General features: G+C 39.0%; 3 protein-coding genes across 6 annotated transcripts; 2 read left to right on the top strand and 1 right to left on the bottom strand.

The window, feature by feature from the left end:
* The first annotated feature begins 2465 nt into the window (after nt 1-2465).
* On the top strand, nt 2466-10197 carry calr3b (calreticulin 3b). Its single transcript, XM_036556360.1, has 9 exons — nt 2466-2653; nt 3831-3932; nt 4542-4745; nt 4878-4972; nt 5988-6197; nt 7415-7528; nt 7762-7905; nt 8570-8662; nt 8904-10197. The coding sequence occupies exons 1-9, from the start codon at nt 2557-2559 to the stop codon at nt 9105-9107; spliced, it is 1263 nt and encodes a 420-aa protein (XP_036412253.1). The 5' UTR covers nt 2466-2556; the 3' UTR covers nt 9108-10197.
* Nucleotides 10198-13682: 3485 nt separating this feature from the next.
* eps15l1b (epidermal growth factor receptor pathway substrate 15-like 1b) lies at nt 13683-58355 on the top strand. Of its 4 annotated transcripts, none has more exons than XM_036555803.1 (24): nt 13683-13727; nt 14893-14934; nt 15143-15232; nt 15498-15545; nt 15772-15873; nt 17318-17380; nt 18815-18940; nt 19249-19308; nt 20666-20938; nt 22329-22489; nt 23707-23872; nt 24232-24303; nt 24554-24639; nt 25846-25918; nt 26650-26811; nt 28169-28366; nt 29290-29442; nt 30852-30963; nt 35110-35210; nt 37140-37200; nt 41596-41678; nt 42578-42671; nt 52308-52324; nt 53988-58355. In XM_036555803.1, the coding sequence occupies exons 1-24, from the start codon at nt 13701-13703 to the stop codon at nt 54132-54134; spliced, it is 2517 nt and encodes an 838-aa protein (XP_036411696.1). In that variant the 5' UTR covers nt 13683-13700; the 3' UTR covers nt 54135-58355. The 4 variants fall into 4 exon arrangements, with proteins under 4 accessions (XP_036411696.1, XP_036411693.1, XP_036411697.1 ...); XM_036555800.1 differs by lacking the exon at nt 52308-52324 and adding an exon at nt 49734-49885; XM_036555804.1 differs by lacking the exon at nt 52308-52324 and having other exon boundaries at nt 53988-54406.
* A 7385-nt stretch (nt 58356-65740) lies between these two features.
* On the bottom strand, nt 65741-69061 carry klf2b (Kruppel-like factor 2b). The gene is made up of 3 exons (XM_036556525.1): nt 68615-69061; nt 67034-67928; nt 65741-66591 (listed from the first exon to the last, which is right to left on the bottom strand). Exons 1-3 carry the CDS (start codon nt 68684-68686, stop codon nt 66416-66418), a joined length of 1143 nt encoding a protein of 380 aa, XP_036412418.1. The 5' UTR covers nt 68687-69061; the 3' UTR covers nt 65741-66415.
* Nucleotides 69062-71663: the final 2602 nt, after the last annotated feature.

Below are 71663 nucleotides of genomic sequence, written 5' to 3'. Positions count from 1 at the left end.
TTTGAATTAGAAAAATGAGCGCAATGATGTAATCTGACACAACAAGCTCCACAGTGTTCACTTTTATTTTATTTTTTTTACACTTTTCATACATGAATCGTGAAGATAGACAGCAGTGGCAAGAACTCCACCAAAAAAAACGTAATGTCCCTAGCTGACGTTAACTTGTGGCATATTGACGGTCATGATTATGTTGCCAGTTTTCATTTCATCACTGGCTGCCTTGGTAGAAGATAAAAATGCAGAGACTTTAGGAAAAAGTAATTTTGGACAAAGGTAATTGTGTGTGTGTGTGTGTGTGAGTGTGTGTGTGTGCATGTGTGGAGTTTGTGATGGGTTGGTCTGCATCATGTAACTCGATCTAAAAAACAAGTCCCACACCAGCTCTGGCTGTGAAGCAGTGGAACTGCATTCTCTGAAGTTATGTAGCTTCATCCAGATCTGGGATGAGTTAGAGTGGTGTTTGTCATCCAGACCTAATGCTCTTGTGGCTGAATGCAGTCAAATCCTCACAGCAATGTTTCAACATCTAGTGTAAAGCCTTCACAGAAGAGTAGAGGCCGTTACCACAGCAAAGGTAGTACATACTCTTTGTTAAAACCTTGTTTTTTCTGGTTTTGGATGAGTAGGTGTCTACAAACTTTTGGACATCTAGTGTATTTGAAGAAGTGATTTGAAAATACTCAGTCCAAACTCATCAACTTTGACTTGAGTACGTATAACTGAGTGATTGGAGCTACTTACTACTCAGATGAGCTAGCATGTCATTACTTATTAATACCACATTTAGTATTTCAGCATACATAAAAACCACACAGTGTCATGTTAAGAGGCCGTATACTGTGCATTAACCCTAAACTCTTATCATTTGATTTCAGCCACATACTAGCAATTCAAATTTCAACCGAAGGAACTTTTATTGTACTTGATGCGTATGCTGTCCTTGTCCTCTTCCTCTATCTGTGTAAGCTCTTTCTTGCTCCGTTCTCTCCCTGAGCTGTTCTGTGGTAAAAACATGTGACAGTAAGGAGAGACGAATGCACCATTGTGGTTAAGTGTGCTTTGCACTTGCGCTTTAGTGCATTAAGTTTCACAGACCAACCCTGACAGAAACAAAGAGGAAACGATTGGTACAATTAGTAGCATTTTATTAGTAAAATAGAAGCACTCAAAGTTACAGAAGTCCAGACAGGCCATGAGGTAGTTATAATTTACTAAACTGTTATCTACAGATCACTATTCAATGGTCTTGTGATCTCAAGATAACAAAAGTTGTTTTCTCAATATCACAACTTATTGTTCTCATGATCTCAAGATTATCAAGATTATCAAATTTTCTCGAGAAACAGTTGTTATCTTGAGATCACAAGGCAAATAGGTTGTGATCTCGAGAAAACAACATTTGTTATCTTGAGATCACCAGACAAAGAAGTCATTATCTCAAAATAAAAGTCCAGAAAATTATACCTCATGGCTTCTCAGTTCGAACCAGAATAAAGATCTGTGAGATAATTAAAGTCTAGAAAAATGTAAGTCTAATTTAAGTCTAGAAAACAAATAGCACAAAACATCAGACAAAATTCAGGAAAGGCAGCCTATAGCAATGCACACACATTATAAATACATTTGTGAGGGGGATACAGATCACATAAAAATGCTGAAGTACATAAATGCTTTAATGGCATTGTTTTTTTTTCGTCTTAAAAAAAAGTTTGAATTAATTGATAAGTCCATTTTCTTTTCAAAGTTTATGACCTTTGCCCAGAAAATTTACAGACCACAAAACTTAGCCATTAAGAGTAAAAGATTTATCATATAGAGGTGAGTACATTATCTCTGTGAACAAAGCAATCTACAAAGACCAAATAATACAACGTCATAAGTCATGAATCAGCCTCTAACTTAATTTAAGGCTCACTTCCTTTACATTTCACAGTTTTGATGCCACAAAAACTTTGGATTTGTATTATTTTTCTCATACTATTTAGTATGGTAGCATGCGGTTTTGGACACAGCCAAAGACTTTCTACTGTGACCAACGTTTAAAGTTCTTTGTTGGTTCTCCCTTCAAAGTCTTCGCTTGAACGTTTTCCTATCATTTCAGTCAGCTTTTCATTTGGGTTCTTCACCGTACATTTTAGAGCTACATGCACTTTTCCTCTAAGCTAATGGCTGCGTCTCAAATTGCTGCCTACTCCCTATGAAGTTCCCTACGCGAGTCATGAAATAATGGCTTATAGACCCAAAAAGTACACTACGCGTCAAGTCAGGAGGCGTTTAGGATTCAGCCTGTGCTCAGCAACGCTGTGTTGACTCATCATAAGACAAGTAAGTTGTAATGGAGTAAAACTGACCGAGGCGGGATGAGAGAGGCGGATCCATATGCACTTCGTGGGCTCTCGTGATTGGTAGGGTTTGTCGGCCTGTGAGCCAATCAGAGACAGCCATCTGTTCACCCATGCTTCTCTGAAAGTAGCGATAAACCTCACTCGACCTGGCTTAGGTGGACAGACCACGGGGGACAGCAAGCGAGGGAGGCAGCAGCAGCGTTTAAAAATGCAAAACTTTGCATTGCTCACGATATTTTCCGTAGCGTTGTCGACATTTTATGTCGACGCGACTGTTTACTTTAAAGAGCAGTTCCTCGACGGTGGTAAGTTGGCTTACATTTCTTACTATAAGCGTGTTCAGCCTACAAGCAATCTACTAACTTAGCTAGCTAACCTAGCTTGCTAGGTAGTTTGAATGGACAGCAGCCCAAAAAGTAAACATCAAAAATCTAAAAGTCTTATCCTGATGATTGTGGTTTTGGGGTGTTGTTTTGGTAGCTTTTCGGTTATTTAGGGGTTGGAAACTGGCAAATAAGAGTCCTCAGACAGTCCCAGGCCAGGTCATGTGTAGCTCTCTTGAGATTTGCATTGCTGGTTTGCAAACTGAGCTGAACAGAACCTGCACAGAATAGCTTATAAGATTATTAAAGTACTTTGTTCCCATCACTTAAAAAGATGGTTCTTTTTAGAATCACGTGTTCTATATAGAACCATTTCATGCTTAACTGGTTCTTTGCGTGGTGAAATCGTTCTTTAGATTGATGGAGAGTGAAAATGGTTCTACATAGCACCAAAAATGGTTCTTCTATTGTTACAAGATTGATATAACAATAAAATAACCCATTATGGTGTTATATAGAACCTTATACAACACATTCTTCATCATTTTGAAGAACCATTTCACCATGCAAAGAACCGGTTAAGCATGAAATGCTATATAAATTCCATATCGAACACATGGTTCTAAATAGGACTATTCTATTTACTAAAGAACCCATGAAGAGCCATCTTTTTTTTGAGAGTGTACAGTTTTGCTTTCGTTTGGCATTGTACCATGCGTGGCCCTGCCTCTCTGGTTTCTCCTTCCCCCAAAATGTCCAGAAAACTGATAAGCTGGGTTGTGCATTGTGCCTTTGCTTTAAACAAAGTCAAAGAAAGGACAGCTCACTAAACTCCACCTGGAGTAATTCCTCAATCAAAAGTAAAATGCGTAACAACCCGCAGTATGCATGCAGTTAGCCTTTGCCAAAGGGGACTTTCTCAAGCAGGAAGTTTTTTTCAGTGGCACCGCAGACAGGACAGGACAGCAGAAATGTCCTTCTATTTCCTCTAAAGCAAGAATGGAATGTCATCTAACCTGTTGAAGTTTCCCATAAATCTAACATGCTGTCTTTATCATTAATAATCTTAAAAGACGCTGCTTCTGTCTTCTGGCAATCCTATTTACTTAATTACCTTCTATAAGGTTTTGACTGACCACTTTCTGTTCAAAATTTCCAGATGAATGGAAGAGCCGGTGGGTGAACTCAGAGCACAAATCTGACTATGGACAGTTTAAACTTACCTCTGGGGACTTCTACGGTGATGTGGAGAAAGACAAAGGTAAGGCCACTTCTGTCTTTTTGTTAATATGCCAATCTGGCTTAGAATGAATAGCAGCCACCAAGTAGCATGATTCCTTTTGTGTATATTGGGGCTGTTCGCTGTTACTGTCTTCTAATAAAGGAAAAGGAAAAGGCTAAGAATGAGTGGAAGCTAGTAGCCAACAGCATCTGAAGGATATTGCATTCATTTTTATAGCAGTTTTGACTGAACGTGCTGTCTAAGCTGGTGTTACTGATTAGAGAAGCGCAGCACAGCTTGGTTTAGCCCCCGTCCCCCACCATATGCACGGTTAAAAGCTATCTGGTGATTGTCAACCCCTTTTGTGCAGTGGTCACCAACCCTGCTCACTTTCAACCCCGATTGAACACAATTGATCTATATCATCAGTCAATTTGATTAGTTGGGGCTGGTGAGTTTGATCTGGGCAGGAGCTGAATTCTCCTGAAAGGTAGATCTCCAGGAGCAGGGTTGGTTGACCACTGGCTTTTATATGTAGAGACAGACACAATGCTAGACTGTAGATTATTATAGCTCTCCACGGCATTAAAGGTATTTATATGTGATTTTTTTTTTTTGGTTAATCATTATTTTTATTGGTTCATTTAGGCCTGCAAACCAGCCAAGACGCTCGCTTTTATGCTGCATCCGCCCGCTTTGAGCCCTTCAGCAACGAGGGCAAAACCCTGGTCATCCAGTTCTCTGTCAAACACGAGCAGAAGATCGACTGTGGAGGTGGCTACGTCAAAGTCTTCCCCGCTGACCTCAACCAAGCCGACATGCATGGAGAATCGCAATACTACGTCATGTTTGGTAGATCTTAATATGGCACAACACTTTCATGGCTGAGATTATATTTGTTGTGTTGGGGAGGATTTTGGCCAGCAATTTGAAGAGCTTTGTGATTTCAGTATTTCTGACACAGTTGTTAAAATCGTTTAACAGGGCCAGATATCTGTGGCTACAGCACCAAGAAGGTTCATGTCATCTTCAACTACAAAGGCAAGAACCACCTCATCAAGAAGGACATCAAGTGTAAAGTAAGCATTTGTTTAGTGCTGTGTGTATGTTTAACCCTTTATGCTGAGGGCATATATGTGGCTGACACTTCAATTCCTCAATTGTATAACTACAGAACTGGCATATGAATTTTATAGTAGTTACTGGATAGTTCATAATAATTACCAAATGTGGAGGTTTAAGATGTATAATAAGCCTAGGGTTATTATGTATGTGTGTGTGTGTGTGTGTATATATGTGTATGTATGTATGTATGTATGTATGTATGTATGTATGTGTGTGGGTATAATATTTATTTATGATTCTCCTCCTCTGCTAACTCCTACCTGGTCAATGCAAAAGGTAATATAACATCTGTATTTATTAGCTTCTACATCAGTGGATATTCTAGGAGTCAGGATTTCTTTAGCACTGTGGGAGGGATTCCCAGTGGTTGTGGGATGGGTTTGCATAATGCATGATCAATATTGTAGAGAGAGAACACTGATGGACGACAACAAACAAAGATACAAAATCATGAATCATTTTGTCAAACTGAGGAGGCTGAAGGCTGCAATGCCCTCAAAATTACAACTAACATTTACAATTAAGGTTAGTTTTAGGCCATAATGCCTCTTTAAATTAATAAATGACAAATGCACACCCCTTATTAAAGCGATTGTTTGGTTAGAAGTTGAACTGTGTAGTATATAGCCACCAGTTTGGCATTATGTAAACCTACATAATCTGGTAAGTATTCTCAGATAGACTTCTTTATGTGGTTTCTAGTACTGTATGACATACTGTCTATAAAAATGGACACAAGTACATACAAAATTGAGGGTTCATAATGGCTGCTACCACTGTTTTTAGCTTAACTGCCTACTTTTGTTCATTGTTTCATATAGTGTCAAAAACATTGTCTTAAAAACAGGCTGTTCAAGCAAGTAGATTAGAAATATCATATTAAAGATGCTTTCACTGAAGACCTTTACTCATGATCAGCAGCTTTCTAGTCTCACCAGCATCTAACCATGGCATCTTTTCCCCTGTCAGGATGATGAGCTGACTCACCTGTACACACTGATCCTGAAGCCAGATCAGACCTATGAGGTGAAGATTGATAATGAGAAGGTGGAGTCAGGCTCTCTGGAGGAGGACTGGGACTTCCTGCCTCCAAAGAAAATCAAAGACCCTGAGGCCAAGAAGCCTGAGGACTGGGACGACCGTGCCAAGATTGAGGACGAGACTGACACCAAGCCCGAGGTACAAACCAGCATTGTGACACTTTCATTTGAATGAAGCATTGACAGTTGTTTAGGTAATGCTTTTGCTGATAATGGCTTACTTTTTCTAACAGCAGTTAGTTAATGTAAGCCATAATGTTTTTGTGCTGTTTATATCCTACATAGTATGTAAAAATGTCTAACAGGTGTAGGACTGAGTTAACCAATCACCAAGCATTTGTTGTCTCTTTGTTATTGGATATTAAAATGTGGGGAGGCGCTCATAAAGTCAGCACATACTGTTCTGTGCCCAGCTGGTCACTCTGGTGTGCTTGTATTGTTTACTGATTTTGACTATCAACAATGCGGTTCGTTTTTTATTAGCCAAACTGCATGTAAATAGACCCATTACACAGAGAAGGTTTCTTGGTGAAAAAAAGATATTTTATCCATGTCAAAAATGTGTCCTGTGATGTACTGTATATGCATTTTAAAGGTCGTTCCTTCTTATTCCAAAGAACTTTTCTTCATAGTCTTATTGAAAATGAGTCCACACAATGGATTGCAAAAATTACACCAAAAACGATGTGTTCAAAAATTTGGAATTAATGTTTTCCATAATTTAAAACCAGTATGGTGGCAGATAAATGTATAAATGATTCTAATATGCTAGTCCTGTGCGGCTTGAAGTTTATATATGTACAGGATGACAACATGAAGTTATAAGAAAATTTACATCCTTAATGCCTTTTACTTCAAAAGTGAACTTCAAATCTCAAGGCAGATAACTTGAAAACAGAAAAGGTCATATGAATTGTTAATTACAGTATATTGTTTAATGCTCAGTAGCTTCTTGTTATTGCCTAAATACTTACAAAAGAACATCATTGTTATTTTATATGAAATAAAAAGTGTATGTAAGTGTTTGTCTTGTGTAGAGGATGTCTTAACTTATGTTCACCTCGAAAATCAACAAAAACGTTATTTCACCAGGAGTGCCCAAACTTTTGCATATACTGTATAACAAATTATTTATAGAAAAAATGACTCAAATATTTTGAATGCTAACATATAGGGAGGATTAGTAGAAGTAATAATAATAATAAAGAAGCATCTATCTGTCTGACTGTCTGTCTGTTTGTCTCTTCTTCCTCTGCTACATGTGATGCTACGGAAAAGTTCACCTGCTTTCAGAATGGATGCATTCTCTGTCCTAACAATGCTACATATAATTTTATTTTTTATTTTTTTCCTCAGGACTGGGACAAACCTGAGAACATTCCAGATCCAGATGCTAAGAAGCCTGATGACTGGGATGAGGACATGGATGGAGAATGGGAGCCAGCCATGATCCCCAACCCAGAGTACAAGGTATGTGCTCCATCTGCCTTCGTTATAAAGCTTCCTATCCACAGTTTTCTTTAATTGTTAAACTTGGTTTGGTTACATCCTATAAGTTGATTGACCTCAGTCACTGGTAGATAGATGACTACGGATATTTCAGGTTGATGGGAGATTTGGATATGTTTATCATCAAACTGATTCACCTTAGTGTCAGATGCATGTGCTCTCTATGTGGATTCACAATCCTTTCATTCTTGCAGGGAGAGTGGAAACCTAAGCAGATCGATAACCCCAACTACAAAGGAGTCTGGGTGCACCCTGAGATTGATAACCCTGAGTACAGTCCCGACACTGAGATTTACAAGTTCGACAACATTGGAGTCCTTGGGTTAGATCTCTGGCAGGTATGTGTCCCTGCTTGTGTCATTGGCAGGGAACTATTTTATGTCATTATCAGATACAATATGGACAAAACACAAAAAAGTATACTGCTACATATTGTGATTGCGATATGCTTCAAAAACTCATTCTTGACTCTTGATGGGTTTAAAGTTTGCGTTTTTTTTTGTTTTGTTTTGTTTTTTTTTATTTTATTTATTTATTTATTTTTTACTTGTTTAGCGACAACCCTGGGCAAATTACATGTTTTGTTGACTATTTTGTTAACAATTAATACCGAAATACCTAAACATTTATTTTGATTTAATTTAAACATTTAATTTGAGTGATTGATTTGGCAAAATGCATGTAAGTATAAGTCGATGTAAAATGTTTCTCTTTTTTTGATCATCTGGAATTCCTTCATCATGGGAAATTGCTACAAACAGAAAATTTAGGGATTTTTATTTGGTGTTTATGTTGTATGATTAGTCAAGTGAAATTTGATTAAATTCAATTAAAATTGGTATAGCACTTTTTACAGTAAGTGATAAATCTTCTTATGGGCTGTAATGGCTTTTGTGGTTGGTTAATTTAACCACGGGTATCCAAACTTTTGCATACTAAACCGCTTCTAGGAGCTGTAATCTACATTTGTATGTCCAGTTAAGCCTTTTTTCATTTTTTCAGGTCAAGTCTGGTACCATTTTTGACAACTTTTTGATCACAGACGATGTGAAAGCAGCAGAGGAATTTGCAGAAGAAACCTGGGGGGTTACTAAGGTAACGCTTATTGTTTTGCAGTTTATCATGTATTATAATTATTTAAGTCATTTGTAAAACTATGGCAGCACTGCTTACTTTTGAGTCTATTCAGATTATCTCGCTTGTGCCTCATGTCTCAAAAGCACTAATGCATATTTCCTTCAAGGCATTATAGCTTTTTACCCTGAAAGGCAGAGGTTTGCTCATAAACTTAACAGAGCGAACACTTTTCTCTAAATATTTCTCTGTCTTGCTGCAGGGCCCAGAGAAGAAAATGAAGGAGGAGCAGGATGAAAAGAAGCGCAAAGAGGAAGAGGAAAAGAATAAGGAGCAGGACACGGCAGCAGAGAGCGATGGAGAGGAGGAAGAGGATGAGGAAGATGATGAGGAGGAGGAAGAGGAGACGGACGAGTCCCTGTCCGAGGGGGATGAGAATGAGGCACTTCCTAAAGATGAACTGTAAACTCTGAAGTGGTACAATATTCTGCAGTCTCCATGGCAACTGCAGGGCATTCGATGTCATTTGAAATGCGACTCTCTTTCAGTCACCTTTTTTTAAATAGAGACGGAAGGGAGAGCAGCAGTGGGGTATTTTCATAAAGCAGGATTTTTCTGTTAGCTGGATAACTTAAGCCGAAAGTGAGAATCGTCCAACAGGAATAATACTTATTCCTTTTCCTTTTGACTTTGGCTTGAGTTATTCAGCTACTAAAATCCTGCTTTGTGAAGAGAGGAGTATTTCACAAAGCAGAATATCAGAGTTAACCAGATAACTTAAGCCCAAAGTTTAGGATTGTCCAGTGGGAATTTCCCTCAGCTTTTTTCCTATTGGACAGGCCTAAGTTGTGTCCTGCTTTGTGAAGTACTCCCAGGTCAGATCTGAAGAAATATAAAGGGGTGGTTCGTTTGTTTTTGGAAGGGAGTGGGGTTGGGAAACAGGTATAGGGTTAAATGGCAAGGGGTGTTTATGTTTTGTCCCATTACCTCACCAAAAAAACTGTCAGTTACAACATATACTACTTTGGCCAGTTACTTTGCCCAAAAGATCAGTTTCGCTCCATGATGGCAAATACACATAGTTCCATAGTGTGATAAATACACCATGGAGTCTTCAAACAAGGATGAATTTTTGAAGTTTGTTCTATTGTAAATAAGTTGGTTACTGGTTAAATGCCTATACATGATGCTTCTGGTCACGACATTCCTCACGAAAGCAGTCCTCTGCACTGTGAGAATGTGGTTATCCATGAGAGAGACTGAATGTTTGCAGAAGATTGTATCATCCTCGAAGACATCAGAATTACAGACTTGAGATTAGTTACTTTTGTGCTGTAGTTCAGTATGTAATTTAGAATTGAAATGTTTTCCATTTGGCACTGAATTTTTTTTATTTTATTTTTTTTTTTTTAAAAAAACAAAGATGAGATTCATTTGTTCCAGCTCTATTTATTCAGCAGAAATATTGTCTGTCATTTTTCACCTCATACCGATTGATTGTTCTCTATTTGGTTGATGTACACTTCAACTTTTAATTATTGTCCACAAAAATGCCTTTTTTCTAGGGAGGTTGTGTTGTGGCTGTTGTGTTTTTTTTTTTTGTTTTTTTTTTTTTTTTTTCTCTTCCCCTCTCCTTCATACAGTCATAACAAACCTGCAAGCCCAGTCCGTACACACTGTGAAAAATGATGACCAATACAGCCACTATGGACTTAAGTCCTAACTTGTACTCGGCCAAGTGCTGATGTTTTCTGTTTAGTAACTAAAACGGATCCGGTTCTAGTTCCTAAAAAGTGTCTTAGCGCAACGATTATCTACATGCTACGGTACTTTTTAGAAACTTGTCTCAGTCCTTATTAGTATGTCATTATAATTGATGCCAAAGTTTTAATAAATACATTTATTAGTGACTTCTGTTTGGAGCCACATATAAAACAGTGTGAATCATTCATTTGTGATGCCATCAGTGAGATGTCAGAAAAATCTGCCAAATGCATTTAGTACACTGGATGACAGAAATGAGGTTTACTTATTAGTAATCGACTCACTAATTGGATTTTAATGTGTCAGCATATTGTTTACTATTGCAGGGATGCAGATTTATTGAGGCAATTGCATTGTCACCAGCTTAGGCTAAGAATAATAAGTTTTAGCTGAAGTCTTGCAGCTGCTGTCTTGTAAAAATCACACATCTGCCACTAGATGTCACTGTAACTGCGGTTTTGCTGACGTTCATCTTAAATCTGCTCCAAACATGGTTTACTAAGCTTTAGCCCAAGAATATTGAATCACATTTTCAGCTATGTTACTGTTCCATACTTAAGCCTATATATATTTTTTCCATGATAATGTTGGGCTTGCTAAATTCTGCCCCTTCCATCTGTGTGCTTGAGCAGCAATTGAGATTCATCAGACTTGACTGTGTGTTTCCAGTCTTCAGCTGTCTAGTTTTGGCGAGTCTGTGCCCTCTACAGCCTCAGCTTTCTGTTCTTTGCTGACAAAACTGGAACCCGACGTGGTCTTCTGCTGTTGTAGTCCATCCACCTCAAGGTTTAACGTGCATTCTGAGATGGTTCTGCTCACCACAATTGTACAGGGTGGTAATCTGAGTTACTGTAGTCTTTCTGTCAGCTCAAACAAGTCTGGCCATTCTCTGTTGACCTCTGTCGTTAACAAGGCATGGTTGATGTGACCAGTACTTTTTATATATATGTTCTTCCTCCATTCCCTATATAACCACACAAGTGTCAGAAGTGGACCCCAAAGAAAAAAATAAGGTACAAGAAAAATGGGGGACAAGATTTGGGACAGTTTCTGAGTACTGAGAAACAAGAACCTGAAGAAATCATGAAATACAGCACACTTCATCTAATGTATAAGCATTGACTGGAATGCATGCTAAAGAGAAATACAGGCTAAGGAAAGCTGTATACAGAACAGCCATGGTCATTATAAAAGATCACCATTCAATGACAAGGTTAGCTGTTCTCTTTGATTGTTGCTCACAAAACGAGGCTTCGCTGCTTACACTAGGAATGCCCAAAGTCCGGCCCCAGGGCCAAATGCAGCCTGCGGACAGATTTTGTTTAATAGGCCTGCGGCTCTTGTTTAAGAGTGTGTTACATGTGTTAAGTGCAAGTGTTCTGCCAGCCAGTACGTTGCAGTTCTTCCTTTCACCTGATGGTGGAAGCATTACTACATGTGATAACTAAGTTAGCTGATGTTTAAGAGCCTTTCTTCTCTGACTAGACCTGCAGCTTCATTTACTGAATGTCGTTTAGTCAAGACTGCAGCCAACTAACTGCAAGCTGTCTTCTTATCAGAGAAAATTCAGTAGTTCAGTAAATATTAACCCTTTAAGGCCGAACAAAAACTTGGCTGTTTGTGCTTTATGTTTAATCTCCTCTTCTCATTTCATAAAGTGATTTCTCAATGTGGTCTCAGTGTTTGTTTGATATGTAAAGAACTAAAAATATATATAGATTTTTGTTTAGTTTGTCTCACAAATTATCTTTTGTATAAGAAACACTTGAACAGGAAAATACTTATACTTTAGACATGTTTTATTGCTGTTCTTAAAGAATTGAATTATTTGTTTCAAATGCTTGCAATCTAACAATAAAAGAAGTCTTGTTATTCATCTTATACACAATGATAGGAAACACAGTATTACACACAGAAAGCTCTGATTCTATGTGCTGATATTTTAAAAACTTAATTTTTTGAATCTGAATAATATTTCGACTCATATTTATGGCCCTCTTCGAAAAAAAAGTTTGGACACCCCTGGCTTACACAGTTAGACATATTCATTTAGCTTAGCTACACTCTCTGCCATTAAACCCCGTTTCTCTACCTGTAGCGCCCCTAGTGGCTGATCACCACTGCAGCTTCAGCAAGTTGTTCTTTTTAAAGGATTTGGCAAGAATGACACAGACAGAATGAATAAATTTACTTATCGCATTTTCTGACCTTTTGGAGTATTTTGTAGATGATTACAGTCACTTACTAACTGTCATACCTATTTCCCAAAAGTATGATAAAAGAACGAGTGAATGACAGAAAAATTAGGGAAATAGAGAGAGAGCTTGCACTTCCAAACGTGTCCACAAGATGGAGACGTTTCATCTGAAATAGCAACAACTGAACACGTTTGAAGGGAACTTGTTATATACAAGCTGTGTGGTCTAAACTAAAGCTGATGCAGCCACTTAGCATTAAAGTACCATCCATCCATCCATCATCTAAACCGCTTATCCTTCTGGGTCGCGGTGGGGTGCTGGAGCCTATCACAGCTGTCATTGGGCGGAAGGCAGGATACACCCTGGACAGGTCGCCAGTCCATGGCAGGGCAGGCATTAAAGTACCAATGTGAAGAATTTATTTGGAGACATAAGCATCAAATTCATTCAGTAAGCTCGTCAAACTTATACAAATGTGTAGAACATGATGATGATGAAAGTAAGTTGTTCAAATGTCCAGGTAGATCAAAAGTAAAAAAAAAAAAAAAAAAACTCTTTTTAATATTTTCTGAGCCATAATAAGATCCAGGGAAGCACTCTACTGGGATTCAGTCCCAGCTGTGCCATGTGCCCTCTGTGCCCTGGTGTCTGTACGGCTGCATTCTTGGTGGAAGCGAAAGATCCAGTACAGTCCAATCCTGCTGATGGAACTTCACATCAGAGAAAAGTCATATTTAGCTTTAGCTACATTAGGAGAAAATGGGACAAAATAAATAAACATCCGTTGCATCACATGTGAAAATCCTCCTTCTTTAGTCGTTTCCACTACTGGCAGTAATGGAATCAGGCATTAGCATTCCAACTGAGACACCAACATAACATTATTTCAACTATTCTCTTTAACTGTGAGAAACTAGTTTTCTCTCTGTAAAAATCATAATTTTTGACAGCTGACAGCTAAACCTGACTTTATTCATTTATTTGTTTGTTTGTTTGATAGTTGTTCATAAACAGATTTTTTTCACTGATTTTGAAACTGACACTTTCGATGCGCGTTCTAGAGTCGCGCGCCGTGCACGCGGACAGAAGCAGGAAATATGGCGGCGCTCATGTCACTGACTCAGGTAATGTTTTTAAAGTTTGGTTTCTTCTTTATCTCTGCTGTGAGCTTTTAGACGACTTCAAATAATGATGTTCTTACTACACAATGGCTGCTGTACGGGCGAAGCTGAGTTCGCCCGACGGTGTGAGCTGTTTTCATGGCCAAAATGAAGAAATTAGTGTCTTGCTAAGCTACAGTGTTGTCAGACTGCGCTGAGGTCGCACTGGGCAGCTAAGAAGGAAAGTTCGTTTAAAATGCAAGGTGAAGTCATTTGTTTTAGGGTGGGATATTTTCCACAAAAGCTCAACGTTGTCTACCGTTATTCAGCTTAAAATGGCATTTGTGTAGTTTTTAAACTTGAAATACGGTCGCTGTTCGCTCCATCATCTCCAGTTAGTGTCAGCCGGGTCGTCCTGACAGACAGACAGAAACCTTCTTCTGACAGATGCCTGCAACGCAGTTTCAGAGCTGTCTTTATTTTGTACGCAGAGTTGTACAGACTAGACTAACATCATATTCAAGTAAAAATATTAAAAGTTACATCGGTGAAACAATAAATCGAGTAAGACGTAAAAGCACTTTTCCAATGAACAGCTCGAGTAGAAGTAACCTACGTAAACATCAAATCCAGAAACTCCCGAAGTAACTGCTGGCACTAAAGCACTACAGAGCTTAATGTATCCAGCAGTATAAAGTCTGAAGTTTGCTAGGTTCTGTTCTTCTCTTTTTGCTGCACTTTTCATCTCAAATAAAATGCATCAAAGCACCAACAACGTCAGATGTGACAAATTGCAAAGGACCACAAAAGGTGAACCAACAGAACAGAATGAAATCAAGTACAAAAAATAATTAGTAGCTGAATGTTAATGACTAAAATGTGAAAAACAGATTTATTTTTTTATCAGTATACTTGAGAAGAATTAAGTCAAATCCATCTAACTGAGTAAATATAGATGATTACTAGTCATCTTAGTTTTGATGCTTTTTCAGGCATTAAAAGGCAAATTTTCAGTTATAATATTTGTCATCCTTTACATTTACACTTCATAATGCAGTTGGTTAAATGTGCAGGTTGCCCCGTTTTGTGTAACTTTACAGCCACAGTCTTATTTTTTTCCAAGAGAAATAGGAGAGGAGTTCCCCTCCTTTATTTGGCTGACTTTCTGCATTTTTTTCTGCATTTGTAGATATCAAGTGGAAACCCTGCCTATGAGAACTTTTACAGACAGGTAAATCTCTTATCTTCATTTTTTTCCAGTTGCTCTAATATGCAGAAAAGGCCAGATAATGCTTTTTAGTGTTTATAGAACAGTTGTACATGTTTGTAAATCTGCCCAAATTTAATGTAGGCTGATAGGTTGTCATCTTATCCCCTCCTCTCCCCCACTATATAATATCCCACCCTGTGTCTATTTCCTTTTTGATTGGTTGTTACAGTTGGATCCAGCAAACACAGGGAAAATCGGGGCAGTTGAAGCGGCTCAGTTCTTGAAGAAGTCAGGCCTGTCAGATAGCACTCTAAGCAAGGTAAATCAAACAGGAACTTTGCATCATTAAATGTAGTCATGGTTCCGTGATTCAGATAATAGAGTTACATGTACAATACATAACAGGGTTTTCCATTGTTTATGATCCAATGCTTACCTTATTTAGCAATTTCTGCTGTCACTCAATAATATTGTGATATCTTAATGTCTTTGTATTGATTTAAAATCCTGTTATTAACTTTTAGTCTATACAGGATGATGTTCTATATCATATTATCTCCTTTTCTTGTATTCGTCTCCATCAGATATGGGATTTGTCAGACCCAGAAAGAAAGGGCTACTTGGACAAGAAGGTAAACTATACTTTGCATTGTGTTTGTTTTCCCTTAATATATTTGTATTTGTCTGTTTCTCTGTGTCTTTCTTTTTCAGCCTTTCCTTTTTTCCTTCTAAGGCTTAAAAGTAATGTTACATTTTTGTATTAACTACTTTACTCAGTATTGTACTGAGTACTGTGCGGTTGCCATGATGTTGACTCTTTCTTGGGTTACTCTAAACGTACCCTCTCTTGCTTCGTAGGGTTTCTTCACTGCCCTCAGGCTAGTGGCATCAGCACAGAGTGGCAATGATGTCAGCCAGAGCAGTCTAAACCAGACCACGTCAATACCTACCCCTAAATTTGTAAGTATCTCTTAAGTTTCCTTGCGATTATACAAACAGGTGGCATATTTAAAGGAAAGGCCTGAATAAGTGAGTGGAGTAGCATAATGAGTGCAGATGCTTCCAGACAGGTGTACTGCGAAATACTATTAAGCTATCAGCCTTCTGTCATGCTCTGTGGCGTGTATAGAAATGCTGAGCAGGTCCAGTTAACCTTGATTTTTGTTTAAATGACAAGAAGAAAAGTAGCTTTGAAAGAGGGTTTGTTATTGGGGCATGGATGGCAGAAACTTCAGTCACAAAGGTTGTTCAGCTGGCTCTTTTGATGGGAAAAGTAACTGAAGCGACATCTGTAGATCTATGGGAAAGGCATCAATTAATAAGGTTGGAAATGACTGTGATGCTTTTGCATTAGTGCAATATGTAAGGACAAACAGAAGAACATCTGTTCCTCAAGTAACTGAGACATGATCAGTGAGGACAGTTCATGCACAAATGTGGTGATGTTATAACTGAAGTTTGGGGGAGAAACATGCCTGAAACCCCTCCTCCTTCCAATCTAACGCCCTGTAAATTCACATCCTCACCTTCCCGTGACAAAGTTTTCGCAGTCCCTCCCGCCACCCCATCTATTCCTTGTTTCTCAGTTCTACATCAGTCCTTCTACAGCTATGAGGGGGGCATCTGGCCTTCTAGCTACAGGCAGAAACTGCCCAGAACTCCAGCCCAAGTTCTCAGAGTTCTCCCCCTCCTTCAGTTAATCGTCCATCATACTACCACCACATGTTAAAGGCATGGTCTGAACTTGCAAACTGCATATAGAAGAATATTATAGTAAAGATGCGATGCATAAACCCCTCTTTACAAGGACAGATACACATTTGAGAGTTCAGTGGTATGTAAAGTAGGTCTACAGAGATGAGGAAAAAGTGATATGGTCAGATGAGTCATCTTTCACTACTTTCTCCACAAGTAGGTGAGTGCGTATGTAGTGTACACCAAGAGAACAGTACAGGTCTGAATGCTTGACCCCTACAGGGTCTGGTGGCTCTGTTATGGTGTGGGGACCCATTTTGCTGGCCAGTGTCTTTTGGAAGAGTGGTGTTCCATCTCTCCAGTACATTTCCAGAGACTTGTAGAATCTGTTCCGTGGCACACTGAAGCTACTCTGGTGGCTTAGCACCCTACTAGGACATCATATATTGTTTCTTCCTTTAACATATCACTTGTCTGTAGACGATTATGTTACTTTATAATTGGATTTTAGAAAAGCATTTCGAAAATAGGTGGAATGCAGTGTCCAGTACTCTTCTGGCATAGTAGAAAAAGCATATCTTTACCAAAAGAATGTTTGCATATCAGTAAATTATTTCAATACATAGGAAAGGTTTTGTACATGCCTTTATATTTGTGTCACTATGGAATCTGCCTTTGTCCTTGTCCTTAAGTGCACTGTGTTTTACAGAGAGACACAGCCAGTCCATCTCTGATATCAACAGCTTCTAGTGACTCTGCTTGGGCAGTGAAGGTAAGAATATATGCATTATGCATTGTGTAGGGGCTGGTGTGCATAAACATTTTCACAATGCATGGCATAATAATACACACTATATTTAGCATAATTATGGTGCTAAATGCTGTGATCGTGATGTGACTAGCAGGCTATTACAACACATTAGTGTTCATTCTGCATCATTCTGCATCATTTTTTACCAAATTGGTTTACGTTTTTTGGAATATGTGAATCCCTTGATTCATTAAAACGCCAACAGAAACTCAGCTGGAATGTCTAAGATTTGTTCAGAAAGTTTCAGGCGCTCGATAAAATATGTGATATTGTGCAGCGTCAGTATCATCTCTGCTAGGTTTTATGGGTACTGTGTGAGATTTCTTTCTTTAATGGTGAATTTGATTGGCACAGAGAATTGTATGAATGCTGACTCTTAGGCACTGTGCATACCTGATAGTAAGAAATTGGCAATGAGATGTGAAGCTATTAACTAGGGATGCACTGAAACATGTCTGATGAAAATGGTTAAAAGTGGCACTTTAGGTTTTTGGCCGAAAGAGAGAAAAGACCAAAAATTATGGCTGACAAAACAAAAGATTAAATAGAACTCCAAAAAATGTAACATCTAAAAACATTTGAATGATTATGAAAATTAGACCCGGTGATTATAAATGCTGTTTTTCTTCCTGTCGCTCTCATGTGCTGTTCAGTGTTGAAACAGAACGAGAAGCAGTAATAGATTAACGGGGGAAAAAACAGCAACATGAACTGTTTCATGGTTTCTACAAGGGACATTAGACAAACAACTGATAATCACATTTATCCTGGCACACTGCTCAAGAACTTCCCCATTACAGGTTTGATTTCACTTGAAAACATTACATCCTTCCCAATACAATAAATACAGCAAAACAACAGAAGTAAAAAGGGAAGTCCCCGCTTACAAAACAACGCTGTCTGTAGCCACAGTTTTTGAAATTAGGAAAAAATTCACAACCGACAACGCGGAATGGCAAAGAATAACTAAAAAGTAATGGAATTCATTGTCTTGAATGACAAGCTGTTCTCTGTTTTTAGGAAAGTTAGATTTCCTACATACTGTTATCATTTTATTAGTTTTATATCATTTTTATTTATTTTCAGCTCATGCTCAGTCATGCTCAGTTTGTCCTATTGAAATCTGATTTTATCACTAATTAGGGTTTTCTTTATTACTTTGTAGTTTTTATGTTTAGTATGTTTATTCAAAAGCACAAATAAAACAGCAAATTAAAAAATTTTCTTTTTGTTTCTTTTGGTTTTGGTTTTTGTCCAGGTGTGAATTTCGGTTTCAGCCAGGAATTTTCATTTCAGTGCATTGCTACCGTTCACCTTTAGCATTTCCATGGGTCTCAAACACATAGTTGCTAAAGACGTCAACCTTATATTTGTCCGTCTTATCTTTACAACTAGTTTGATGACAAAGTGAAGTATGATGGGATATTTGAGAGTCTCTTGCCAGTCGGTGGCCTTCTCTCAGGAGATAAGGTGAAACCAGTCCTCATTAATTCTAACCTGCCCTTGGATGTCCTTGGTAAGGTATGTTACACGTTACTCAATGCTATTTGCTGTTACATTATAAATGATGGTTAGTGGTATTGCTCCTCAGGTTTGCTTTAGCAGATATGTTGTTATTTAATGAAGTAGTTCTCAGTGTAGTCCTCAGAAACCCACATTTTTATTCCAAAACTTAGCTGAAGGGCTATGGAATGCTATTTATGCCTAAATACCCTGAGTTCAAATGCAACAAAAATGTATACTGGTTGGGAGCCCAAAGGACTAAATTGAGAACTGTTGATTTAGTAGAAATAAATGGTGCCTCATGAGTTCTATTTCCTTAAATTCAGATTTGGGATCTCAGCGACATTGATAAAGATGGGCATCTGGATAAAGAAGAGTTTTCAGTGGTGAGTTGAACATTTGAATAAACTACAGTGCCTCCAATTATTTGTTTCCTTTGCTACAGTAAAGTAGCCTGGTGTTAATTATCGGTGGTGTGAGAAAGTACTCTAAATACAGGCTAATCCCTGGGTAATCTGTAACCCTAAATTTATAAATACAATGCGTTCATGTTGTTTGGGACAATACCTGACAGTAATTGGACACTTAAGTGCAGAATATAAGCAGTTTCAATGTTGGTGCTTAGAACATGATTAAATTATTTAAGGCTCATTGTATTGTTCAGCCAGCCTGTCCATGTCAATAATGTAAAGGTGTAATGATTTATCATATATTCTGTGACTAACTTTGGTGTCTTGCTTCAGTGCATTTTTGATACAGCAAAAATAAGGAACACATGAAAGTATGCCTCATAAGTTAATGTTTTTAATTCGAATTAAGATCTCATAGGTGACATGTAATTGGCTGTCCTTAATGAGTGCTATGTTTACATCGATGAATAACTTTCAGAACTGTCGTGAAATAATTTAAAGGTGGTTTAGACCCACCAGGTTATGCCTCTGCTGTGCTCTAAATGGATACATCACCAAGCTTTGTTTTTACAGTGTGTCAATGCAAATGACTTGCCTCTAAAATCAGTGGTGCGGTTAAAAGCTGTTTTGTATATCAGTAAGTGGTAGAGCTTATTGTGGAAATGCTTGGTGTGTAAAGTATTTGAGAGTTTTCTCTTCTGTTTGATTTTTGTGGCAAAATAAAGATCATAACTAGGTTTGTGACAATCATGAAATTTTAGCGGATGATTAATTGTCACGTATATGGTTGTGATTAAAGATTTAATTGTCTTTTTTGTTCATTGTATGCAACTAATGAAAGTACGGGCCTAAAGTGGCTAGATTAGCTGATTATCTTGCTGAGTGATATGCTATACTGTTGTGAGATTCCACACACTCAAACATGTGTGTTTTTACACAGAATCAGGTGTAGTCAAGCAAAACTACGATTTTTCTTGAGCGTTAAAACATAAGCCAAAAAAAAGCCACTCACTATGCTAGCATGTATGCCAGAAATGTTAGATTTAGCTAGAGATAAACAAAAATGACTCGTGCTGCTTTCTAAATAAGTTACAGCACCAAGTTATAAATTAGAGTTTACTTTGTTTTCATGAGCCCCATGAAATCTCGATTAAATCATTTACTGCTTTCTTTTATTTATTTTGCTTGTTGTTGCATAATACGATTGTGAAATGTAATGACTTTGGAAAATGATTGTGATTGCGATTAGGTGGTCATGTATTAAGTGTGACAGGCCTAGTCATAGCCTGGTTGCTAGATAGAACACTTGTATTTTTTTTTTTGCTCTCCTCAGGCCATGCATCTGGTTTACCGAGCCAGAGAGAAAGAACCCGTTCCTTCCACACTTCCCACCACCCTCATTCCTCCATCCAAGCGGAAGAAGACAGGGGGTGCATTGCCTGGCTCTGTTCCTGTGCTGCCTTCCAGCCCCTTCCTCATGAAGGATGCCCTGCGATCCACAGTGCCACTCTCCAAGAGCCCTCTGACTGTTGCCTCCAATCTCTCACCATCAAACTCGTTCAGAAGCTCCAGCCCCAGTCCAGTCCCCAGCCCAGCACCACTGCAGGTACATATATATTGACATAATTACAGGTATTGAAAACCTTAAATGAGGTAATTGCAACAGTAAAAAGGCAGTAATGATGTTAGAGGTGAATGAACACAGAGCACAGTGACTATGTAAGAATTGCAGTTGGACATATACAATACATTAGTAACATATTATTGAATCCTGTATCTTTTTTGAGCATGAGGAGCAAACAGTAGCACAAAGTAAAACATATAGGGCCATTTTCCTGTTCCGGGATAAAGCCTAGTCCTGCACTACGCTTCCATTTCATTGGAGAACATCAGTTCAGAATGCTGTGTAGTCCAGCGCAAAGTTTAGTCCCTTCCTGGGAAACCGACCCTTTGTGTTTGGTCGACAGATTCATTTGCATATTGCAGCCTTCAGTGATATTAACACTACAAAGGGCAATATTTTGTTTACGATTAACAAATTATTTATTGTGCAGCCATAGAACACAGGCTAGGAATAGAAACATAGGTTTTTTCAAAGTGTTTTACGCAAAGTAATTGAGCAGTTGTACAAACTTTGCCACCCAGGGTAGACAAACTTTCCCACCCAGTCAGATCACTGTGCCACTGTGTTGAGTCATGCCTGATATAATCAGACACCTGCTGAACTGAATGAGGCTTTGTGCCATGCTTAGTGAAGTATGTTGAAGTATGTCCTCAGCTAAGATTTTCCAGTTAATATTCATCCATATTAACTAAGGATGCACAATCCTTTGTGGTTAAGTTTGTTAGGCGAACATTGGCATTTGCAATACTGATCACAAAAGGCTAGCATCGATGGTTTTTTGCTTTTTTCTGTGGCAGTCTTGACCAATCACAGATAACAGATGAATGTTTCTTTGGGCATTTTGATGAATTGCTTCATTAATTGGGCATTGAAACTGTCACATTATTGGTTCAACATTGAGTTTTTAATATATTATCATAAGTGCAGTATGAGGCAGCATAATTACAATGCAAGCACTTTGTCCATACTGTGAAGCCCTGATATAAACTAAAAAAAGTGGGACCACATTTTCGTGTAGTCCTAATTAACAGTAAATGTAAAGTCCCACTGGCTCACTGAACTATGCCCACGCTTTGCTGTAGTGTCTTTCTAAAGGGCTTGAACTTCTGTTTCAAACCTCCATGCCCTGTTCCCTTCAGTTGTGGCCAAACCAGTTTATCCACATTTTGTTCATGTCCTTACACCCCATTCCTTTTGTACTCGTACTGGCTTTGTCACTTTCTGCATACTGCAATACCTTAAGGGCTTTGCCTTTTTCCAGACTTTTCTGTTATGCTGGAATTGCAATATTTGAGCTGTAAATAAAAGTTTGTATGTGTGTGTGTGTGTGTGTGTGTGTGTGTGTAATTGTTTGTGTATATGTGTATTCTAGCCTGTCTCAGTGAACTGGGTGGTGCCTCAGGAAGACAGGGAGCAGTACGAGGAAATCTTTGAGCTGGCTGACTCTGATTTTGATGGCATGGTGGGAGGAGGTGAAGTTAAGGACATATTCATAAACTCAGGACTGCCCCAGAGTGTGCTGGCCCACATCTGGTAAGGCACCAGCATACAGTGCAGTTCCCCGCCTGCCCCATATCTATAGATAGTACAAATATTTAAGTTTAGTGACAGTCAAAAGACGAAAAAAGTGAAAAAGATGTATTTATCAGACAGAGTACATAAAGTATACCGGTTCATCCAGTATGCTAATTCAAATTCTTCCTCAGGTATGAGTTTCGTTATACTGGTATGACTTCAAATAAGTCTAGATAACGCAATGTATGTTAGTGTAAACCATTTTAACATTATCCCAATTAGCCAAGAGGCTGAGTCAGGGATGTTTCAATCAAATGAAAATGAAAATGCAGCAGACCCTCGATGACCTCCTGCTATGTAGTCCATTGCATTTGAAGTAGTGCACTTTGTTTTCGAGGCAGTGGATATAAAGGACTGACTGGTTGAATGTAACTGCTGTTCCAATTAAGGTGGAACATAAAATTTTAACAAAAAGCTGCCAAATAAAAAAGCCAACTTCTTCAGATGGTAAAAACATTTAGCATTAAGGCTCCGGGCCTGTGGAGCTAGGGTGAAGTCAATTGTGTAACTATAAATCAGTTAGAAAGCAGTATTGGCAACGTTTACCTATATACTGTTTTGTGTTATATATTTTGCACAATAAGATAAAATGAAATGGTTTTATTTTGAAAAAAGTATATATACAATAATATGTACTGCAACCGCTAAAGATGCGAATTATATCAAATCCATAGCCATACAGCCCACAACTTTATTATTTTATTATTATTTTTAATAATATACTGAATACTGTCAGCTCCCCCTTCATTATTTTTACATAAAAAAATATTTCTTCAAATAAAATAATTTTAGGGGCTCCAAAGTGGTGCAACTGCATTTATGTGGGCCCTATCATTGGGAGATCATGACTTCCCCTGCAATGCCTCAGCCATCTGTGGCTGGGAGTACAAGAGAGTGTAATAAAGCTGGCGTCTGTTAACTGATGTAACAGAACAGGCAGTTGGCATTCTCCTCCAAGCGTCTTGAGCTGTCCAATGATATTGTGTCAGTGGCAATTTGAAAAGATGTAGAAAGGGAGACCTAGGTAGTGGGTGAAATTGGGCATGACTAAACTGGGGAGACAATTGGGTAAAAATCCTCCCCCGATACATTTAAAAATGTAAAATGTTCACACCTTGAGTCCACTCAACTTATGATCCCTGATAAACCTTTTCATTGTCTGTCTGTCTCTCCAGGTCACTGGCAGATACTAAATGCACAGGCAAGCTGACCAAAGAACAGTTCTGTCTAGCCATGCATCTTATCCAGAAAAAGGTCAAAGGGGTTGACCCTCCACAAAGCCTTACACCTGAAATGATTCCCCCCTCAGAGAGGGGCTCTGCTGCTTCCTCTGCCTCTACTGTGAGTACACACACACACCCACACACGCACACACACACAAACAACAGTCACACAGAATTTTCACATGATTTCCTATAAATACACCAGAGACCACATGCAAATGTAAGATTATGTAGACAGTTTAAACTGTTCAGAAAGTGCTAACATGGCCCCTAACATACTTCCTTATCATGGTCAGAGAGGTGAGAGTTCTATGAAATCATTTCTGTTGCTCAAACCGTATATTCTTCATAAACATCTATTTTTTTCCTTCCCCTTTACACTTCCCTCTTCCCCTCTTCCCTGTACACTCTCTCTCTCTCTCTCTCTCTCTCTCTCTGTTTCTCACTCTCTCTCTCTCACTCTCTCTCTTTGATTAGACAATCTCATCCGATTTCTCCTCATCAGTAGGATTTGAATTGGCTGGACTGTCTGTGTCCAGTGTGTCCAGAGTAAGTGATTTCAAACTCTATCCTTTTGTGTCCCATTGATGCATCAGTCAGTGGAATTGCATTCAATACCGCCATCTAGTGTTTACTCAGATGCACAGCAAGTTTTTTTTGGCAGTCTGTTTTTATAGCTTTTTGTAACCAAACAAAATATTGTTTGGGGTAAAAGTGAGCATGAGTGAAGATATTTCTGTTTTTGTTTTTTTTTGTTTTTTTAAACTGCTCAGTTCTAACTGTCATTCTCATTCTGCAGGACAGCAGTAGTACAGTCGCACCTGTGGAGTTAATTGGAATTAAAGAGCTGGATGATGTTAGCCAGGAAATCTCTCAGTTGCAGAGGTGAGAGAAATTGTGCACTATAGAGAAAAGGTGAGATGGAGGATGCTTGTCTCTTAAATTATTTTCCATCATGTGAATGAATGAGTGCCCTCTAGTGGGCTGCTAGGGCATGAAATTTCTGTTGGTAGTAAGCCATTATAATGTAGTCATATTCTAAAAAATCAAAGAATTCTTTTGTCTTTCTCTATCATTAGCATTCCATGTTGTTCTCATTCTCATATCATTATATAAATCTCTGAAGATTTGAAATAGCTTCAACATAAGCTAAAGCTAAGTGTAACCAGTCAGTTTTATTGTAATGGCAAACCAAAAAGAACAGAAAGACAAATCTGCTGAGTAGCCTAAATTTTAGGCAACTCATTACATATAAGAAAATGATCTCATTTAAAGGGATTCTCTGGCTAAAATGAAAAATTTAACCATTGCTACATCCTTTGTAAACGTGTTTAACCATGTCTTACAGCAGTGCTGTAGTGTCTAGAGTAAGATTTCCCATTATAAAGACTAGAAAAGACCTTCTGATGATGCATCTTGAAGGTGGGAGGAACTTCTGAAAAACTACATCTCCTTTTATATGAATCTTTGGGGGCTTCATTTATAGCTGGTGAATGCAGAAGAAGGCCAGATAGCTAATAAATGTCTTCTTGTGACCAAAGGATTGTAGTAAAAGTCTTCAAGTCATTGTTATAGAGCACAGAATGGATTACTCAAAGATAGAAATTACTCATCCGATGAGGAGGACAACAAGCTAAAAGCTAACGTTAGTAAGGTAGCTACTTGGCTGTTTAGACACCTTATGTTAGGATTATTTGAGTTACACTAGAGTTAGACTTGAGTTAGCGTTTAATAGCTAGGCTCCCAATAGATTCCCAGTGGTTGCATTATGTATTTGTGTAATGCATGTTGGGCACTGTAGCAAGACTGTTCATGTACAAAAGTATGAAAATGATATAGAACTGTGAATACTGAGGAATATAATGCAGCACTACAGAATACTGCTTAGCACAACAAATAGCAAATCAAACACTAATATTAGGCCAGAATTTCCCTTTAATAAATTATTGTTGATTTGAGGGTTTTTTTCTTGTTTTCAGATTGTTTTTACTGGTCCACCACCTGGAACAGTCTGAAAAGCAGTTTACAATCACTGTGCTTTAAATCCTGTAAATTTAACCCCTGAATTTTTGTGTGGTGTTCTTGGGGTAGTGAGAAGCGCAGCATAGAGCAGGAGATCAGACAGAAGGAAGAGGCCATTCGACAGAAGAACAACGAAGTTCATGTAAAGCTTGATCTGATACTCAACCATTTTCTTGCTTTATTAATACTTAAAGTGGAATTCCACCAATTTGTTTTTCAAAATCAACTGAGATGCAAAGTTATTCAGAGTGATTTGATGTGAAATGGTTTATTGTAGAGGAACTTATCGACTCCGATTTCTTTATAGTCGTGGTGATAGGAACACAATGGCGACACAATGTCTACAACCCAAATGTAGCCAGTTTTTACTATCCAAAACCACCAGTGAACCAGTGAGTTTTATATGCAACGTTGATAATGGTGAAATAAATGTAAATCTTCTTTGTGGGCTATTTTGCCTTAACACCCTTAGTGTGCATCTCTGTAATGAGAGGATTTTTTTTTTAATTCTGTATTTTAGACCAAAAGCTCATTTCAGAACTACTGTGAAACAATGACTCGCGCATCATGTAATGTACTTGTAACCAATTATTTAACAATTTTCTATTAGGTAGCTTTTAGCAGCATTAAATGCTTTGAACGTCTCATTCCTATCACCACCACTGTGAACAATTCTAAGTTTTTCTGGTAGAGAACTTTTCATATCAAACCACTCTGACGTTTGTTAGCATCATTCAATCTTCATCATTTAATTATGTAGGAATTTTGAGAAATCAGTGGAATTCCCCTCTAAGAGAACACAGTATAACTTGGTCTCTGCTGAGTTTGTTTTTGCCATTGCAATCCTGCTGTGTATGTATGCGCTTGTTGCAGGGCATGCAGGGTGAGCTGGAGCATGAGAACAGCAGCCTGCAGGACCTGGAGCAGCAGAAGCAGGTCGCCCAGGACAGACTGCAGGAGATGGAGCAGCAGAGGAGCAAGCTGGACGGCATGGTGAAGGACGCTAAGAGCAAGTGCACGGAAGAGAGCAGCAGGGTAAGACAGAGAGCATCATGATGATAGAAAGAGAGCAGCAACACGTTAACATCCAAAGAGTGAACTGTGATGTCACTGAGAAGAATATGAAGTGCTAACATTCAGGCAAGTCGGTAGAATGAAAAAAACATGGTTCACAGATTTTACTTCTTTTGCGTGTGTGCATAATTTCCACATGAATAAAGTACATGAACCCAATTTTGTATTGCTATTTACTTACTTTTGTCAGTGATTGTGTTGATGTAATATGTTTTATTTGTGTGAAAATTATGTACACATTTGAACTAAGTGAATCCATTGTGTCACTTTTTTCAGTGTCAAGACCAGTTCACCTACTTTAGGTCCATTTTTATATTTGTTATGGTCCACATTAGGGATAAGCTTCTTAATAATTTTTGCTATTAAGGTATACTTAAACAAATAGTATTTCAATATGGCAATGACAAAATATTTCATAATAAGTAAAAAAACAAATATATGGAAAGCTTAGCCAGCGAACAAGATGATCTGTATTTGATTGTTGATTTGATTTAGTGATTTGTCTTTGACATTTTAGATGTATGTAAATGTCATTTTAATACACTATCAGTTGACCTATGGTGCATGTTCATTTAAAAATGTATTTAAAATGACAGGGTAATACTTGGTTCATTTATTTTGTTATTACAAATGTCTTTTTTTTCCCCAAATCACTGCATAATGCTGAGATGGTTGGAATAGATCATTGTAGTGAAACCTACTGACACAGATTGCTTTACAGAAGTGGTGATAGGAACCAGGAGTCATAATGTTGGCGTGGCAAATATGGTCATTTTATTTTCTTTCCAAAATGACTAATGAGCCTACACATGCATTCTGAGATTTTATATGTAATGTTGATAACTGCAATTTGGTGGTAAATATCTTTGGGGGCAATTTTGCCTCAGAACTACAAGTATTTTGCCTACATGTGGCTCTCTGCCTTGAATGTATTTAATGTATTTAATGAATATCTATGTTTAAACTATTGTGAAACACTCTTAGGCATCAGGCAGCATATTCATAACCACTTTATGCAGTGGTTTTCTCTGAAGTAGTAGTTTAGAGACATCAAATGCTTCAGATGTCTGGTTCCTATCACCATGAACAGTTCAAAAGTTTCTCTAGAATAGAGCTTTTCACGTCAAACCACTCTGAATGACTTTGTTTACATCTTAACAACTAAATATCAATGGAATTCCCCCTTAGGGAAATTAATGCTAAATTTGTTTCGAATAATTAACCCATTCTAGTTCACATAAGTATTTTTATCATGTAATTTGCCATAATGTTTTGTTCTTCTCCCATAGTAAATGTGTATGTATGCGTGTTTGTATAGATCTCCTCTCTGCAGACACAGATCCTGTCTCAAGAGTCAGACTTAAAGACACAGCAGAAGGAACTGAGCCGAACCAAAACAGACCTGTATTGTCTGGAACAGGAGGAAGAGCAACTGGAGGAGAGCCTCCGCGCAGGCAAAGCCAAACTAGAGAGCATCCTCAAACTGCTCAAAACTTCACAGGACGAGATGGACGAGGTTATAGGCAGCACACATCCACACACAACTGTTCAAAATTTTGGAATCACTATTTTCAGTGACATAAAACCAATTTGGTTTCAGAAACGTGTAAAATGATCCTAATATGATGCTGATACTGTGTAGCATGGTACGTTTCAAATCATTTATAGGAATCTGTTAAAGAACGTGACCCTGATCAATATGAACATTTTGTGACCAATACCACTTTTATGGGGCTAAAAATACTGATAACTGATGGTATAATTTTATATTTATATTGTGCATTCTGATTTTATATTTCAGTAGGTTTAGTGACAGGTTTGATTGTGAGATCTCAATTGTCACACTTCTTAAACACAAATTAACAGCAAAAACAGGCTTTAATAGTCTTAAATTGTATAAATATTATAGCTCTGGGCTGGAGGTGGCAAAATTCTTTGTGGCTTTGGTTTTTGTTTATCACCATTTATTATCATTTTTCCACAGTTATTCTCATTAAAAAGTTTCACCAGTTCAGCTTGTATTGCTGACAATATACAGTCACATGCAAAACTTTGGGTGCCCTGGTCAAGTGACATGTTTTGTTTTTGAAAATCCTCTACAGAGAATACACTTCTGCACATTTTAATGCACAGCTACTGTTTATTTGCTGAATTTAAAAGGTTGGGAAAAAAACAAAACATGTGACCTGCAAAAGTCAGAAAGTGAGTCAGTATTTTGATCTGCAGTGTGTAAGTTGCTATTTAATAAATTAACAGTAATTAATGGCAAGTGAATGCAAACCTTTGAGTGGTAGTGTATTCATACTTTTTGTCTTAGATGGTCTTTCACCTGGTAGAGGGGCATCAAAGCATCAAGTTTTCAGAAATGACTCTTCTGTTCCATTTAATTTATTGTAGTTGATCAAGCTGTTTCTCTTTTGTATTCTCCCTGTTTTAAAGACACGGAGTGAGCTCTCACAGATCCAGGAGAGCCAGAAGGCACTGAATAAATCCATTGAGCGCTTCAGCAAAGCTCTAAACGGCAGCATGAGCAACCTGGCTGAGATTGACCAACTGCTCGCTGAGGAGGGTTCGACACCCAGCACCACTGTGGTGAGTGTAAAGTGTGATACAAAGAGATTAGACATGTATTAAGGTTTAGTTCTATAACATTAGTTGTACTTAGGCAGGTATTGGTTAAAATGCAGATTTATTGATTGGAAACAACTAATGGCTATGAGAGAAGCTGTTGCCATCAGTTGTTGGGGACTGCTTCTTTGTGCCTTTTTTCATTTTTTTTCACAGCTGATTTGCCCTGATTAGTCTTGTCTTGGTAAAATATGAGAATATGTGTAATCAAAAAGACTGATACCAACAGAACACTACTCAATAAATTGTTTAATTGTTATCACCAGTAGGGAACTTTCTGGTCCTTGTAGGCCTTCAGAGAAGACCTAATGATTTCTGTGGAGAGGAAAAAATACATGTCTTTTGTAATTTTTGGCTCCTTTTGAGTTAATGGAGTCATCATGCTTCTTGTATTTAAATGCTGCAGGTATTGTAGTAATATGCATTCCATTAAATTTTGGTTGGAAACAGTTGTTTTTCTTTGTGGGATCTAGGTAGATCCAAGCAAGCTCTCCTACCGGTTAGGACTTCAGGAGCTAAACTGAAGCTTAATATGTCAGATTAACTACTAATATTATTAAGAACTGGCAGTGAAATCACATTTTTATTTTCAATAAGTAGGACCAGTTTTGTGTGGAGGAGCCATAACTCTTCTGGAAGTCCTAGATATGGCAAGTACGAGTGATAGGCTGACCAAAGTCCGATGTTAGAATTGGAAAAAAGAGGCAGCAACATACTACTAGAATCCCTATTGGAAGCTAGCAGAAATTAGCATTTGTTTAGAGGAGTTAATTTTCCCTCAATTTTGAGTGAGTTGTATGACCCAAGTGACATGTATGGCCCAAAATGAAGGCCTAATTTGAATAGTCACGGTTCACCACTGGTTATCATGATATTAGCCTTTGCAGAAATGGTATCACAGATGGCTGCAATATGCAGATGGGCTGTTTAATAAACCACAAGCATCTTCATTATGTGCTGTGAGCGTCCTGACCAACCACAGAAATTCTGTCTATGACAAACAATGGTAAACAATTTTGGTGTAAATAATGCAAGCTTTCATTTTATTAAATTTAAAGCATTTTTATGTGCAGCAGTGTAATTGCATTACACCTTTTTGCCCATATCGTGAAGCCCTGAAGGATAACCATGCCACACAGCCATCCAGTGGGCTCTTTTTCCCTTCAAAAGCATGCTCCTTTTGACGTTGCTACCTTCATAAGCTCTCCCCTGTTCAGCACAGGAAATGAGTGGATGAGGGCTGTGTTTGTGACGCAGCTGGCAAAGTTAATTGAGCTGCGCGCTATTCTCCTCCTTCTCATTACAATGATAATATTTTTCCCAGCACCAAGGAGCAGGACAAACAACATCTCTGAATGGTGTGTCTGTTTCAGGAGGACTCCTTCAAGTCAAAGCTGGCCATGTTTAATACTAACCCCACACAGGATCTCAACGTGGACCCCTTCCAGAGTGAGGACCCCTTCAGAAGTGACCCGTTCAGTAAAGGTGCTGTAATATACCACACCGTCTTCTGGGTATAACATATATCCAGACATGTTTACTGTAGCCTAAGGTGTGCTGGTGTGCTTAATTGAAATTTATTGCCTAAGCTAATGGTTTGGCTTTTTGCAGTCATTTTAATTAGGAGTTCAAGCACATAAAGCTGGAATACAGTAGTGCAAGACAAGAATACACTATCTGATTGACACCAAACATACTTTTATAGTGGAAGTTGCAGAACTTCAGATTTTTTTTTAAAGTCGACAGTTATGTGAATAAAGCTGAGTCAATGTCAACTAATCTCTGAAGATGTCATAAATAAAACCATCAGCATCACTGAGCAGTAAAGTCCACAAGTGGGCTAGTTGACTAGTCTGTGCAACCCCTAATTTATAGGGGGCGCTAAAACAATAATTCCGCATGTTGCAACTATTTATAACATTATAAAACAGTAATCTCCAATGCGTAGTCCAAAAAAAGTGTTCACTTCAAAATGTGTCATACTGTGCATGTACCAAAGATGAAGTTATTTTGATGCAGCATTTTAAAGTTACTGGCACCCAAAATCAGTACACTACTCTACTTGGGGCTAACATTAAACATTTTGTGTGTGAGAAGCACAACTATGATCCTTTAGTGATGAATCTAATTTTCAATTTCACTCTAAATGTTGTTGATCAGCAAAGACAAGTTTGGTGTCCAAAGTTTCTTTAATTTGGCATAGGAGCTATAAGGCTAATGTCACAAACAAGTAGTAGAAGCTTATCTCCAGTTAGCATCACGCAGGCTACCACGTCACCACACACTTGCGTCAAACTAAATAGAGATGTTGCATAATCATAAATAGACTTGTTTATGTGTTTTTTGACACTATATGATATAATGTTATCTATAAAACAAGCACAAATACATTCATGAATGGAAAAAATAGACATGGCAGCCGCTTGCAGTTTTTAGCTTTGTGATGTATTTTTGTCATTTTCTATAGATTAACACTTTGTCATACATGCATGCTTATGTGAGTTCTGACACTGTCTGTGTGAGATTACTTAAAGGAGAATTCCACCAGTTTTTCTATATTTATGCGTAATTGAATTGTTGTAGTGGATGTCTGGTTCCTGTCACCACTGCTGTGAACAATTCTGACTTTGTAAGTGTCTTTAGAGCTTCACATCAGACCACTCTGAATGGCTTTGTTTACATCTTAACCATGTGATTATGCAGAACTTTTGAACAATCAGTGGAATTCCCCTTTAACAGTATGCAAATATGTGTTATGTAGTTTCATTGAGGCTCATTAGTTTACATATGCTTCTGTTGTTTGTTAGCTACATTAACCTTGCAGCTCCAATGTACAACCCCATTTCCAAAAAAGTTTGGACACTTTGCAGAATGTAAATAAAAATAGAATGCAATGATATGCAAATCATGTAAACCATATTTCTGAAGGTAAATACTACAAAGAACAGAGAAATGTTATTGTTTTTTGAAAAATATAAAAAACAATTTGAATTTGATGCCAACAGCACGTTCCAAAAAAGTTGGGACAGGGGCAAGTTTACCTCTGTATTTCATCACCTCTCCTTTTAACAACACTCTTTATATGTTTGGGAACTGAGGAGACCAACTGCGGTAGTTTTTAAAGTGAATGTTTTCCTGTTCTTGTTTGGTATCGGATTTCAGCTGCTCAACAGGTCGGGGGCTCATGTGTCGTATTTTTCATTTCATGATGCACCAAATGTTATCAGTGGGTGACTTTTCTGGACTGCATGCAGGTCAGTTTAGCATCTGGACTCTTTTACTATAGAGCCATGCTGTTGTAATGCATGCAGAATGTGGCTTGGCATTGTCTTGCTGAAATAAGCAAGGCCTTCCCTGGAAAAAAACGTTGTCTGGATGGCAGCATATGTTGCCAAAACCTGTATATATCGTTCAGCATTAATGGTGCCTTCACAGATGTGCAAGACACTCATGCCATGTGCACTAATGCACCCTATGCCATCATGAACACTGACTTTTAAACCGTGCACTGATAACAAGCTGAGTGGTCTTGTCCATGATTTCCAAAAAAAATTTCTAATTTTGATTTGTCAGACCACAGGACACTTTTCCACTTCGCCTCAGTTCATTTTAAGTGAGCTTGGGCCCAGTGAAGGTGGCAGCGTTTCTGGATCCTGTTTATATATGGTTTCTTCTTTGCATTTTAGAGTTTTAACTTGCATTTGTGAACTGTTTTCACAGACAGTGGTTTTCAGAAGTGCCCCTGAGCCCAGTGATTTCCACTAGTGAATCAGGTCTGTTTTTAATGCTGTGCGGTCTTGTCCCTTGCATACAGAGATTTCTCTAGATTCTCTGAATCTTTTAATGTTATTATATACCGTAGATGATGAAAAGCAAAAGTTATTTGCTATTTCACTATTTTGGTTTGCTTGTGTAGTCTTTCACAGAGTGGTGAACCCCTCCCAATCTTTACTTCTGAAAGACTTTTTTATACCCACTCATGTTACTGACCTGTTGCCAATTAACCACCAGGTGTTTTTTTTATAGCATTACACAACTTTACCAGCCTTTTGTTGCCCTCGTCCCAACTTTTTTGGAACGTTTCGTTGGCATCAAATTCAAAATGGGCATATATTTTTCAAAAATCAATAACATTTCTCTGTTTCAACACCTTGTCTTTGTACTGTTTTGTACATGTTGTCTTTGTACTATTTTCAATGAAATATAGGGTTTAAATGATTTGCACATCATTGTACTTTGTTTTTATTTACATTTTAGGCAGCGTCCCAACTTTTTTGGAAATGGGGTTTTAAATCCAAAGATGCAGACTTCACTCACCAAACATGTCTTCCCTGATTGACTGTGTTTGTGTTTGTATAAATTAGATTTTTCACTAGATGGTTTCTTTAGAGTGTTAAATATATGATGGCAGGTATTTGCTGTGGGTAGGTGTATGTATATAAGGGCATTCAAATGAACTTGTGATCCTTCACTTTTTACTTGAATCAAATGCCTTAGTCACTATAGCTGCCTTCAGACAGCAGCCGGCTTTACTTAAATCTAATTGGGTTCTCCTTAATCCATATCAAATTTCTGTTTGGGAAAGCTAATGCCTTGCTGAAAGACATACAAATGTGGCCAGAAGGAAAACTAGACAAGTATCAGTTCAGGTTTTCTGGCTTCAGGGGAAAATGTCTGGGTGCATATTGGTGAAATGGGCTAAACAACAGAATGGCTTTTGAAAGATGCATCTCTTAGATGCTTTATAAATATGGCTACTCAAAGCTGGAGTGTTGACATAATAACTACTATTATGTGCTGGGGTGGGCAAAAGTATAATATCACAATACTTCAAGGCGCTTTCTTGATACACAATATGCCTCATAATATTTAGTTTTTCTGTGGTTGCGTAAATTTATGATTTGTGTAATGATTGTGCAGTGATTTTTTTTTCAGCATTTCAGATGCACTACATTCCATGAAACAGGCCTATTTGTGCTATCTTTCAAATGAAACATGCAGTTGTCAGTTCTTTGTCTGTGTTCTTTAAGTACTGATATGTCTAGAAAAGCACATTGTGACGTGACTTATCACAGTAACGATGCTCCCCTATTATAAGTTGTTGGTTTTTTTTAAGTGAAAATAAGTTAACACATTCTCTCAAGGGATCAGACTTACACTCCAGGGCCAAAGAAATGGGCCAGGCCCAAAATATAATGGTTTTTACTCAGTGTTTTGGCCTGGTCAGTCCAGATTTAAACCCAATAAATAACATTTCTCACATTAAACACAAACTAGCTCAGCAGCATTTTTCAATTTAAACAGACTCTTTCTGTGAGAGGTTGTCTGTAGATTTACACACACAATTTCACCATTTAAAGAAATCACAGAGAAAAGATCTATTTGTTTAAATGATTTATTATTAGAATCATTAAAAGCTTAATGGTCTGCTGTTTTGGGCTTGGCCCATTTTTTTTTTTTATTTAGTTTTTGTTTGCCCAGGAGTGTGTATATATGATGTTGTTCTGCTAATTTTCTGATCCTGAAGTAAAGCTTCGATCATCTGAATCTGCATTATGGAAATACTATGTAGCGTGTAAAGGCATCTTAAGTAAAAACCTTATGTATTTAATATGGTTGTTTTTTTTTTAGCTGATCCCTTTGGCAGTGATCCCTTCAAACAGAACGATCCTTTCAGAGACCCCTTCAGCAGCTCGGATCCATTTGCTAAAAGCGCTGCCAGCCCTTTAAAGGTGACTATTAAAAGAAAGAGACACTGTTGGCACTTTCTCATGTGCGTTTTCCTGTATTAATGCCCAGTCATCTCTGTGTGTCATTCTTAGCAATGACAATTCTCGAAACTCAGGAGGTAATGCCTTAATCAGGTTCAAAATCTAAAACGTGACCTAATTCTGCAGTGCTGCACTGGACTGTCTGCGTTTTGATATCTCAGGCTTGTTTTGTAATATGATACAGTGCGTGAGGCTTAGTGATTGAATCTTGTTATTCTAAACAAGGGTGCAGATCACATGCACAAGTTTTGCAATGTTTGGCCATTTTAATGAAAATGAAAACAGCGTAAGGTTGAAGCTGGCGATCATAGTGGTTACAACAGCTTGACTTTGCATTCCATACTTCTTCATGTTGTACTGTCAATAGTGAAGCTATATATGTTGCTTAGGATGTTACCTTGGTTATGTATGTGTTCCAATAGATAGATATCTTATTTTACTCAGCACCTATAAATCTGTGTGGAAATCACTCCAGATTCAGTGTAAGTGCTTATTTTACTGAATCTGGAGTGGTTTCTATGTAAATTAGTTTATGTTGCATAAAATGTATCTATCTATTGCAACAGACAAAAACAGCTTCATAGCTGATGGTAAATTATGGAGAATTATGCTTGTCGGCCACTTTGCTCTCACAACAGCCTGAATTCTTGAGCATTTATGACATGGATTCAGGAAGGTGCTGGAAACGTTCCATAGAGATTGTGGTCCATGTTGACCTGATTGCGTCATGTAATTGCTGCGTATTTGTCAATTCATGCTGCAAGTTTCCTGCTTTACCACTTCCTGAAGATACTAGATCTGGCCACTTGGGAGGACAGTAAAGCACACAGAACTTATTGTCATTTTCTTGGAACCACTTTGAGATGACTTTGTGAAAAGGTGCATTATCATGTTGGAAGTACCCTACAGAAGATGGTAAATTGTGGCCATAAAGAGAGCACATGGTCAGCAACAAAACCCAGATAGGCCATGGCATTCAAAGGATGCTCAGTTGGAATTATGGGGCCTGACGTGTGCCAAGAAAACCTTCTCCACACCATTACACCACCACCAGCTAATGTTGGGTCCATGGATTCCTGCTATTTATGCCAAATTCAGATCTCACAGTCTGCATGTTGCAGCAGAAATCAAGATGTTTCAGACCAGTGATGTTTTTTCCAGTCTTCACTTGTCCAATTTCACAGAGTCTGGGCACACAATAGCCTCGGATTGCTGTTCTTTGCTGACAGGAGTTTAACCTGATATGGCCTTCTGCCAAAGTAACACATCCATCCCAAAGTTTAATGCATTGCTTGTTCAGAGATGCTTTTCCAATGACCTTTGTAATGAGTGTTTGAGTAACTTTAGCCTTCCTATCAGTTTGATTAATTCTAGCCATTCTCTTCTGACCTCTCTCATCATGTAACCGCTGCTTACTGGATGGTTTTTGTCTTTTGCACCATTCTGTGCAAACTCTAGAGACTGTTGTGCAGGAAAGTCCCAGGAGATCTGCAATTTATGAAATATTCAAACCACCCCGTCTAGAACAACCACACCACGGTCAAAGTAACGTGGATCACATTTTCCCCACTCTGATGTTTAATGTGGAAAATTAACTGAAGTTCTTGACCTGTGTCTGCATGATCTGATGCATTACGCTGCTGCCACATGATTGGCTGAATGTATAATTGCATGACTGAACAGATGCACAGGTGTTTCTAGTGCCACAGTGCTGTTTGCAAGAGGCTTTGTCACTGGAAAGCTGAAACATTTTGCATTTTTTTTGCATTTGAGGTTGCTTAGAGAAGAACAGACTACTCTGGGGAACTTCCTGACTTACTGTTGTTTTTCTCTGAAGCATGAAAAAATAATACCATACGCATTTTCTCTTTTTCCCCTTTCATTCTGCAGGCCAACCCTTTTGGTAGGCAGGGGAGTGTTACATCCAGCAGTTCTAAGTTCAAAGACTCAGGTACTGTACATTTGCTGCTCACTCATTATCACTCACCTGCTAAAGTTTTAGTTTAAAGAAACACTCCAGCGTTGTCATTTTTCAACCTATATCTCTATTCACTCGACAGTTGTTTGTTTGGGCCAAATTTGTTTTATACAACTATTGAGCAAATACACACACACACACACACACACACACACACACACACACACACACACACACACATACACATATATGTTGGATCTGTATTGACGACACCTGAATGTTTCCCCCTTAATTAGTTTGATGTAGTATATAAATATTATTGAAGTTTCAAGCAGATTAAGTTAAGTACAGTCCTTTGTAAATGAACTGTGTTTGTGGTGTCATGAAAGCTCATTTAAACTCTTTTACCTACAGTGGTATGCAGAAGTTGCCCCGGTCAAGTTGTTAATGTTCTAAGTGAAAATAAATTAACACATTCTCTACACAGCTCAGTTACTGTTTATTTGGGATTTTAACATTTTGGAAAAACAGCATAATTTGTGGCCTGTGCAAAAGTTATGGCACATTTATATTGTTATATATGTTTTTTTTGTTTGTTTTTTTTATCTCTTTTCAATATGTTAAACTCAGCAAATAAATAGAAATTGTGCACTCAGACCTGCAGAAATGTGCCGCAGTGTGTTTTCTGTAGAGGATATTTTCACTTAGAAATTCAACAAAATGTCATTTGATTAGGGGTGTTCAAACTGTTGCATATGACTGTATATTGCATACATATTCAGCCTGCAGCAGTTCAACTTGACTTGACTTGAACTACAGCACTGAAGTTATAAAGAATTTTTTATCCTGAACTGCTTTTTGCCTGGGTCTCAAAAACAGCCTTTTTAATTCTGAGGAATAAAGAGAGTTTGGAAAATGGTAATATAAAAATAATATTTTATCTTGATATAAACCATTGATCTCAAAATGTTGTTGGTACATAAATGCTCATAAGAGGACCTCGAAAAAATATGCAAACAGAACTTAAGATATGGCCCTTCAACATTATCCATAACAATATTAAGAGGAATTTCACATATTTTCTTACATTTTTGCTTAATTAAATCTTCAAGATGTAAACAGACATTCAGATAGGATTGATGTGAAATACTCCATTCTAGGCAAGCTTACTGAGTTAGTATTTTCACTGTGATTTGATGGCAACCAGGCATCTGAAGTATTTTAATGCTGTAAAAGCCTACTTCACCGAATGATATTATAAGAAATATATATATATACTTTTTAATTTACCGATATCAACATTACATATAAAATACAGTAATTTAGCAAAATCGGTGGAATTCCCTTTCAATGTTAGTTCATCCCAACCAATGTCAGAGTACACAGTATGGAACAGTTCTGTCATCACTGACCATGATTTATGGGCTAGTACTGTGTTAAACCTTCCCATGGTACAGATATATGTAATATGTGCTAGAAGCTTCCACAAAAAGAACACTTCTCTCTTTTTAAAGTTCATAAAAGTGCATGTTTCATCATTTTTATTTTAAACTGTGGTGGTCTGTAGTTTTTACCTGCAGGGCTTCACTTTTTCCTGCGGCTTGAGGCTATTTATAGGGCTTTTACCTGCACAAATAACTCCTGCTCTCCCCAAAATAGCTCAAGCAAAAACAGGCCTGGCTTTGTGGCCAACAGAACGGAAAACCTTGGAGCGTTAACGTGTTGGAGCAGAAAAACTCTTCAGGAACATAGACACACTTTCACCTGCACTGATCTACCCCTGTCTCTCTCTCTCTGTCTGTCTCTCTCTCGCATGCCATATGTCTTGAACAGGTACACTCTCTTTCCATTTCTTCACTGAGGAAGTATGGTCAATTTATGAGAAACACACAATCCCACACCGCCTCAAATACCTTGTTTAGTATGAACACTAGTGCATGTGTTCTGCGTTATTAGCATGTATGCAGTGACGTGGGAAGTGGGGGTGCTGAGGTGCCCAATTTAAGGGTTGTTTAACTGCAACGACTAAAAAAAGAAAAGATAGAACTCAAAATTAAAATAACTTGAGCATAGAAAAAACTTGTGTGCTGGTTTTAGGGTGGATTTTCTATTTTTATGTAAAATTTTATTTATGTATTTCCAAAATCTAGAGTGGCTGTTCACTGTTTAAAGAAATGCTGCTTTTTATTACAGCAAGCCAACTTGCTTTCCTTGTCAACTGGCAATTTCTTTAGGAGTGTGCTGCTAAAACACAAGCAAGTTTAGGTGTCCAGAGTACAGTACAAGTGTATGCAGCAATGACCGCTGATACTGAGAACAGCATTATCTTGTTGAGCAGGAGTCTCAATTTCGAATACATTTAATCTTCTGACATTGGCATGGAAAGCAATAGGTTTGTAACAGATAAGTCAGAACACCTGGAAAACAGTGCAGTTTTTGACATGATACTCGACCACTTGGACCCCTTTTGTTACCTTTTTCACTGCTCACGTGATTTTTATATATATACTCATGAGCCAGAACATTATGACCAGCTGTCTAAAATGCTGTTTCTCCTTCATGTGCTGCCGGAACAGTCAAGACCCACTGAGGTGTGGCTTCTGCTAGACCTCCAAACGTTCCCTTTGGTATCTGTCACCAAGACATTAGCGGCAGATCCTTTAAGTCCTGTAAGTAGTGAGTTGAAGCCGCTTCAGTTCGGGTTTGATTTTCCAGTGCATCCCACAGAATCGGACTGACATCTACTATCATGCTGAAAGACGCCACTGTCATTGGGGAATACCATGGCCATGAAGGGGTATACCTGGTCTGCAGTGATGTTTAGAGAAATGGCATGTGTCAGATTGACGTCCACATGAATGCCCGGACCTATATTTCCCAGCAGAACGTTGCCCACAGCATCACACTCCATTCATCCGCCTTTCTCCTTCCCACACTGCATCCTGGAGCCATCACTTCCCCTGGTAAACTTCCCCTGGTGTGACCCGATGCTCACGTGCCCAATTGTAGGCACTTTTCACGGTGGACAGTGGTTAGCATGGGCAATATGACTGGTCTGCAGCTACGCAGCAGGGCACGGCACACTATGTGTTGTGAGACATTCTTTTTGTAGCATTCATTAAAAATGTACTTGTCACAGTAGCTGCAGTAGTTCTGACTAGATAGCTTTCATTGCCCTTGCGCATTGATGAGCATCGGGCACCCAACACCCTGTCATCAGTTTGTGGTTTGTCACTCCTTGGACTGCTATCATTAGGCAACACACAAGCCTTGCCGTTTCTGGGACGCTCCAACTCGGACGTCTGGCCATAACGACTCAGCCCTTGTCAGAGCCACACAGGTCTTCACACCTGCCTATTTCTCCCTCATTAAACATGTTGACTATGAGAAGTGACTGTTCATTTACCGTCTACTATTTCCCAGACCTTGGTATGCGTCGTTGTTACGAGATAATCAATGTTATTCGCTTCATCTGTGAGTGGTCATAATGTCTTGGCTCATTGGTGTTTATTATCTGTAACTGAATGTAAAACTCTCAGAATAATTTATGGATTAGCTATATCAGTAGTGTGGCCGATGCTTAATAAACAGTATAACATGTATTATAAGATATTATAAGAGAAGCCCTTGAACAGGAACTGTGGCCCAATTACAAGCTCAACTATAAATAAATAAATACAAAAAATTGTAGAATCGCACTTGGTGTAGGTTTAAGGATTGAATCTCTCAGGTATTTGTGTATATTTTCGGCTCTCACCAGATTGCACAACATTATGAAACATTGATGTAAATATTCCAACAAATGCAAACAAAAATAAAAAAAATTGGCACGTATTATTGCATGACATCACTGTGTATGCCACGTATATATGCTGCTTAAAATTCCAGCTCCCCTGGCTTAAAACACCTTCCCTCACATGTAGTGTGCATGGAATAAACACGCACCCAGAGACATTGCTTATGTGTTCTAATGCAGCTCTTGTGAATGTCACTTCTGTGGTCACTCTCACAACCAGCACATTGTGTCACAGTTATTATTTTTTTTTCATGTCTCCATTTGCAGGTTTGTTCGTGAAGTCATAACCTGTGCACCGCAGGGTTAGATAAAGGCTGTTTGCCATGGTCTATCGAACACTGCCCCCACTTAACACCATAATGAGTTAATTACAAATGTACGTCATCAGCATCGCACAGAGAACAGAAAGCAGACTTTTCAGGAGTAGAAAGTCATGGAAAACGAAACAGTGCGGCTACAGTGAAGCTCCCAAAATAGCCTTGCAGCTGCTGCGTGTGGCACTGAACTGCTACTGACGTTGTTGCTGTTGTGTTTGTGGATGTTTCCATAACGGAGAAAATGGTAAAGAAAAAATGCCACTCTACCTGTGTAAGAGTTTATAATTCTCTCTCTCCCTCTCTCTCTCTCTGTAGACCCTTTTGCTACAACGGACCCTTTCGGCAGCGACTCTTTTGGCGGGAAGACCAGCTTTGCAGACTTTGGAAATATGTCAAAGGTAGGAGGGAGGTCACTACTGAAACAGTCCATTCATTCATCTGACCACAGGAAAGCACAAGTACATTTTGAACCACCAGTAGTTACGTACCTCTATGTAGCTGCCATAACTGCCTGCTTATGCCTTTTGAAGGAATCAAAATGTGTTAACGTTAACATTCAGGAGACATTTAATGAAGGGCAGTGCTAAAGTAACTTTTTGGCACTAAACATTCTAAAAATCCTGATAATAATACTGGGTTATGTAATTTAATGTGGTCAACTATTAAACAGACTCAAATAGTTTTAGTTAAAAGTGCTTTACTGACTAACTTGACTGTCATTTGTCAAATGGGATTCAGTTCTCAACTGGGCTTGGTTAACCAAGTGAAGTCCTCGTATCTGAATACTGCATCATTGTTATTTGTTATGTTTATTTAGTAAAAGAAAAAGAAAATATAGAGGCCAACAATTCAGTGAAAATTTTTTTTATTTCAATTTTAAAAAATTCTGACAGTTTCGTAATGTTTTTACATGTCAGCACGTTGCCAATAATCTGTTTCTAAGGACATAACAGAGCTTTTACTGAGAGCTTTTACAGTTTTTTTTAAGGGCTTTTTCACTAACTAGGCAAACTGAGGTAATAAACAGACAAATCTGTTTATTACCGCTTACAGTTACTGCATAACAAATAGTCTGAATGCGCATCCCTGTTCTGATAATTACCTTTGATTTTTTAGCAGTTCTATTCATAGAAGGTTTTTGTGTGTTATTCTTATGCTGAAGATTAGGTTTGGATTCATTTTACATGTTTACATGTATTGTAAATACCATCTTGACTTTTATTGTCTACTGGTTGACTGAGATTTTTGCCCATTTGTCGTAGTATTGCCACTGCATCAAACATTAATGTCTTTAAAGGGCTCCGGTGGGCAACCTTTAGGCCGGAAACCAACCTACCCTCTGCCGCCTCCCAAAAAACCTGTGCCAGCCAGACCAGCACCGCCGCCGTATGGTAAGTTTCAAGTATAAGTGTGTGCACGCATGTGTGTAATGGAATTAATCTACCTTTTATTTAGTGTTTCTACAGTGTGGTGTGATTAATTTAAACAATTAATTTTAATATTGTATAATCATATGCAGTATATAATTGTATTTTCATTAAAGCAGTATATCACGAATAAAAGCTCTAAGTAATTATTGAAAAAGCACAAAACTCTAGGACAATCTCAGAGATTTGGAGACTGGCATAGCTGCATATTACTGCACTGTGCACTTTGATAGTGCTACCGTTGTTCACAAGTTGTTACCTTATCAAAAATTTAACTAGATGCACCAGTTTACCCTGTTTTCCCCTGACCCGGAATGTACTCAGCCAACACACGAATGTTGGCATCCATTTGAGTTAATCTAATCTTTGATACTGTACCACAGGGGCGTCCAATCCTATCCGCAAACGCCAAATGTGGCTGCAGGTTTTCATTCCATCAAACAAGAGCACTTCAGTCAGTTGGTCTCAGTCTTTAAACACCTGTACATGTGTACGTTTTGTTGGAATAAAAATAAAATTTAAAAATGGACAAAAGTACATTGCAGTTCTAAAACCTTTGTAACAGCTGTCTTGAGACCTGAATTTTACACTGCGTAAGCAAAATCTGTTTGGGATTAGTCCAAATGGTTTAAGGTGATTCAGTGTCTGATGATTTAGTTCACACAGTGCTAATTGATGGGATATAAGCTTCCATCACTCCTTACCTACACTACTGTTCAGAAGTTTAGAATCACTGTTCAAAAGTTTGTTTTTAATAATACAAAACTGATTTGGTTTTCCATAAATGGATAAAATAAATTTACCAGGCTAGTCCTGTGCATTTTTGTAGATTCAATGCAATTAGTAGGAAGTTCAGAAGCTGTTAAATTAATACATGAATAAAATAGTGTGTCCAGAATGATAAACAGATCTGTAGATGAAATGAAATGTTGAATAAAACCTCTTAAAACTTTTAACAGTAGTGTACAATAGTTCCTCATAGAAAACCCCATTTAAGACACGTGGCAAACTGAAATGTAATTAACTGCTTCAGCCCTTTTCAGGCACTCGTTTCTTGGCCCACATCTGCGATCAGAGATTTCCCAAAAGTCAAGCAAGCACAGCATCACGACAGGCCTTGATACACTCCACCAGCTGATGCTTCACTTAGTCTGATAGCTGAAAGTAAAAGCACTTCCCCTTTTAAAGGTATCTAGCATCTGCACATCAGTGCACACAGCAGAGCGACTGTGCAGCTCAGATAAGCTTGTGTGTGTATGTCAGTAATGTACTGATAGTGTAGCAACTTCATGGAAAATGAAAAGCCTGTTGGCAGCATGTGGTTGTGGAGGTTACATTCTTGATGTTTGTCAAGATCTAATCAGATTATAGATTTTAGAAGACCAACTGAAGGTGATCATAAAGCACAGGTCATCTAATACATTCTGAGGCAAGAAGATGGCTCTGTTCGAAATAGCCTGGTACTCAATGCTTGAGTATTGGTTGTGCCCAATTATACGCAGTATGTGACCTAGAATGTTTAAAATTCGATTCATGTGAGTCAAAGCTGAGTCTCTGGGGTGAGAGTCAGATTCAAATCTCAAGTCTCTGGGGTATCCAGTGGGTCAAGTCTTGACTCTGGGGCAAGCCTCAAGTCTTTGGGGTATGCATGCGAGTCAAGTCTCGAGTCTCTGGGCTGTTGCTCGAGTCTTGAGTCTCTGGGGTATGCATGCGAGTCAAGTGTCGAGTCTCTGGGGTACACGTGCGAGTCAAGTCTCGAGTCTCTGGGCTGTTACTCGAGTCTTGAGTCTCTGGGGTGCAAGTTGAGTCTTGAGTCTCTTGAGTCTGAGTCTAGTCTGGAGTCTCTGGGTTGCAAGGTCTCTGGGCTGTCGCTTGAGTATGGAGTCTGTGAGGTATGCATGTAATTCAGGTCTCGAGTCTCTGGAGTATGCGTGCGAGCCGAGTCTCAAATCTCGAGGATATGCATGTGAGTCAAGTCTTGAGTCTCTGGGGTGCAAGTTGAGTGTCGACTCTCTGGGCCTTGAGTCCGAGTCAAGTCTTAAGTCTCTGGATGTGAGTCTTAGTCGACCTGTGAGTCTCTGGGTTTAAGTCCAAGTCGACCCTTGAGTCTCTGTGGTGGGAATCGAGTCTTAAGTTTCTGGGATGCGAGTCTAAGACAGTTGTCGACTCTTTGGGAAGTTTCTTGAGTCTCTGGACTATGCGCGCAAGTCAGGCTGTGAGTCTCTGGGGTGTGTCGAGTTTCGAGTCTCTGGGGTATGCGTGTGAGTCTCTGGTGGGGCAAGGCAAATCAAGACCTGTGTCTGGGATTTGAGTCCGAGTAAGTCTTGAGTCTCTGGGGTGCCAGTCGAGACTGAAGTCTCAGGGGGGCGAGTCGAGACGTAAGTTTCTGGAGTGCGAGTCGAGACTCAAGTCTCTGGGGTTCGAGTCCAAACTGAGTCTTAAGAGTCTAAGGTTTGAGTTGAGTCTCGAGTCTTTGGGCTATGCATGCGAGTCAGGTCTCAAGTCTGTGGGGTGTGAGTGGAGTCTCGAGTCTCTGGGGTTTGAGTCCAAGTTAAGGCTTAGGCTTTGCGTCCAAGCTGAACTTGTACTCGCACCATAGAAATGTACTTTATTTAATGTTATTATAATTGATTATAGTTGATCTGCACTTTCAGTCAGCACTTTCAGATCACTGAATCTTTTAACAACCTTAGTGCCACTATTGTGCAGCACCCCCAGAGAAACTTGGGGTGAAACGTTTTGCTAGAGAGGAAGGGCAGGACACTAGAAACTGCAGCATTTTTGTTCTTAGTCAGCATGCTTGGTGCTCCACCCAAAGTTTGCACTGGCATCCTTTTGGGTGACAACCCAATGAGCCACAACCTTAACCTTGTGACCTGTGAGCACTAACAAGGAGGTGTGTGTGAGTGGTTTCTTTAATGTGTTTGTGTTTGTGGTCCTGCTCACTAGCCCTGTGAGTTCAACCTGTTGACCTTCAACCCTCAATATGAGTGCAAACTGAGCCTTCATATTAATACGGCAGAAAGTGGCTCTCCTTGAAGAGCATCCAGCTGTTTCATTCTGAACAAAGTGCCAGGTGCCATTTCCCTTTTTAAACCAGGCGGGACGGCCCCTTAGAACCTTGGTTTAGGCAACTGATCATACCACAAACCCAAAAGGGAATACAAGTAAACTCAAGTATAGGTGAAAGCATGTCTATATACTACAGCAGTCAAAAGTCTGGACCTCACTGAATGTATTTTTTTGTAATCTTAAAGACACTTGAATCTAATGCTTAAATGCTTGAAATATATAACTAAAATAAAAAATAGCCATTCCTGAATTGATTGCTGTATTTAAATTGAAATTTGTAGTAGTCTTTTTTAATGCCCCCTCCCCCCCAAACAAGTAATTTTCAGCTGCCAGTAAGGTCATTTGTGAAGTTTTTTCCAGCCTTTTGGAGAAGCATTCCAAGAGTGTCCTCCTGAAGCTAAAGGAGAGAATACCAAGAGTAAAACTGCCTTAAGGTAAAAGGGGGCTAATTTGACAAAATCTAAAATATAGTTTGATTTTTTTTGGTTACCTCCTAATTCCTTGTTATTTCATAGTGTTAATATCTTCAGTATTATTCTAAGGGATTCACTGTTATGGGATATGCCAGTGCTGATATGTGATGTTTTCATGTTTTTCAGGAATAGGAAAAAAAAGCATATATTTAACAGCAAGTTACACAGAAGCCTCAACAACTAAATATCAGTTTTTTTCAGTATTTACCATGTCCACTCTTTGCCTTTATTACAGCTTCCATTCTTTTTGGAATTTTTGATATTTTTCCACACCTCCAAAGTTCAGTCTTTAAAGTTGGTTGCATTTTCTGTTTCTTACAATCCAAATAATGAACTGACTTTCCTATTCCTTATGCAAAGATTGTCTTAAGTCTAATCTTCTCAAAAAATACAAACCCAATTTTAAAAAATGTTGGGACAGTAGTGAAATGCAGAAACAGAAAGCAGTGATTTATAAATCTGCTTTGATCTGCATTTAAATAAAATGAAACAGTACAACTCAAACCAAGAAAGACCTAGTCCTTTATGAGCAAGGATTGGTGAAGACACGCCACTTTGCCAAAAGTGCATCAGCAAAAAATGCAGCAGTTTTAAAATAATGTACCTCATCCAGGAATTTTAACAGTGCATAATATCAAAAGATTCAGGGAATCTCGAGAAAGACGAGGAAAAATCACAAATGAATGCCCGTGACCTTTGGCCCCTCAGGCAGCACTGCATTAAAACTCTGCATGTTTCTGTGATGGGTATCACACATGAGCTCAGGAATACTTTGACAAACCATTTGTCAATAAACACAATCTGTCACTGCATCCACAGATGAAAGCTAAGACTGTGCTATGCTCAGTGGGAGTCATACAATGTCCAGAAACGCTGCCGACTTCTCATGGCTTGAGCTCATCTGAAATGGACTGAGGCACATTGTAAATGTGTACTGTGGTCTGATGAATTAACTTTTCAGATTGTTTATGGAAATAATTACCTTAGGTTCTCTGGGCCAAAGAAAAATAGGACCATGGGAGGGTATTAGTGGGTAACCTGCACATCTGTGAAAGCACTATTAATGCTGAACACATTTTGGAGCAACATATGCTGCCTATTAGATGCTAAAAGATGATCTTTTTTAGGGAGGCCCATGCGTATTTCAACATAACATTACTAAGCCACATTTTGCACGTGTTACAACAGCATGGCTGCGTAATCAGAGAGTGCGGGTGATGGACTGGCCCACTGCAGTCCAGACCTGTCTCATTGAAAACATGTGTCTTATTAAGCTCCAAATATGACAACAAAGGCCCTGTGTGGCTGCACAGCTCATGTACAGAAGAGTGAAAAAATGTCCAAGTCCCAAACTGGATCGGTTGGTGTCTTCAGTCCCCAGATGTTTATTAAGTGTTATTAAAAGGGAAGCAGTAGGGTGCAGATGCAGTGTTCGATTAAATTGTTGGATATCTTGATGACAATATGAGAAGTGATAAATTATTATTGAAATAAAGTGCCTCTGACTGCCTCGCACACTTAAAACACAATATTGGTTTGTTCGAACAATCCTAATGTTTCATGCATTTTACAGGCTTGTTAGCCTAATGGTTAAGTTACTCGTTCCCCATGCAGGGAAGCATTTATTAGGCTTCTAACTGTTTGTGCTGGCAATGATATGACGTCTTTCTGGTGCCACATGTATGAGGCAATTTGATCTGCTCTGTCATCGCAGCTTTTAGCTTTTAACTTTGGAAACTCATATTGCAATAAAGATAAAAAAATAAAATAAAATTTACGTGCAGCCCTAACGAGCACAGTGGTAAACAGGCTCCTGTCCCAACTTTTTTGGAATGTTTTGCATCTGATCTAAAATGAGAGTATACTTACAACAAACAGTGAAGTTCATGAGGTAAAGCATCACATATCTTTTTTGTGCTGTTTTCAGTTAGTTTCAGTTAGTCAGAAGAGTAAAAGTGGCAGTAGGATGCACAAAAGGTAAAGAGTGAACAAATGAAATACTGATAGATTTGAATTGTTGGATTAGCGCAGGAGCCCAGCGTCGCCTGAATGTTCTGCTCATCTGAAGTACAAAAAAAACGATTATCGGTTTAAATATTTGTCAAATAAGCACCCCAGCCCCTCCTTGAAGAGATACTGCAAATACTGTATTGTTATAAACAAAAGCTGATGTAATGCTCTTCTGCGTCATGAAAGAAGCAGTAGTATTGTCTTTTTTTTACTGGTTTGACCTTCCATGCATGTGTTTACAGTGCTGGGAGCAATGTATTATGTTGTTTGATGTATGTGGGACAGAGGCCGTGTTCACTGGGTTGTTTTTGCTTGTTTTCGTGTTGTCAGTGTAGACATGGGTGGGGTCACAGCAGTGCTCTGCTGTTATCAGAGAGTCGGAGGAAACGAGGAGATGGAGTAGGAGAGTGAGAAAGAAAGAGAGAGGCTGAGAGTGTGAGAGTTTGACCGACGTGCACACTTCACACCCTCCAGAGCAGCGCGCGATGTGAATTTCCCACGGCTGGCTAAAAGCGTCCATGCCAGCATACGCTCCCTCCCTCTCTCTCTGTGCTTTCTATTTCCTCTCTTACTTTCAGTAAATAACGCCCCTTTTATCATATACTGTTTTGGTCGTGAGAAAACGGAGGTCGTCCCTCGAACACCCTGAAACGGCTCTCTTCTGACCTTTTGCACTCACCCTGCATTCTTAGGTGATATTTGGCACTGATGCTTTACCTTCCTTCAGAATACTTCAGAACATGTCAACACCCCAGGTTCTTCCTCAGAAAAGTTAATGTTGATTTCAGTTCATTGACCTGTGCAAGTTTTCTTTTTTAGCATCTACTACGCTGTGTGTACCGCAAAGCCTGCGGCCCAACAAGCTTTTGTTGTGTTTGTCAACAGTTGCTTTGGTGGCTCAAGGGCGTTGTAATTGGTATTGAAAGTTTGTTGCATTTGCAGAAATGAAACCGTTGCTCTGGTTTTGGTACACCGCAACCAGCCTTTTAATAAACTCCAAGACCTTAACTCAGTTCAGCATGTTATTCAAGGGTCACGTAAATGCACAGGGCAAATTAACAATGATTTATCCTGATTTTATGTAGGAGTTTTTTTAGGGATGTAAATATAAGATGTTTTTGGGGAATGGTTGAATGCATCAGGATATTTCATTTAAATACAGCATGATATGATTGATTATTTTGGTACATTTCTGAATTGTTTAAAATAAATTACCCAAATGTGACTGGAGGAACTATTTTTACAGTAGTGGAGTATAAACATGTGGAATATTTTTGTCACTTTTCATTTGAAAATAGCCTTAAAAAATAGTGCATTCTTTACTAAATAATGTTATAGATTATAGTCACAATGCGTCACTTTTATACCCATGGTCATGTTTGAGGCCCTGTATTAATGTTGCTAATGGAGCTACCTGCCACAATGTGTTTTTGTTGTAATGGTAATGGCTGTTCTCTCTGAACTGTTCTAGGCACAAGTTCAGCAGGAGCTCATAAAGGGCTTGCTGCTCGTAGCCAAGCATTCACTGCCCCCCACGTTCGAAAGCCACACGACTCTTTCTCCTTGTCCCAGTCCAATAGATCTGCCGTAACTGCGTCTTCTGCGTTTGCAGACTTTAGAGCTGTAAGTTGAGTCCAGTTGTTCATCCAGCTTAGCACCAAGCGTCTTGTGTTTATTGTGCTCTTTTTGTAGCTTTTGCGTCGTTTCGTTTGTACTGTAGCTGCAGCCGTCTTGCTGTCTGTTGCTTGTGTTTCATTGTAGCTATAGTTCTAGCATGTTCTTCTTCTGCTCTGCTTGTTGTAACCCTCATTTCTTTTTTTTTTTCTTTTTTTAAATAGCCCACACCCTAACAGACCCCACTAGTCCTAAACGTCCTGTTGTGCTTGTCCAGTTTGTAACCCTGCATTCAGCCCACCATTGCATATCTCTGGCTTTGTCTCATGAGCTGTCCCTTGATTGTAGGTAAAGGATGTGAAACCACCCAAATGTTTCCATGAAATCAGAGTACTAGAGGCTTCATCTAATTCTTACCTGGTGAACATCAGTGGACTGGAGTGGAGTCAGACGCGTGTGTTTGGTTTGATTGGTCCATCTGGGTAGAAGATATTAATGTTTCCCAAATACAGTTTTGATGTACAGGATGTCAAAAGTTAGGAACCACCTAAATATCTATAAGACGCTTAATGTTGGATTACACTTCAGATACACCGATCAGGCATAACATTATGACCACCTCCTTGTTTCTACGCTCATTGTCCATTTTATCATCTCCACTTACTATATAGATGCACTTTGTAGTTCTACAATTACAGACTGTAGTCCATCTGTTTCTCTGCATACTTTGTTAGCCCCCTTTTACCCTGTTCTTCAGTGGTCAGGACCCCCATGGACTCTGACAGAGCAGGTACTATTTGGGTAGTGGATCATTCTCAGCCCTGCAGTAACACTGACGTGGTGGTAGTGTGTTAGTGTGTGTTGTGCGGGTACGAGTGGATCAAACACAGCAGTGCTGCTGGAGTTTTTAAACATTGTGTCCACTCACTGTCCACTCTATTAGACACTCCTACCTTGTCAGTCCACCTTGTAGATGTAAAGTCAGAGACAGAAGCTCATCTGCTGCTGAACAGTTTGTGTTGGTCATCCTCTAGTCCTTCATCAGTGGTCACAGGACGCTGCCCACAGGATGTTGTTGGCAGGATATTTTTGGTTGGTGGACTATTCTCAGTCCAGCAGTGACATTGAGGTATTTAAAAACTCCAGCAGCACTGCTGTGTCTGATCCACTCGTACCAGCACAACACACACTAACACACTACCACCACGTCAGTGTTACTGCAGGGCTGAGAATGATCCACCATCCAAATAGTACCTGCTCTGTCAGGGTCCATGGAGGTCCTGACCACTGAAGAATACAGATACAGATACTACAGTCTGTAATTGTAGAACTACAAAGTGCACCTATATAGTAAGTGGAGTTGATAAAATGGACAATGAGCGTAGAAACAAGGAGGTGGTCATAATGTTATTTGTATTAATTTTAATGTAAGTGTTTTTCTGAACAAATAAATGCTCCCTGGCTGGATAAATATTTATTTTTAATTTTCTCAGGTGTCTATATGTTTTACCCAGTGCTGTATATTCTATATACAAACCACTGTGCCCTCTCCTCTGTGGGAGCTTGACTCGAAGACCTCTGGTTGACGCCTAGGTCAGGATGAGTGGGAGGTTTAACCAGTGCACTTCCTGTTTTCAAGCTCGTATTAGTGAGTGAACGCTCATATCCGACTGTGCCACCTCTGTGTTTTCTCAATTCTGTTTTTAAACGTCTTCCCTAGATATGTGTATTGAAACAGTTCATTCAACTGTTTTGTGGATAATGAATCAGCATTAGAGATGGGAACGTTCGCCGTATCGAATATGTTTCTGTAGGCATATTTTATTGGATGTTTGAAAGAGTGCAATAGAGCAAAATTGCTGGGTGAAGCTTTTGAGATTTGCTTATTTCTTTTGATGCAGTAATAATAACGATATTACATTTTATTTATATAACATTTTTTATTTTTGTTTCAAAATCTCAAAGTCTTTTACCCAGGAAGATGAGCAGAACGTTGGAAAGCTAAAGTAAAGGTCTAAATGTAATTGCAGCACAATAACATACAATGGAGAAAGAAAAAGACAGATACAGATGCTAGGCACATGTATGACTCATTTGAATAGCCATGCATGGTTGCTTATGTAACATTTTAATGTCTAATGGACCAAAGTATGATTTAAAAGGACCCAAGTGTGATTTAGTCATGCAACAGTCATATTAAAATTATTATTTAGTCATGCGAGAGTCATGTTACCTCTAATGTCAAAACATCACGTCCTTATCAGTGTGTCTAGCTCATAGCTCAAGCTTTTGCATGCTATTGTTTTAATGTGTGAAGCCTTTGCATGTGTTTGCACATTGGTTGTGTCGTCCTGTGTGGCATGCATCTTGCTTTGTGTTGTTTGTTTAGTGTTGTTTACTCTAGAACTGTTATAATGTGTCTCTCTCCCAGGCCCTGAACACTTGAAGGTAAGGCAGTACGAGGGTTTGGTGACCACAACTGAGCTCTCTGCATGTGTGTGTGTGTGGTGTGTTAACCGCAGTGAGCACCTACTCCACCCAGTGAACACTCAAAATCCGCTTCTCTCAGCCCTCAATCTGAAAACAGATTTTTTTTTTTTCAGTTCACACAGTCACAAATCAAAGATATGAGCACTGGAGAAAGGCTGTTTTGCCATTGGTAGATCTAAGACTCTTGCCTCTAACCACAGCTGTCAAACCTGCCATGACCAATAGATGTTTCTTGTTCGCCCTGGTGATTATTATGAAGTTCTATAATCTGAATGAACATATCTGTAAAGATCTAATAAGATATCTGTAAAAATCTCATGTGGATGTTTAGGTTAAGGTTGAGTTCACCCATCATTTAAACATGACTTGCCTCTTATAGACAAGTTTAGAACAACTTCATCCAGTGGATTGAAATATGAGCTTGATTGATGGGTTCTGAGGCTGAGCTTGTGTGGTCATATGTACTGTTCAGATGGGATTATTTCATGGGGAGGTGTTCTAATATAATCATTATGGACATTCCTAAATGAGTTTAGTCCTGTTCATATCTGCCAGACTCCCATTTCACTGTTCTACCTCAAATGTGCGACATTAAAACGCCAAATGCATTGCTGTCAAAATAAATGCGTTAACATTTTTTAACACTCAGCACATTTTGCCCCCTTCCAGCCATCCATAGTTCCACCCTGAAGCCCAACAAATTTCAGCAAAAACAAATATGATTAATCATGATTAACTAAACGAATTAATGCAGTTAATCACAATAACATTTTTTAATCGTGAGCGGCAATGTTGACTTCTGGCTGTAGATTCTGAAGCTAATGACAGAACACATTGCATTCCCTTATGACAGCTAGGTACGTGGTTAGGAGAAGCTAAATTACGTATAAATTAAGTAGCTTTTCTACTTTTGAGCAGCCTTTTTTTGGGTTTTACAGCAGTGAATAAATTGAATGGCCACTACCATCTCTACTGTAATTTATATAGAAATTACTCATCCCATGTGAATTGAGCGTAAACAATGCAACAATGCAGAGATCTTATGGTAAAGTTATGTTGCCCCACCTCCCCATGTTAAATTCATCTCCTCCAAATAGTACTGTAGAGAGTGTAACTGTGGTAGAGCCCACAAAGTCTTTGTGGACCACAGGATAAAGTCCGGGTCTAAAATTTAGTGCTGCGAGTTGGGGTTTAGGTCCATTACATTCCTGAATGGCCATAAATCACTGATTTCATGTTTGGTGACCAATCTGAGTCGCATGATTTTTGTAAATCACGTGTAGTACATTCTTTGTGGTGATTTAAAGTCACTTTAATTCCATCACCTTATAAATGCACCTCTGATATGAAAATAGAGTAAATAATTTGAATGAGATGGAGGTTTAAATCTAAATCATGCACAAGCTTTGTGTTTGGGTGGTAGCACAATTGATGTTTCTCGAGTTGCTGAAAAGAATCACTTTGTGGAATGAACACGTCCAGAGTTTGAGATCATGTCGGCATAATTAATGAATTAAACTGATTCGAACTACTAAATTTGATTCTCCAGATAGCTTTAATTCTGATCAGTTGGATCCACAACCACAATATTTCACACCTCTTTTTTTTTTTTCTCTCTTAGTTCGGAAATGAGGTAGAGCAGCTGGAGTGGGCCAAGCGAGAGAGCAAGAGGGAGGAGGAGGAGCGTCTGAGGAGGCTCCGCCTTCAAGAACAGCAGGATCTGGAGTTGGCTCTCGCTCTCAGCAGGGCTGACATGTCTAGGACATGAGATGAGTCTACACTCCGTCCTGCACATCAGCGCCCAACACTGCAAAAAAGCTGCCACTTCCTCTGATGCTAAATACTGTCCTGCTACTACTACTACTGAAATTCTCAGAGTGCAGCCTTCCCCTGAACTTTGACTTGTATGTCGCTCAGTAGTTTCTGCTGCTAAAAAACACTACCCTAATCTGCCTTAGACCCAGTCAAATCCAACAGCCAAAATTCCATATTGTGATTATACTGCTACGTATCACAGTTGCAATGTGAGTTACAGTATGTCAAAAACATATTAGAGTTGATTGCCCTGACTGACATTACTTATTTTATTGGGTTATGCAGATGCCTTGGTTCATAAAAAAACACACACAGAAATCATCTGGAGCATTTCAGGTTGGTCCAGATGCTCACAGCACAAAATAAAACATTTAGTGATTGGATCCAAGGCTCATTTAAGCCTTCAGTGATATATAAGTACTGCAATACTGATACCAACAAATATATTGCGCTGGGGGTGGGCGATGTGGCAAAAATATATCACAATACGTTTTCTGAATTATGTACTTATATATGTTCATTTCACATACTGTGCTACCTTAAAGGGGAATTCCACAGATTTTTCGAAATTTCTACAAAATTTAATCCTTGAGAGGTAAACGAAGTCATTTGGAGTTGTTTGATGTGATGTGGTTTGTTGTAGAGAAGCATTCTATTTACTGTCCAAAGCACACGTGTCAGGCTCCAATCCTCACAGGCCACAACACTGCAGACTTCAGCCAACTGCCTCATTAAACACTCCTGATTCAGCTCATCAGCTAATTAGCAAGGCCTTTATCAGCTGAATTCAGAGCGTTAGATGAAAGCAAACGCTAATCTCTGCAGCACTTTGGCCCAGAAGGTCCCCAGTTTGACATGCCTGATCTAAAGCTACATGACTTTTTATATGTAACATTGATAATGGTAAAATAATGGAAAAACCAATCGTAAAGCAATGTCTCAGGCACTGAGCAATGCATTTCTAACCATTTCATGTAGTAACTGTCTGTGAGAGAGCTTTTAGAAGAAATAAATACGTTAGACATCAGGTTCCTATCGCCACCACTGTGAACCATTCTGATTCTGCAAGTTTCTTAAGAATGGAGCGTTTCATATCAAACCACTCTTAATGACTGTTTGTGTCTTAATGATTTACTTATGCAAAAAAAATTCACAGTGTTCAGTGTTCAAGTACTGACAATATCCATGACATTCCAAGAAAACATGTTGTGACATAATGTAACAATTGCTAATGAATCTTTAACAATATCAGCACATTTCTCACCCCCATGTTGTGCAGCCATAGTTACCTTCCAGGTGCCTTCCAGAATGCGCTGCCGTATGCCTTAAATTAAATTTCAGATGAGAGACACCTATGCTTGCCTTTAAATACTGTGCATAGTATCAGGTTCATGGCTGCATCCGTAACAGGCACCATCCAAAAAATATTGCAGAGATAACAAACCACACATGCATACGTTTCTCACCAGATTTTTATCTAATATGCTTCACAAGGGGTTCACACAGCTTTTATGACATTGCTGCACTCAGAATCTCTGGCAAAAATGACCAGTGTTAGCTTTCCACTTGAAGACCAAATGCTGTATGTCTCTACATGTGTGGCCTCTTTCTCCTCTCCATTCTCCTTACCCCTACCATACAGAGTCCCTATTACAGTTGGGTGTAAATACAGGGTTGATGAAGGTCTCTGAGTGCACTATATTTCATGCATCATACATCCCACATACAAAGCCTGCTGTTCTTTAAACAGAGAGAAACTTAGATTAGAAGGATCCCTTCATAGAACAGAGTTCATAAATCAGTGCTTCCATTTTTAACAGCATGGCTTACAGTTGCATTCAACCAAAGTACTGTCCTGATGTTTCTCAGCAGCCAAAGAACGATATATACTCATCCCATAAGCTTATGAGAAATAAGAAAGGCTGTAGGGTCTTGTAAATGACGTGCATTATTTGAGCAGTTACTCAGTTAGCAACTAGCTATACATATCATCACTGCCCAAAAAAACAAATATCTCCACAGTGGTAATTTTAAGTAAAGAATGTTTTTTGCGCTCCTGGGTGTAAGTTAAAATAGAGATTTTAGCAATTAAGCCTTAAGGCATGAAATTTTGTGTGCTCAAATGATGTAAGGGGAAAAAAAAATCGCAAAAAATTGAGATACTTTGGACAGTGACGATATACTATGTATAGACCCCTGAGAATAGGTCATCATTTTGTAGTTTGCCATTAGCATCCAGAGACACCCTGGGTCCAAGCAATTTTTTTCTGTGGGAAAAATATATGGCGTTTTCCAAAATCGCCCTTCACACTGTCTGGTTAACAGACAAGGTCCAAAGCTGATATATGTTGTTCTGCATGCATGTCCCCCTAAATATCACTGTCAATTGAATTACAAGGTTGTTGACTGTCCTCTTGTTAGCGAATTCCACTAATTTTTCAAAATGTCTGCCTAATTAAGTTGTTAAAACAAAGTCAGTCAGAGTGGTCTGATGTGAAATGCATCATTGTAGAGAAACTTGGTGAGTCAGGAGTGTTCACAGTGGTGGTGGTAGGAATCAGACATGTGAAGCGGTTAATAAATCTAAAAGCTACATCACAGAAAATTATTACGAGAAATGGTGATGAACACGCTGCCTGATGCCTGAGACATTGTTTTGTGAAGATTTTGGCCTAAAACCTCATGGTAGAGAGGTACACGCAGGGTGTTGGAAGTCAAAATAGTCTCTAAAGAAAACCTATTTTTACCACCAATTTCGGTTCACTGGATAGTAATAAGTAGTGAATAGTAAATAAAATGGCTATTTTTGCGTTGTAGACGTTACCCCTGGTTCAGGCCTTGCCGGGGGGGCACTGCCCTACTAACCAGTCGGCATGCTTAAGTGCCTTTGGCAGTAGTAGGCTGCTATTTGAGTAGCTGGTGTTATATTGTACTTTTGATTTTAGCCTTGCCTTCATGTAATCTAGTAATGTTAATGAAATGTGCAGGAGTGTTAGCTTGCTTGTAGCATGTATGTAGCAATATTGACTCCTTAATGACCTTGTAATTAAGAGAACAGTGACATTCAGGGGGAAAATGCACACAGGACAGTATGCATTGTGTGCACTTTGGGGCATTTTTGTTTACCACAGGGTGCGATGGGGCAATTTTCGGCAGAACCGCCACCAACTACAAAATGATGCACAACCTCAGAAGTCTTTTAGATACCTAAAAACATTACTCCTCCTGTGTATGCTTTGTCCAAAACTCAGAAACAGGCATTTTGACGTTTTTAATTCATTTGTAATGAGATGTGCACTAGACATTTGCATGCAACGTCTTCTCATTTAAATCTTTCAAGCTGAGAAAGACTGAATAATACAGTAAATATTTCAAATATTTAAAGCGGTGGTTCTCAGTTTATGGGGACTCCATGCACTGCACATTAGTGTTTTCCCTGCTCAAATGCACCTGACTCAGGTGTGAAGGGCTTGCTAATTGCCTAAGGAGTTAAAGCAGGTGTGCTAGAACAGGGAGAATGCTGGTAGGCATGTGCGAACGGCAAATGAAGGCTAGTGTGGCTGCTTAGCATGATATCATTCTTAGCTTACAATGGTTGGTAGCCACATTAGCATGCATTAAATAGCTGCCTTAAGGTCATTAGTAAACGAACAATCTCTGTGCTCATTCTCTAATGTCTGCCAAGTTACCTTCCTCGCACAGGTAAAAACTTCAGACCAAGTAACAGCACATAAACCATTGGAACTGGACTCCGAGTGGGAAAGTTTTGTTAAGTTTTCAGAGTATTTAAATGTGGTTAGTTGTTGGAATGTTAGCTTTTCATGATGGTATGGTAATGAAATTTGTTGAATTGTAAAATTAGAATGAACTTGAATTACTGTGGAGGTTTTATTATGGTTTTAGGATGTTCTGTAATGGCCTTATACTGTATATGGTGTTACATTTTTATGTCTTATATTTATTACACTTCTTATGTACAACACTACCTTTACATATTTTACATAATATATCTATATGGCAGACATTTACTTATTTATACTTTTGTTTGGTGTAGAATTAATCACTGAGATTGCTCTGCTTTTGTGAATTTCCCATATTTCATAACAAATAATGAATTGGTGAAAATGGATTATATTTGCATAGCTTTGACATTAAACTCAAATAATCAGTCTAATTTCTTTCCAATTAAAGTGTATTCCTCAGTGTTTGTTGGACGGGTGGGGTTGCTGTTGGGGTTAGGTGTTGATTTTAGTATTCAACACATCTTTGACTTGCTTAGCAACGGATACCAAGTTATTAAGCAGATGAAATCATTACCTGTGCAAAATCAGCGAGTTTGACGGATTTATGCTGTATTACTTGTATACTTTGTTAAAGCTTATAACAAAAGTAATACAATAATTATATAATGTTATATAATACTATATATTATATTAATACATAATATAATATATAGTTATAATACAAAAATATCACTTACTCTCAGTCCATGCAGTCTATGAAAATTAAGCTGCAAAACAGTCAGTTTTGAGTTCATTGTTTTTGTGATGCTATGACTAACCAACACATTTACATATAGAACAAGTCAGCATTCTGACACTTTAACAAAGAACTTGAGTCCAAGTGGATAGCCAGTAGTGCTGCACTGGTACAACAGGATTTTATAGTAAATCTGTGAGTTATTTGAGGGTTATTTAACTTGGAGAAACATAAAACAGTGATCTTGTGATGAAATATTACTCAGATAGTGTGTACCTCTAAGTATTCACTGTTTTTTCAAACTGCTATTATTGATGTTGTTATTGTTGTAGATATTATCAAGGCTGTATGCTACTCAGGCTGTTATGATCTAAGTTGGCTGTTATGTTTACACTGATCCTCCCAGGTTGATAGCTTCACGACTTTGTGTAGTTCATTTCTGACATAAACACAAACAGGCCACACGTTTCATTGCCATGTTAAAAGAACAAACATTAAGGGTGTTTTTCCACTGCACATTCAAAAACAAGAACTGATCCAAACCAGAATAAGCACAACTTACGGTTGTAGTTGTAGTTAAATGCTAACGTTTCTGTGACTGTGGCTTTATTAACTAGCCAGCTAATGGTAGCAGCTGTTTAAAAGGCTGCTTGCATCACCATATATGCTTATTATATCCTAAATTTTCTCCTCGTCTGATGCCTTATAATTTTACACAGAGTTTAGATTCATATGGGAGTCAGAGGAAGAACAGTATTACACAGTATTACAGTAGGGGAGGCCAAGCATTGCTACTTAAACGTTCATTTCTGGAGTAGTGGAGTAGTAGTGAACTAGTGGAGTAATTGAATTTGTTAATGTACATGTTTGTTTTTGAATTGCTTTGTGAAGCTGTCAAGTTGCATGGAAATTATGTTGCAGGCAACTCGCAGCCTGCAACTAGTTGCAAGAAGGTTTTAATGTGAAAAGCCAAGCTAATAGTTCTTGGTAACTATCTTCACCTAGAAGAGTGAAGAGTTCCCTAAATTGCGATTGGCTTGGTGAATGTTACCAAAGACAGAGGATCTCTCAGTGGGATTAATACTGCTTAGCAGCTCTACTTGCTTTTGAAAGCTGGAAAATTGGAAAAGCCTAAAATCTGTTATGTGCTTGCATATATACGACATCTTACTGCGTTGCTCAAACACAGCAAAATATTACCCTTATCACCCATACAGTTAAATTGAGCAGCTTCCACACTGTTTGAATGAAATTTATCCATCCAAAAGTCTAGCCAATGTTAATGTTTGCAAACATTCTGATTTGCTTTTTATCCACCTAATCAGAATAATTTAACCCTGACCATTCATGCTGAAGTAATATGAAGTATTTCAGCCTTTGAGGGGCTTAAGAGGTAAAATACAAGGCAAAATGTATGATATGGGTCCTTTAATCATAAAATTGTATGTGCGGACTTTGATGGGACTCTTACGTGCAGGAGTCTTCCCTAAATCTTTTCCCAAGTTATTATTGTAGTCTTCATCATTATGCCTGTAATTGTGCCTCTTAAACCTGCTGTCTGTATGACTCCTCCACTATTACACTGAGTGTCTCTGTTGGATCCCTCAAACAAAAGACATTTTCTGAGAAGTTCTCCATTTTCTGTTATTCTTGGACTGCTGTGAGTTGCCCTGGTTTAGTCACTATGATACAGCACTAACTGTATGTGAGCTGTAGGCGGCTAATTTTCTTCTTTAGTGTTTCCTTCTTGCAGGCAAGACAAAAGGCTCCTGCTTTTTGGAACCACTTTAGCTTCAGTCATGCACAGGATTGAGTTCTGCCCTATAATTAATGCATTATTAATCATCATCTACAGATTGAGTCAGGGTGCCAGGCTTCTTCGGATTTAGCCGTAGTGCGTTCACAGTTCATGTAAGGTCACAGGTAGTGTTCCACAGGTCGTGGGTTTGAATTTAAGAGTGCTTGTGCGTTATAACTGAAGCATCACCCACAATTGAGATGAGGTAAGTACCTTTTAGAGAGCCACACTTTTGTAAAGAAGATAGTTATTATGCCATCACTTCACTGTGAGTCATAGGCCACCTTCTCCTTTGTTTCTCCCAATTTAGCTTACCTAAAAATTTAGGTTAGCTAAAGACCATGCAGCATGACTGAGCACTTCAGCACATTCAGGGAATAATGCTAATTGCTGTAGCTTTCGGCATGATGATGCAGGTGCTTCACTCGCACAGCACGTGGCATAGCTTTCCACTGAGAGCACCAGTGATGTTGTCTGGTGGGTATGCTGTGGCTAACTGACCTGATCAGAGTTGATGCTGGGGTGGGTGTTGCTTTCCCAAGCTTCCTCTCTTTTTAAAGCAGTTTGTAGTTTGAATTGATTAGAAATTAATGTTATATTTCGAGATGGAACTGTTAAACAAAGCAGTGGTGCCTTCCAGTGAGAGTCTTTTTTTTTTCTCAACTCTTTCTTTACATCAGACTTTTTTTTTTTTGTTTCAGGCCACATTCAAAAAGAGTTTATTCTGTTGTATAACTAAAGACAGGTTGGGTTAACAAGATGTCTCCTTTACCTCAGGCCTAATGCAGAATAGGTGTTTCTGTTTTCTGTTCATTCCATTGAGTCAAAGCAGACTAGAACAAGGGCTGCCATCATGGTTAGCAAGATTAGTCTAGCCAGCACATATCTAGCAACATATCTAAAGCACTTAGCTAAAGTACCCTCAATCCATTAACCTTATATTCATGGTGTAACTGCAAATAATGCTGTTTGTCATTTCCTTGTACCCTATTGGTAATTATTTTTAAGTTTCTGTTGACAATCGTTATAAGTTAATGAACATCAATAAAATGAAAGGAGACAGCTTAGTTATACCCTGCAAGGCTAATTTAAATAGCTAATTATGGAAAGCAACACGCAACTGTATTGTTATCTGATTTATATTATTCTTCTTTTTATTATTCTTATTTTTCTGCTGCATTTTTGCTGTGTAACTTGTCTCGCAGCTTTTGAGACATCAACGCCGTTCCAACTCCAGATTGTCTGATTGTTTGATTCATGCGTGTATACAGCTTTTTGACCAGATGTTTTCATGTAGCAAAGGAATTTTATGAATTTTTTTCCCATAGGAATGAATGGAGTAACAAAAATTGCATGACAATCTACTGTACTTCTGCTTGACTGAAAGACACCGGTTCACATATACTATCTTAGCAACTACCTGTGATACCATAGCAACCGCTTAGCAACACCATAGCAACCACCTGTGGTACTTTAGCAACCACCTTGGATACCACAGCAGCAAGCTAGCAGGAAGTGAGAACCATTTAAGCTGTGCAACCACTCTGTGTTTCCTTCAGGAAATGCACATTCCTAGTTAAGAAATGTTCATTTTTTCTTTCCTTTTTTTTCTCATGTCCAAGTTTTACGTGCGATTGTAGTAATGACCAAATACGTGAGCCTCTGCGCAGTCCTAATGGTTCCTAATGGGTGTACAGCTTATATCTGTGTATCACGTAGACAACCTTTTTGGAGAACATAGTACTTGGAACCCAGAAACATGGATGGCGGTAGTGTACTTATTGCAATGTATCAGAAATATCGTCTTTACAAGATAAGCACACTTGCATGCCACCACAAGTTCGCAAACGCAAAAAGCTTAATCTCTGACAACAGTAAACAAAAATAAATATAAACACAAACAGTAGACCATGGAAGCAAAGAGTTGTTTTCTAGGACATTTCAATGGGGGAACATGGGCCCTGGGGAACATACAGCCCTGAAGCACAGGGCCTGCTTTCAGTGAGCAAATAAAGGGCCCTAGGAACGTAGGGATGACCCCTGGATGGCTTCATGTCATGCAACAGAGGACCCTTTGCTAAATACTGGTGTAGGAACATAAGGAAATAAGGGGTCGTTTGTGACTTGGTATGAAGTGGTAACAACAACTGTGGTCTTCACTCAATGCATGTTATTTCATCATGACACAAATAGGACTTGAACCTGAATCTCAACTTTGAGGCATCTGCTCTGAGAATGAATTGCAAATCAGGGTTATGTGCTACAGGCTTATCCTCAGGTCTGCTTAAAATATGCCCTTTCTTTTCTGTTAAGCCACACAAGATGTGTATAATAACCTACAGAGAAAGGAGCAGGTGCTGCAGTCTCCTGTGAACGCTCTTGTATCCAGTTATTGTTGTTTTACTGTATCCGTTGGTAAGTTGAGCTTAGGCTGAATAGGTCGAAAATGAATACATCTTGGAAAGACAGATCTAAGTGTGAAATAATTTAGCAGCTGCATGAGTTTGTGGTTTGGTATGTCAATTACACCCATTTGAAATAACAGGAAATTCCTTGAGTGAGTTTTTATTTACTAAAGGTCGGTGAAGGACTTCAATTATAGATTCTTAGTAACGAGGACAAGCGATCAGCAGAGCAAGGCTCAGGTGACACAGAAATACAGGTCGGAATTCTTGTCTCATTTTTGTGTTATTCTTTGTCTGTCAGTGACGCCCCTCTCTCCTAAGCGGCCACATGTGTGGCTAATTTAAAGGACTTCTCACCAGACATGCTCAGCCACATTCTTGTATAGTTTTTTTCAATTTAGCTCAAGTGTCAAGTGGGCTGATAAAGGCTGTCTTTTGAGATTACTGAAGAACTTCATGTTTTCATTCTGAACACATTTGTGATGGTCGTGTTTGTCAGAACAGCCTTCTGGCCATGTCTGTATGAGTTCTCTTAGGTTTAAAGATGACTCACCGTTTTTGGCCTCTTTGTCTTCTATCAGTGTTTATTGTGTGTTTATGGAACTGGTAAAAAAGTGGTCATGTTGATTTTCTTTCAGTCTTTTTTGCCATTTCTTTAAACTTTTTCTTCTGAGTTAATATATTAATGATAAAAGACTCACCACTGCTTCCAAGTTGCTTTATCTCACAGTGATAGTGTCCATTTTAATATAATTTAACTCAAAACCACATCAGTACTACAGTCTACACTCTTAACAAAGATGGTTCTTTTAGTAAAGAGAGTGGTTCTATATAGAACCATGAACACTCACAGAACCATTTGTATGATTAAAGTGTTCTTTGCATGGTGAAATCGCTCTTCAGATTGATGTTGTATATGGTTCTATATAGAGCTTTTTTGAAAAGGGTTCGTCTATTGTTACGATGTCAAGCTTGTAACAATAGAAGAACCATTTTTGGGACGATGAAGAACCGTTTTCAAAAAGGTGCTATATAGAACCATATAGAACCTTTTTGTAAAGGGTTATATTTAGCACTAAAAAGGGTTCTTCTATTGTTACGATGTCAAGCTTGTAACAATAGAAGAACCATTTTTGGTGCTCTATAGAACCCTTTTTGAAAAGGTGCTATATAGAACCATACAGAACTTTTTTGAAAAGGGTTCTATTTAGCACCAAAAAAGTGCTCTTGTAGTGTTATGATGTCAAGCTTGTAACAATGGAAGAATCCTTTTGAAACAGTTCTATATTTAACCACAGAACCTTTCTGAAAAGGGTTCTAAATAGCATGTTCTTCTATTGTTACGATGTCAAGCTTGTAACAATAGAAGGAACTATTTGGTGCTATATAGACCCCTTTTCAAAAAGGTGCTATAAATAACGATACAGAACTATCTGAAATAGGTTCTATTTAGCACCAAAAAGCGTTCATCTATTGTCACAATGTCAAACTTGTGACAAAAGAAGAACCCTTTTTGGTGCTATGTAGAACACTTCTCAGAAAGGTTCTGTATAGAAACTTATACAACACATTCTCCATCAAACTGAAGCACGCAAATGGTATATAGAACCATTGTTTTTACTAAAGGACCCTTGAAGAACTATCTTTTTTTTAAGTGTGTACGTTAGCAGAATCTGGGGGCTTTTTTTTAAGCCTATTTAAATGCGTAGCCCACTCATAACATAACTCAATTTAGATTTAGAGGACCTTAAAAAAAATGAGAAGCTTATATTGTTGGTCATGCGTGGTTTGGTAGTAGAAGTTACTATCCTCAGAACAGAAAAAGTGAAATGAGACTTCTACTTTTACACCTCGCTAGTTTGCTAATAATAGTCTGCCTTGCATTTCTTCTTTTTTCTCATGTGAGAATTTGCCTTGACCATCATTGAGCATGACCCCGTTTTCACAAGTATGGTACTTCACGCAACCAAAACGCCTGGACAGTTTCAGAGAACTGAAGAGCTTCTAGTGGAGAACTCAGGTTTGGATGTTTTCATGCGGTTTTTATGCACATTGTGCTACATTTGTAAAAATAAATAAATAAATAAAGGTTTCTAAATGGTTCTTGGCTTGAACTAAAGGTTCTGCGAAAAGCTTTCATTGGTGTAAGATCTTTTTAGTATGTGGGAGTTCTTTAACCTCCATTAAAAGGTTCTTTAAGGAACAAGTGGTTCTTCTGTAGCATTGCTCCAAAGCACCCCTTTTTAGCAAGAGTAAGTAATAAATGTTTTGGTTGTGCTAATTCCTGGCTATGAAGGGTTATAAGTGGACGTCAACTTTGAAATGGACAGATTTTTGAATTCCATCAGCAGTTAAGACACTTAGACGTCTGTCTCAACAAGCCACCATCAAAGGCTTCTCTAAATGTGCCATCTTTAAGCTTTATCCCTGCAGTGCTGGGATCTTCAGCGTGGAGCTCAGCGCCCCTCCGTCCAGACATATCTAAATTCTCTCTCTGTAATTATGTAAATGTAATGTTTGTATTTATAGGCAGAAGCCGCAGGCTGCGGGCCGCATCTCGCTGCAGCTGGAAAGCATCTTGGCCTGAACTATAATACCCGACTCCATAAGCCTGAGTGGGGGTTCAGGAATAGCAGCTTCGTACCCTTGACTTAACCAAATGCCGTGTAATGGCCCATGGTTACTGTGACCAGCTTGTGTGCTTCAGCTTGAGTTTCTGGGGACTTCGTTTTCCAAAGCAACTTCAAAGTAGCCCATAATAAGAGGCTGGTGTAGTGTGCTGAGCTTTAATATGTGAGGTTTTTTTTTAGAGGAGGAACTTTCTCCACAGGTTCAGAAGAACATGAAAAGTCAGAAAGATGCACATGGCAACAGGAATATAGTCAAATTTAGTTTAATATGTACAATAAATACAGTACTTACAATATAAAACGTCTGTACATAAATCTTAGAAAAAAAACTCAGGACATCTAGCCCTGGTATATGTGCTAGTGTACAATGGGGCCTGAACAGGTTATTGTACCTTCATGATACAATACGTTGGAATAAAAAAAAATGCATTTCCATAAAACAATGGCTGAGAATGTATCACAAAATACATTACAGTTCTGATCATTCGAAACAATTTGGAGGCAGTTTTAAAAGCAAAACATTGTCATTTGTGCATACTCCATATGCATATACACATACAGGCTACAAGGTTTTTCTTTTCAGCTTTGCTTCTTTCTTTTCCAAGTTTTGCTAGTCGTCAGGCTTGCACTCATCTGGCAGCGCGTCCGTCATTATAAAGGCACTGTTTTTAACTTACACATTATTTCCTGTTTCAACTTAGCTATATTTAGGACCAGCCCTGCAGGTTGGTGTTTGCCCCCAAAACAGTTCATATGGCCTTTAAAAACGGCTCTGTGGATCCGTAGTACCAGCTACATTGTTACAAAAGTATAAGAACAATATAAATCTTTATCGAAAACAGTCTTTTGGTCTTTTACAAGGTACTTAAATAAGGCAGTAATGATGCTTTTGGTAATTTGTACGTTGCTCTGTCTCTCTCTCTCACATGTGCCTCTTCATGTGCAGGGCCAGGTGGTCAGACCTGGAGAAGGCGCGCTCGCACAGGTGGCACTGGAAGGGCCGGTGGCCTGTGTGCTTGCGGAAGTGGCGGGTCAGCTCGTCGGAGCGGGCAAACTTCCACCCGCAGCCTTCCCAGTTGCAGTGGTAAGGTTTCTCACCTGTTAGAGGAAAAGAAAAAAAAGCACATTTAGATTAAACCAAATTGCGGGATTGGACAGGCAGTAAGCAACATAATAGCCAGCATGGCTATGGCAGCCTACGTGCAGAAAAAAATGACCAGTGTTGAATGAACACATACAGTGTTGAGGTCACTCTTACAGCACTTATTACTATACAGCTGGACAGTACCTACTACATATATAGATAGTAAATAAGTACTGTAGGTAAAGTGTTCATTCAACAGATTTGTAACTAGACCCAATCTTTCTGTCTTAAAGTTTTAATCCTTTAAACTGCAGGCTTATCATGTAGTTCTTAATCTTAGGTCTTATTATCTAGTAACTACTATAAATGATTAGATGCCTACTAAGAAAAGCTATGTAAAGTGTAGTTATGACAGTAAGAAGAGGAAGTTCAAGGGGTTCAAAGAAAGTCACCTACCAGTATGAGTTCGGTGATGTGCTTTGAGATGGGAACTCTTGGTGTACGTCTTGCCGCAGCCAGCGAACGTGCAGGTGTGCGTGGCAGCACGTTTCCTGGGCCAGGCACGTCTCCCTCGCTTGGGCTTGGCCTCCAGCAGCTCGAGGGGCGAGGACGGGGGTGTGAGCAGTGCTCCATGCCCTTGGCTCCTCTGCAGGCTGAGGCCGTCTTCGAATGGAACAAACTGCTGCTGCTGCGGCTGTGTGTAGGGCGGCGGCACGCACTGAGGGTAAGCAGGCTGGTAATAGCTCTGTGGAAACATGCTGTGGCACAGCCGAGCCTGGCCATGAGCCCGGTCGTCCGGGCTGAGCGGCGGGGTCATGCTGCCGGCCGCCTGCGGGGAAACGGCCAGCCTGGGTTGCTCAAAGGCCATCATGCAGGACACGTCGCCCTCCTGCTTGACTCTCCGGCAGCTCTGGGGCACCATGCCCATCACCGGCCCGTAGCCATCAGCAGATGGCTCCACTTTGATGTTGTCTACAAAGTCCTGTCTGGGGAATCCGGTCGTGGTGGCAACGAAACGTCCCTGGATGGCCACTGGATTGCTGCTGGCCGTGCCGTACGAGCCATCCACCTCACAGCGCAGCAGCTCTGCCATAAGGCTGTTGGAGTAGGGCGGAGGCGGCGAGCAGTGCTCCGTGGGTACAGGCTGGTACAAGCTGCAAGGCTCTACCGCCGCCGCAGGGTTGTACTCCAAAGCCGTGCTCTCCGGGCCGCTCGTGTTGGCCAGAATAAACTCCAGATCCAGGTAATTGCTCAGATCTTCGTCGTCCTTTGCACCACGACAAGCGTCCGTGGTTTGTATCCCGTTGAACGCGGGGCACGTGGGTGCGAGAGGTGCCTCCGTCTTCCACTTCTGCAAAAAAACAGAGCGAAGACGCGTTTAGTTTTGGGAGCTCTTACAGCCAGACATGGAGAGTAACTAGTTACTCAATTTACATTTACTCAGTTTCAGTTGTGGTTTACGCGTTTGCAGGCTACTTCTGAGGGTTCTCCACAGACAACGCAATTTTGACGCATTTACGCTTTTCTGGGAATTTTTAAACGTGCGTATTTTTTTCAAATTTACCTCTCATGTACATTCGTAAGGAAATAAATCTGCCTTTTCCTCGGTTCCATTTTAGACGTTCACTTTTAAACGCAATTACTGTAAATAATTACTTTTTTAGGATTTCGTTTCGTTCTGCTCTGCTGATGAAGGCACCTGCTTTGCTGCTGCTGCTGCTCACACCTCACTTTCGAGCTTTAGCGGTTTATTTTAGACCCAAAATAAGAAGAATAGCGACTAACAAACTCCACTTTCTTTGCTGGTAGGTGCAGGTTATACGAAATTCCACTGCAGTTCTAAGGTTAAGCAGGTACTTCAGGAGAACCGAGGACTTCTACTCCAAACAGAACCTTCCTTTTCTTTCCTCAGCACTTTAAGTAAACTTTTAGTAACAGCACTTTTCCTTCAGGATAAGATTTAGCCGCTTTGCTAGTGTTCTCTCGTTCTCGCAGAGTCTGTAAATAAAGAAAGCAGAAGTGTAAAAGTTCACTTACGTTTTCCCAGAGTTTCTCCTTCTGGTGGGCGAATGTGGAGATGGAGGGTAAAATGGTTGCAGGTAAAGCCATTTTTTCCTCCGAAAAGTCGAGGTTCAGTCGCAACAACAACAGCAAAAATAAGGAAAGTCTTTCAGGTTATTGCAACCGTGAGTCGCCTCTCGCGACTGAAGAACCGAACGCGTCTCGTGTCACTCCTCTCTCTCTCTCTCTCCCATGCAACTCTGATCCGGAGCTCGTGCACCGCCGAGTTTTCTCTCCTCTTTTCCCTCCTCAGGGTCCTCCTACCGAGAGAACACCGGACCAATTGTGCTCGCAGAGGAAACGGCGTTCAGGATGGAGGTAGAGTTTCGTCCCCCCCACCACCTAAAATAGCCGCTATATAAAGAGCTTGACAAGCCTGAAGCGCGAGCCTCTCCACTGTAGAGCGTGCACAGTGACGCGAGTGCACACAATATAGCCGCTCCGGAGCGAAGCCCCGCCCACCGACGGGTGCGGATAAGCCCAGCCCCCTGCCCTGGGATTGGCTGATGGGAGCTCGAGCGCCTCTGGCAGAAACAACACAGAAAGACAACTGCTGTAGTTAATGTTACAGCAGTTACAGTTATTACAGTAACAGTCAGCCTAGAATAGGGCGCTAATAGAGGCTGGACTGCACGACATTTTCACTACACGCATAATAAATGAGCCATGTACGTTTTTTTCTTTGTTGTTTTCACAATGGCATGGTTAAGATTTACTCCACACTTAAGACTGAAAAGAGTTTTTTATGGACAGAAGGGAGTGTTTCTGATTTTGCTAACGTCCCACTTGCAGAGTTATTTTTAAGATGAAATAGTATAGTCTCTCTATTTATTCTCTTCAGTTTATTGTTTTCATACATTATATATATATATATATATATATATATATATATATATATAGTGCGTGTGCGTATTAGCACAAAAACCATGGATTTGTACAATGTATCTATCTATCTATCTATCTATCTATCTATCTGTCTGTCTATCTATGGCCGTCTAGAATGTTCTCTCCCCTTTCACACAGTTTTAGAACATTCTTTCAATTCTAGAACTTTCACTCTGATTCATTTTTCCGGTCCGTTCTTTTCTGGACGTTCTAAAGAGAACTGTAAACATTAGAATGTTGTCATTTGCTGCAGACTGTATGGTCTGTGTGCTGCGCGCGCTTGCGTGCTGCGGACAGCGCCTTTCGAGCTTCAGTTTGGCGCTTAGTTCAGGTGTAAATAACTGCAGGAAAAGGAGGAGGAGGGGGGTTAAGATCAGCCGTGTGAAGTGAGTCACACTGGAACCGTCGAAATGTTCACATGGTTTCACCGTGCAGTGGTCTAATGATGGCAAGATAATAACAGATAATACAGATAATGAATTATTCAGTGCGAAGCGTTTACATTTAGCAAAGCCCTGCGGGGTGATGTAATGACCAGTGAGTGAAACCTGTCGAGTTAACGTACTCGATACCAAACCTTCACAACTGCTCAGCACCACACTGCCGTATGGAAATGTGGAGAGCAGACCTGTTTCTCACCCTGTCTCTCTGTCCTTCTCTTGAACTCTTTATGCTTCTCTTCTCTTCTCTTCTCTTCTCTTCTCTTCTCTTCTCTTCTCTTCTCTCCCTTTTTTCTTCCTCATTCTGCCTCTCTCTCTCTCTCTCTCTCTCTCTCTCTCTCTCTCTCTCTCTTTGTTTCCTCGTTCACTCTTACACACTGCTTTTTTCTGTTTCTTTGTTTCTCTCTCTCTCTCTCTCTCTCTCTCTCTCTCTCTCTCTCTCTCTCTCTCTCACACACACACACTACATTCTCATTCAGCTCATTTAAAGCACTTGTAATCTGCAATTCTTGAATAACTATCAGCGATGATAAAAATAAAAAAAACATAATAAAACATTAACATCTCTCCATAACTCAGTTGTTTTTTAACTGTTGCATTAGACCAATATGAATATAAATAATTGATATTTACACTTACTTTCTGTTCTTAGCTCTGTTTATGCTGTAGTTCTGATTCTGTGAGTCTAGTATTAGTCTCCTGTATTACCTGATGGTCCAGAATAATTAAACCCACCCTACTTTGTCAAAGTGTCTTTCTGTGGAGTTTCTGTGGAAAGTAAGCTTTGTCTGCTGTGATCTAGATTTACTGATTATTGTCTGAGTGACTGTAATTTGTTTACAGATTTGGTGGTAAAATACATGTGAAAAATATTTTGATTTCGGCACATGTGGAGTGTGTGCGAGTGTATGTGTGTCTATAAATATCAGAGAGTCTGATATCACTAATGGAAATCATTCTATTTTTGACTTAAATATGACATTTTACTGCAATTTTTTGTGCACAATTTCTATTTATTTAGTTTAACATATTGGCAAAAAAGAAAAAACTAAAACTTAAAATGTGCCATCACTTTTACACAGACCACATTTTTCCCCAATATGTTAAATTCAGCAAATAAACTGTAATTGTGTATTAAAATGTGCAGATGTGTGTTCTCTGTAGAGGATGTGTAACTTATTTTCACTATATGTGGAAAAAAGACTAAAAGGCGACATATAAAAAACACTTTATTTCTCTAATAAAGGCAGTGATTATCATAACGCAGCACAGATATTTCTTATATGTGATATATGCCACTAATTGGAAGGAATATAATATTCCATATAATATTGTATAAGCCATTTTGTATGAAGGCCTTAACATGGTCAGTGTCACAAATTTGCCTAAACATTACTAGTGAAATAGAAATAGTGCTGAATCTATAATATTTCTTCTTTATTTTACTTGGCATAACTTTTTCACTTTTTTATGAAGTGTTTTAGAATTCTAAAACTTTCTGTTGTTTATTTCCAGGTTTAAATAAAAAATCCAAAATTTTCAGTGGTCTCAGACCTTTGGACCCAGTTGTATATACAGTCTTAGACCACTGTCATAACAGCATCTCTAAGACGGTAAGTATAAGAGGTACATTTTTGAGTGACAGTGAAACTGAGAAACTCACAGTTCTGGTAAAATTTTAGTGTGTTGTAGATATAATC

The sequence above is a fragment of the Colossoma macropomum genome, unplaced genomic scaffold (genome assembly GCF_904425465.1).
Source record: "Colossoma macropomum unplaced genomic scaffold, Colossoma_macropomum, whole genome shotgun sequence".
In the NCBI taxonomy this organism is placed as follows: Eukaryota; Metazoa; Chordata; class Actinopteri; order Characiformes; family Serrasalmidae; genus Colossoma; species Colossoma macropomum.
This window is presented reverse-complemented; position numbering and strand designations above follow the sequence as displayed.

What these genes read in the sequence shown, in the direction of transcription:
- klf2b (XM_036556525.1), bottom strand. Translation starts at nt 68,686, where the DNA reads ATGGCTTTACCTGCAACCATTTTACCCTCCATCTCCACATTCGCCCAC. An exon ending in AGGAGAAACTCTGGGAAAAC is followed by an intron (nt 67,929 to 68,614) that starts GTAAGTGAACTT and finishes GTTTTTTTGCAG; the next exon opens with AAGTGGAAGACGGAGGCACC. An exon ending in ACATCACCGAACTCATACTG is followed by an intron (nt 66,592 to 67,033) that starts GTAGGTGACTTT and finishes TTCCTCTAACAG; the next exon opens with GTGAGAAACCTTACCACTGC.
- calr3b (XM_036556360.1), top strand. Translation starts at nt 2,557, where the DNA reads ATGCAAAACTTTGCATTGCTCACGATATTTTCCGTAGCGTTGTCGACA. An exon ending in AGACTGACACCAAGCCCGAG is followed by an intron (nt 6,198 to 7,414) that starts GTACAAACCAGC and finishes TTTTTTCCTCAG; the next exon opens with GACTGGGACAAACCTGAGAA. An exon ending in TCCCCAACCCAGAGTACAAG is followed by an intron (nt 7,529 to 7,761) that starts GTATGTGCTCCA and finishes TCATTCTTGCAG; the next exon opens with GGAGAGTGGAAACCTAAGCA.
- eps15l1b (XM_036555800.1), top strand. Translation starts at nt 13,701, where the DNA reads ATGGCGGCGCTCATGTCACTGACTCAG. An exon ending in CAATACCTACCCCTAAATTT is followed by an intron (nt 15,874 to 17,317) that starts GTAAGTATCTCT and finishes TGTGTTTTACAG; the next exon opens with AGAGACACAGCCAGTCCATC. An exon ending in CGACACCCAGCACCACTGTG is followed by an intron (nt 29,443 to 30,851) that starts GTGAGTGTAAAG and finishes TGTCTGTTTCAG; the next exon opens with GAGGACTCCTTCAAGTCAAA.